Source organism: Perna viridis, chromosome 2, assembly GCF_037379345.1.
Source record: "Perna viridis isolate PV_CMFRI_1.1 ecotype Kerala chromosome 2, ASM3737934v1, whole genome shotgun sequence".
In the NCBI taxonomy this organism is placed as follows: domain Eukaryota; kingdom Metazoa; phylum Mollusca; class Bivalvia; order Mytilida; family Mytilidae; genus Perna; species Perna viridis.
Genome location: NC_142446.1, coordinates 26,791,285 through 26,843,537, shown reverse-complemented (window position 1 = coordinate 26,843,537; position 52,253 = coordinate 26,791,285). Strand labels below are relative to the sequence as shown.

Below are 52,253 nucleotides of genomic sequence, written 5' to 3'. Positions count from 1 at the left end.
ATATTTAGTAATAATATTCATTTTGGGTATGTAGTTCTTGCAGTAATGTCTCAAGAAATATTTAAGTGTTATGCATGTATCATTTAACACACTTATCAATCAAAATCTGCAGCCCTTTTCACAAAAAATTGTAAGAATAAAATTAGTCGTAAGTTGTGACATCACAATACTTAACTCTATTATGACATCATAACTTTTTTTACACTTAAGATTTTTAGTAAAAAGGACTGCTGAATCCTATCATTGATAAACAGAAGGTGAATAGTGATGATTTTAACCAAATAAAATTGGCTGCAATGGTGGGAAAATTCAAATTGATAAAAAGTAGTTAGGGAAATTAATTTGTTTTTTCATTGAGTTAACAGGGAAACAATCTAGACTTTGACAGTGCTTGAGCCAAAATGGCAATAAAATATTTATGGTAGGCACAAAAATCTAGGGTAGGTAAGGTAGCATGAAATGTATATTATTTTTTGGCCTAAGGTGAGATTGGTTTTATTAGAGTATAACTACAGTGTATGATAAATACTCAGTTAAAATAGTTTTTGAACATAAATGCAAATGAACCTTTGGACAGATTTTTAAGTTTGGGAAAAAGGTGAAATGGAGTAAAATTTGTAAATGTGTGTGAAGTTGGGTATTTAAATGTTGTTTTACAGAAATTCAATTTCTACATAAAAAAAAACAATTCTAAATGATATGGGAAACACCAATGTAGGATTAGTTTTATTTAGGATGATGTTTCCTTTGAAAGTTTGTTCATGCTACAATTTTCACTGGAAGCAAAAACCTCCAGTGTGAACTTTTATTTCAGATTATAATTACTGCATAGTTTACTAGACTTGTTTTGTTCAATGTTTTTCTGTCATTTACATTTTTTGTGTTACTATTCTTTCTTATGATCCAAGAAATATCTTGACCTCTTGTCTGTTGTCTAGATTTAGGATTAATGTAAAATTGCGTTCTAATGTGACCATTTGTGAATTTTTGTCTTGTATTTTTTAAAATTCCTTAAAGTCCAAACACGTTCATCAAGAAGGATCCACTAAAGCCAACATTAAAAAGTCCAGCATACCCTCAGTTATATAAGTACTTTATAGAACTTTATACCATTTCTAGAAGTAAAAAAATTTCTGAACATTAAGAATATTTTGATTATATGTAACAAATCTTTATGTGCACTTGATTATTATTCAGAGCAAATGAAATGTGTCTTCTTTTTCTAGGCTGATCTACAATTCTTAGGAGAGCTGGTTTTTATTGGTAGGTATCATGAAAATGGTGCCAATTTCTATTTAATTGTAGGCTTGAAAGAACCAAGCTTACAATAGCTAGTTTATTTTGGTAGGTATGACCAAAGCTGGAATTTCTATTTTTTTGTAGGCTTGTTAATACCATGCTTACAATATTTGTTGGTAGGTATTAAGAAAATTGGAATTTATTTGTATTATAGGAATGCCAATACCATGCTTGAAGTAGCTGGTATATAGGGGTAGGTATCAACGAAATGATTTTCTTATATTGTAGATTTGTCATGCTAGCATGGTATGATTTGATGATTTGTTGATTGTATATGTTTCATACCATGCATAAGACAGGTATAAAAAATTTGTACCTTTATCTGATGAGCTTATTACAAGCTTGAATAATGTTGGTAGGTAGTATAGTAGAAAAGATGTGCCATTTATCATTTTAGGCTGATCTGCCATGCTTAGCAGAGCTAATATTTGTTGGTAGGTATAAATATTGATCTCTTAGTGTTTTAGAAGCATTTTTTATGGAAAATTTGAAACAGCATAGTTTTAATAAACTTTTCTCGAGTCAGTACACTATTATCAGCCCTGGAATGGAATTTCTCTGGATCATTGCTATACCAATTTCTGAAAATTTAGGTTGTCCTTAGTTAATGATCTGATTATATGTAAAGTTAGTTACATAAGCTCATTTCCTTAGTATATAGTCACTACCTTAAATATCATAATAAAAGATTCCAGATAATCTATACATGTATTTCCAGTCACTTCACCCAGTACTAAGCATTGACTTTCTTACTTAATAAGGGTTTATAATACATAAATATATAAACTAATTTTAAGCAGATCCAAGGGGTGGCCTGACCCTCCATTCAAGTTTAAAATTGTTTAACAGTTTTATCATTTTTGTATGGTTTGACATGAAAACTTATAATTCAATGCAAAGTCGTTATATAGCATTGCATTATTTAAACAAACAGAATATAAATCCTCTTTTTACACATTTTTACACACAAAAAAATTGGGCTCCCCCTTTGGAAAATCTCTGCATCCTCCATTCAGTATAATACAAAAATTTGGCAATTTACAAACTTAAGCTTCCAACTGAAACATATCATAAGACTGACTTGTTTATGATGTTAGTGGGTTGTCATTTTACTTTGTATTATAAGTGATATGAGTTTTGTCTGAGAAAATCATAAATATCTAACAAGATTAACTTTGCTTATACATTTTTTTGTATATAAATTGGAATACCAGCAGCTGGATGCCTATTATAAATCCCATACTTGAGAATGCTTCAGTTTCCATATGATTAATTCAATTAAATTGTTAGAAACTGAAATGGATTTTGATGGATCTTTTAGATATGATTTTTTGGTATATACTTGTATAACTCAGCCATTCAAGAAATGCAGTCATTGTCTAATGCTCATAAACAGAGATAATTCAACTGAAGGGTTTGCATGTTTGTAGTCTCAATAGACACCTAGGGATGACAATTATTATTTATTTTTAAAGATAGTCTGTGTAATTTGTTTTAGCTTCTCTTACCCATCTCTAGCAACTAAAAATAGATGAAGTTAGACTGCAAAATGAATAGGAATAAGGACGAGAAAAGTCAGTTTGTTGTATTTTTATCACGTTGACACCGTTTTTTTTAACTGTTAAAAGGAAGTATGTTTTTCTAAAGCCATTTTGTTGACTTATTTATTGTACAAAACTTTTACCTGTAGCTTGGGTTAAATATTTTGGTTTTAACTCTCAAAAGTAACTTATTGTGATATTTTTTTTATATCTGAAATTACAATACATAATTTTGCAGGTAATCCATTAGAAGAAAAACTGAGTGGAGAAGGTAATTGGAGAGATGAAGCATCTAAGAAACTTCCTAAGTTAAAAAAATTAGATGGTAAGTAATGAATTAAGGTTACAGGAAATGTATTGGCTAAACATGGATTCTAATCTCTTATAAATTGAGTTTCATAGGTTATTCTTCTTTGTGTATTTTGTTGCCTTAATTTACCAGAGGTAGGGGAGCTAGTTAAACCCTAGATATGCAACTGCATTAGCATCATTACATTACAATTCTGTATCTTCATCAGTCATAATCCTTCTGCAGTCAAGGCCTGTTGACTAATTAGGTCAGTTTATATTATTTTTGTTTTCCTTTGTTTTGGGTATAATATGGGGCCTGTTTTGCTGAATCAGTATATATGTTTCAGGGTCAGTAGAAAGCAGACTATGGGTGTTGGTAGTTTCTCACTACCCACTGAAGGCCCGAAGATGGTTTGACTATGTTTTTTTTTTTTTAGTCTGGTAGGGTTGTTGTCTCTTTGACACATTTCTTCTTCTTTATGCATATACTATTGGCCCTCTTACAAGTATTCATGACATGTAATAAAATGAGAAAGAATATAACAAAACGTATTAAAAATAACAATAATTGTTAGCAATATTTTGTTGATGTCTATATTGTTGCTGTTTTTTTTAAGGTGTTCCAGTGATCAGAGATGAAGAGGAAGGAGATGATAGCTAAAAACAAAGGGAAACTGAAAAATAAAAAGAAAAACATTTACATGAAGGAGAGATGCTGCCTCCATATAGACTACAGAATGTGATAAACACTATCTGTAATATAACTGGACTCATGTAAAATAAGCTCTTTCCACACATCATTTAGTCATTTCTGTATTGTTTGTTTGTAGATTTGCCATGGACATGTTTAAACTTTTTCTTTAAATTTTCTGAATAGTTCAACATTAATAATGTACTTCAATACAAAGATCCATTTAAGATGAGATGCCCTCAATTTAATCATAGTGTCATGTGGATAAAACAAGGTTTTTAACGATCATTCAAGACAACTGATGATGTCATTCTCCTTTATGTAATACCAAATTAATCTGGTTTTTGAAACAGTGTTTATCAACTAGATTTAAGGATGGATATATTTTCAAGCTGTATTTCTATGATCATAATGTATTAATGTCTTTTGAATGGTTATTAAGACAAGTTATTGGTAACATTCCGTCCATTTTAAATATATTTTGTTGAATTAATTAAAAATGTAAAACATTCTGTATTTGTACTTTGTAAATAGTCTGTAAAATATCTTCCATTTGTGGTATGACAGTTTGTGGTACAATTTCAAAAAGATCCAGCACCTTTTGGCAGAAATAAGGGCAAAAATTAAGAATTTTACACCATAAAGTAACTAACACTGAGAAAATTTTCAATCTTTCTGTCATGTCTTTTGTGAATTCCTGACAGAAGAACACCTGATTACCTGCGTTGGAACAAACATTTATTGACAATTAGAATGCACTCATTTAATTACAAAACAAGCCATCGTTCAGTTTTCGAAACTAAGGCAGCAGTGAAGTAACATATGAACATAGAGGAATTCACATGGAAAATAAAGGCTTTTTTAGGAATTCCCTTTGAATTTCAAGTTGCACCTTGTAGTACATTTTCAAACAGCACCATTCACTTCTAGTCAAGTTATTGTATGGATATCATGAAAATGCATTTTTCTGATCCCTGATTACTTAGTTTAGGTCACAACCCCAAAGTGTATTCCAGTCTTCCTTTTTGTGGTATGCTTGTGGTGCAATTTCAAAGAGATTCACATTTACATTCAAGTTATATATGGGACGCCAAAATGTCTATGAATGCTGGGAGATGACAACAGAATTATAAAAATTATCAGACCACAAAAGATGAGGTTACGTAAGGCACCAACCATTTTTATCTTGGGGGGGGGGGGGCTGGGATAGTTTTGAAAAAAATATTAATTTCACTTCTTTGAAGAAATATAAAAAAAAAAATTTTCTGTGGCAAGAAAAGGATAAATGAAGTTCCTCAATGGTAGAAAAATAAATAATGTTGTATTCTGTTTTTCATAAAAAAAAGTTTAGGTAGAAAAACAAATTTAAAAGAAAAGAAAAGGAGAGGAATGTACATATGGTGAATGTATGATAAACTACCATTCAGCATGTTTAATAACAAGTATGCATGAAGAAGTACGTAACAAAGGTCTTTAAAATGAATATTTTAGGGATTATATAGTGGCAACATTCATCATGTTATATAATGAGCAACTAAATGGATATCAATATCCAGAGACTTGTTTTACATGTATCTAGCATGTTAAACTATTAGAAAGATGCACAAAATACTCCAACTACCATTAGACCTGATAACTAATTCAGATTTTATTTCCATCCGAGAAAAGTTTAGAATACCAGGCCGTCCGATTATTTCCCATTGTGGAAATTCCGTACACTTCTTGACTAATTTTTGCTTCCTATATTTAAAAGCGAAGGAACTTGTGTACATAAGACATGTACTATATGACAACAAATTTCCTATGTTCTTATGATATGACAAGCATGTATACAAGCATGTTCAGTGATTCAACTAATTAAGGTAGCTGAAAAAGTTCATCTTGAAATGAAAGAAGAATATGCTACTGTGAAAGTATTGTTCGCTGGGTACCAATTTTGTGGTTTTCGTGGGAAGGCCAAACCACTTAATTTAGTTCCAAACGAAAAAGAGATTTCAACTGAAGTGTATACTGAAAAATCTCACAACCACGAATTCAATAATCCACGAACTTGTGTTTCTTTCCTAATCCACAAAAATTGGTATCCACGAATAAAAGTACTTTCACAGTATACTTTTGAGCAATGATAATTTACTCCTTATATTAGAATTAGTTCTTTATATGATGGGCCATGGGGACAGTCCTTAGCCCTGACATATGCGACATACAAGCGTAAGTAGCGTAAGAACTTACTAACTTTATAGTCGAAAAGTTCTTAAACAAGCACATCATAATTAGTTCAGAGATGATGGCTTAATTATCATTAATGGGTCTTTGATCAGCTTCCAATGTTATTTAATATTACTAAAAAGAACCTGGACTACTCAAATTTACTTATACGTTATTTCAGTCCTCAGTGAATTTCCTAGAGAAAGTGCAATTAAATCCAAATGGAATAGGGTGAAACCTTACGACACTTACGACTTAACAGTAGTCCAATGTGCTTAGTGCATACCCTCAACAGGTTAAATTCATTAAAAAGTAACTCGACTGCAAAATATACAGCTTGTTCTGCCCACTAGCAAGTGAAACTGTTCTCCATTAAGACCGCCGCCTCAATGATTGCGAGCTGGAAACCGGAAAAGTTACCCAGGCTGCAATAGAAATGCATATGGAGCACTACAACCTTCATATTTTGGAAGGAATTGTAACATCCACGAAAATGGAGAACTCTTTGCTCCCAAAACAATCTAGTCATAGAAGGTACGACATTCCCGTTCCCTCACAGGATATATACAAGACAACCTGGGTATCTCAAGAAATGAAAACTAGAAACCAGATAGACCACATAACAGTCGCTAGGAAATGGAGAAAGAGCATAACAGACATTAGAGCTTATCGAGTTGCTGATATAGCATCCGATCATCAACTTGTGGTGGCTAAATTTAAGATCGAGATAGCCATGGCAACCCCAAAAGATCAGATTAGAAGGCGAAAGTATAACATAAGGAAGAGGCGCAGTAGACAAACAATGGGAGAGAGTAAAATCCACATATAACACCACATGCCAAGAAGAACTTGGATTCTCAAAGAAGGAACACACGTCATGGTTATCTGAAGATACAATCGAGATAACTGAGAAGTATAAATCTGTTAAGATACAACTTGACCAGGTCAAGACAAGATTGCAGAAAGAATGGTTGACGAGGGAACACATAAGCATTAGGGAAGAAGTAAAGAGAAACACCAGACAGGATAAAAGAACATATATCAACGAGCTCGCTTCGAAAACAAAGAATGCAATGGGCAAAAATGACACCAAAACTGTGTACAGCATCACGAAGGATGAAATCATAAAAGCCCTATGGAGAGTCAAGACCGGAAAAGCACCAGGGCCGTACTAAATCTCCATCTGAGGTCTTGAAGATCAACCTTGAAATTACCTACAACATCTTGATTGATTGATTGATTGTTGGGGTTTAACCTCCGAGCAGCAATATTTCAGCCATATCCAGGCGATGAACATGAAATAGATGATAAAATTAATATGAAATGATGATGAAATGAAGAATGAGATGGGACACAAGGATAATGTTGTCGACAAATTTTGATTGCCACTGGAAATTGGGAGGGGTGAGTAGGGTCGGGCAATTTAGCCTTCTGTGACGGAGATGGTTCCAATGGTTCCTACTCCGGTAGAATACCACAGAAGGGTAATTTAACTTGCGAGGAACGTGGCACCTTTCCCAACACGTTGCACCACTATGGTTTGCAGTAAGGCTTTCCGTATTTTGGCCTGACAAACCAAGCATGTAAAATACCAGGTTTATCCCATTCGACCGCCTGAAGCACACAACCCAGTTGCTCTGTGGGCAGAGCGAGCGCCCTAGCACCCCCAACGCCTGGATACTATTTAGTCGACCTGAGCAATAGCCAGAAACTGCAGAGGAATTCAGCTACTCACCAGATTCCGATGAGGCCGATCATGTATTGACCCAATTGCCGCGTTACGGGTCATCACGGAGCAGTCAATGGCAAGCCAAAGTGGACAAAAAACAATATTTTGTAATAATAAATTTTTAATATTACAAAATCATTTTTGAATATTAGAAAAGATTTTTGAATATTAAAAAATCATTTTTTAATATTAAAAAAGTGTTTTGTGATATAAGAAATCTAATTTGTAATATTAAAAAATATTTTTTTAATATTAGAAAATACTCATTTTTGTCCACTTTGGCTTGCCATAGCAGTATATAGAATATGGCAATCACCCCTCTACATCAACTTCGTGGACTTAAAGAAGGCCTCCGAAATAGTTGACAGAAATATGCATTCAAAGGTACTGTGACACTATGGAATCTCTGTTACATAGTAAAGATTACCCAACACCAAATGCCAAGTCATCCACAATTCAACTCTCTCACATCCTTCAATGTACATACAGGAGTACGCCAAGATTGTCTCCTGTCGTCCATTATTTACGATGTAAGTGTGGAAGCATTTTAATTAGATATAATATACAATCATGAATTTACTCATAGATTGCTTCTTGCCTAATTGATCTTGCTAGAAGTACGATGTATACCAGGTGATAAATCTAGATCACGTATAATTGATTGTGACGTAGGCTGCGTCACTGCACTAGTCCCAGACTTTATCATGCTACCGCAGGGGGAAGCTTCCCGGCCTGCACGAGTCCCAGACTTTCTCATGCTATTGCATAGGAAGCTTTTTTTGTTATTTTGTACTCCTTACCAGATATTTACTAGCCTAGTTTTAGCTATTTGATATATAGACATGTTATAAATCCATAGCCACATCAGTTTCAGAGAAGAAACATTATTTTGGTCAACAAGAATTGACAAATTTTATATGCGTCTAAATACAACAAACGGATGTGAACAAAATCCTGACTTCGAAATTCCCGTCCCATTTTATTTAAAAAAAAATTAGGAGCGGAAGGGGATGTAAATCTAATTAATTTTATTTTGGTCTTAACAAGAATAGAATATCTGATGGAACTGAATCTTTTACTCTTGATATTTATATAGACGTTGCGCATGGAGTGTAACGTCAAAAAGATACGTGACGTTTCTTCTAAAAAGAGATTGTACTAACGGTATGTTTTTGCTTTGATATTGAAATCCTGCTGATTTTGAGTTCAAATATTGAGCGTAGCTCAAAATGCATTTGAAAATGAATCGATATTTTTGGGTTAATTAAATCATCATAGATTCACAATATGCGGGAAAATTTCGAATCTACTAACAAACAACATAAGAAAGTAATTCAAAAATCCATCCATGCATATTCCATGCTATTTAATAATAGTTTTTGTTTTTATTTTGGAGGGAGGAGGGGTCCTGAAACAAAATTTGTTTGCCCTTAATCTCGATAAAAAATTTAACCCTGAAGAGGGCTTCTGAGGCACGACCCTTATTGTACATCAATCCTTGGCATTCATTTATCAAGTATGTACACGTGTCATTATTTAGACATTTTTTGCGCGAAATTCTGAAAAACATCACCACAGGTACATGTATGCCTACATCTAAGAAGATATTTCTTTACGAAAAGCCATGAAATTAAATAATATCCCCATCAAATCCACCACCCGGGACGCGCCTGCTTTTTTCCCAAGATTTTCAATAGGCGGATAACAAAATTTTGGAGACATGCATTAAATACAAACGTAACGCAGGACTGAAATAAAAAAAAATTCATTCACTCAAAATATAGACGCTAAAGTTTGCATTAAATATTTAAAAAAGACGACAAAAAACTGAAATGCAGACAACAATTAGAACGACAGGACAACTTGGCACATATATTATATCAGAACTGTCATAACTAAAGACATCTACACATAAACGTGAATAACTCACATGTACATCTACGCTCTTCCTGAGCGATGCATCAACGTACTTTATCAGGTAACAGTTTTGATATAAATATGGATATTTTAAGTGTCTACATGTCTTTGGCGTATGTGTAGGTGTATAGTAAATACCAAAGAAATGTTGGAAAATTTACTTAAAATACAAGAACTCAAGCAACAAGATTTTATGCACATAAAAATGCGTAAAACTGAACAAACATTTTGCATTTCTTGACTTTGAAGTATCGAATACATGCAAGGTGTAAATGTATATGTATTGAAGATTTTTACCCAGATAGAGAAAGCAGTCTTGAAAGAACTTTGTTATATAGAACTGTGCTTAATCATTGCATTAGATAAATACCCAGACCCTGGATTTTTTACAGGCAAACAAAGCAAATAGCTTTTAATTTTCCTACATTGAAATAAAAACTGGAGCCAGTAAAAAGCTTTATGCGCGCTTGATATTATAACAGTGTTTCCAACTTTGCCGATTTACATAAGGGAATAAAATGTGTTGGGACATTTATTACAAACAAAATTATCTTGAGACAGTGAGCTACAGGTTTCTATACACTAATACTTATACCAGCTTATTTAAAGCCTCTAATTTTTGTACTAAATTCAACACAAAAGTAAATCATAATGTAAAACAATCTTCTATGGAGGAGATTTATACAGATATTAGAGCAAGCAAATATTAAAAACTTAGATTCAAATGTTAAATCCATAGAAAAAATCTTGTTACAGTGCAGGTAGGGTTTTGGTGTATATTACATGGATGGCCAGATGGTTAATCATGTGACAGTTAGCTAGGTCACATGATACAAGTACAGTAAAAGTTGGACTTGGTCATTTTTGAAGCGATTTTGAAGTGATTTTAAGCGTGATTTTTGTAGTTTTTTTTGTTAAATGCATCCTATAGAAAGAATGAATAAATGCACACTTTCAGTTTCAATAATTTTTTGGTTCAAGCTGGATCTCACAATAAAATAAGTGGCAAGAGTGAAAAAATGGTATTTTATCTACAGAATAGCCTTTCAGGCATTTTTTTTTTTTTTTTTTTTTTTTGCATTTTGTTTACTTTTTAAATTACGAAATTAATGCATAAAATTTAAAATATGAATTACATTATTATACAGTTTCTTCCAAATTTATGATAATTTTTTTTTACCCAATAATTTTAGTAGGTACAAGGCCTTATTGACCTTCATCCTTTTCTTGTGGTGGTTTAAAAACAAGTAAGAAATTAGGTTTCTCATTTTTAATGCTTTGTCTGCTTCTGAACAGATCTATTTGAAAAAAGGCAGGTGACAGAAGACAAATAAATGACCTTAAAACTATTCAATCATAAATAGAGCAAACAATGAGACATGGCATTATTAGATAGATGGTAACATAATTATATACAAATCACAATTACTTAAACGTAACCATGACAAAATATGAACATGATGGTGTCAGAATAATCTAGCTATTCAGAGCATTTCCTATGATAAAATGTGCAAATAATGAATGGATACACAGAAAACAAATGAAAACTATTCTTTACAGTACAAAATTAGAAATTAAGGCATAATATTACAATAGTAAACGTTATCAAGAACAAATGATTGGATTATAAATGACATAGAAAATCTTTTTAAGAAAATGAGTCATTGTAGTTATAAAGAAATGTTAAACTTCCTGTATTATTATGAACCTTACTTCAGGTTACATCTTTGCAGTCTCATATGAAACTTTTCAGACAGATTTAACAACAACTGGAGGAAATGTTGAGATAGTACAACTCTTCTGAACACATACACAGGTATCCATGAACTTAAAAAATATTGTTAATTGATTTTCTAAGCATTATTCTATTTCTATGCAAGTTTTTATAATGATAGTTTTAATGACTGATTCAGTTATTTTGATTTAAATAATAAACTGTATGATTAAACAATGACCTGTTTATAGACTTTCAGAAAGAATAATCTAAGCTTCCTATGGATTGAAATCATGTGTTGCACTTGAAGTAACATTATCTCAGTGACATTAACTTTTCTTTGTTCTTCATGTCTTATATTTCTACTAAATTTCACCCAAACCTATAGTATAGTTTAACATATAAAACCCTCGATAAGATACTTTTACAGGTTTTGTACAATAATTATCTCACTTCGTGCAACATTAAATATCATGTCTAACCATTCTATAAAAAATAACCGAACTATTGTGTGGTTTAGAAGGAGTTGAAACATGTGAAATCCTGATATTGGATTGCAGGCATTGGAAAACAAATTTGTACTTTCCTCCATATACATCAACACGTCACCTCAAGGTCCTATAAAATTTCAACCAATTCTATTGAGTATTTAAGAGTTAAAGAGAAATGTGGACAGAAAGATTAACTGATGATTTTTTTGTTTGCAGAGGGTATACTTATAGCCACAATCTGATACATATCACAATTCTTGGCTGAAAGTCTATTCATATAGTGATTTTTTTACAGACATGTCTTGTTGGTGTTATTTCATTTACAGTTCAACAATTTACCCCCCCCCCCCCAAAAAAATGACACATAATCATGTCCATAGGTTTGACTAGCCTCTATCCATAACACTTTAAGCAAATCTAAAGTGTTCATAACAGCAGACAAACCGGTTTGTGATTAAGAAACAAAATTTGTAGCGGTCATTACTTTGAGGAATCATATTGGAATCGTTAAAATAGCCCTGGTATCGATTTCTGGATCCTAACCAAAAAGAATGTGATGCATCGAAGAACTGGTGAATGGTTACCCCCTAATTATAGCATTTGCATTTTTAAGCTTTAGAGAGAAGTTCTATCCAGTAACATGCAATATTGTTGATGCTTTCAAGTCCACAGCACTTAATGTAGATTATCTGACAGGAAGAGTATTGAAAAAAAGTGTCCCTATTTTAAATAATTACCATTTTTTCATACAAGATCCATAATTAAATATAAATTTTCACATTATTTATGACAAGATCTACATATACATACAGCTTTGTCAGTTTTATCTACATACAAGTGGTTGTTGTATATACAAGTTACTGATAATCAATATAAATTTCTATATCACAAAAAACCATACAAATTTGGTTAGAATTACAGATCTGCTTAAAAATTAACTGTAAGCATTAATAAGTATATCTAAAAAAACATGCTCCAACAAGCTTGATACAAAATCAGTAGTTGAATTCTAAACCATGTGGGACAGTTATGAGCACTATTTTACAGCCTCATGTAATATTCAATTTGGATCATGATTAAGAATGAAACCTTATTTGTTATCTTACAATGTATGTAACATCTTCACATTAATACTCAAGAAAATTTGCAGTAATGTAGCTTTTCCCAGATCATTTTTTTTTTATTTAACCATAATTGCTATTAAGAAATAAATGATGAGAACTGTAAACCAGAAGATCATTGGTAACTAATGTCATGCCAATATACCATGGTGGTGGAAAAAAAAATTGTCTACTATATTGTATAACTTGGGAAAAACACAATTACCATTTGAATATAGTAAACTTCCAGAGGTTTGGAAATATTTTATACTTACAGAGAAAAAAGAAAAGAAAAACAACAATATTTTATGGTTCTGTACATGTCATGAAAATTAAATTTAAAATTTTGATAAATCCTTTTCATATAAGAATGTTATTATGATAATTAAGAATGAATACACAACATTTTGACATCCAATTACTAGTCCTGCATCTCTTCAGGGATTTCATGTGGTCCTATTATACCCGGCACAGCTAACTGCTGTTTACGTTTTTCTTCTTGAGCACACTTGATTGCAGTTTCTCTTTCTTCAAGGAACAAATCAGCATTATCTTCTCCAGCATACTCCTATAAAAAGACCAGATGGTTATAAATTCAAACATGTACCATATTATTTAAATAGTTATTACATAAATAGATAAATGTATTATCCCCTACTCTAAAGCCTTACCCATAGATTAGTTTTAGGTGAAGTCAGTGATGTATCATGGTCAAATAAAGAAAATTTAAGCAGATGTTCTTTTTTTTTTTAAAATATAAAACAGCAATATGCCAGTAACTAAGCTACTCAGGAATGTAAAAAAAAAACCCAAATTCTAAAAAGCAATATAAAGTGTTATAAAGTATTTACAGGAAAGATATCCTGTCCCTGAAAATTAATAAAAAATACTGTTACAAAAATAAACATGTGTTTCATCCTTCTATTCACGATTCTTAAATAACGTAGATTTAGAAGCATTCCCTGTTTTTGTGATGCTTTGTCTGATTTTTAAATATGGATAAAGTTATACAGTAAAAAATAAAATGATTTGCAAGATGAATCTGAATACGACTGCAGATTTTGAATCCTAAGCAGTTGGGACAAGTATGGACACTGCATACATGATTATATATTTTAATTGTATGATATCAAGTAAATGTACACATACCCTTATTTGCACCAAGAAATCCCTTAAATGTTCTTTAAAAGCAGGAATATCTTGATCAAAACTGAATAGTCCCTCAATGAAAACTTTGATTTGTGGCCTGCAAAAATAAAGCACACAATAACACATTGTTAACATATATCTTTTCACTTCATTAATGCAAATAGTACTGCCGCTAGTCATTAAAATGAGGTCAGTACTAGTGGTGACTTGAACATTTCTATATTATTTATACTGCCTAATATCTTTCATCTCAGGCTACGGTTAAGATATCAAAGATTTGCAACATCAATCCAAGATATGCTCTTCAATTTTAGCTCATTTCTCTACTTTCAATAAATATTTACAGATAACTGATGATGATTGCAAGTACAACTCAGTTTGACCATCCCTCCCCCAAAAAATAAGGCCCCTTCAATATGCATCACTGCAAATACAGGATATGGAAGGTATGAATGTATTGATTACCATTATTTTCCATTGTTTCACATGCTGTATCACATGTTTGGAATATAATTGTTATATTGTTTAGGTTTTCACCAATGGATATCAATAGTAATTTTACTTGGAATGTACTGATATAGCTCCTTACTTCCAATCGCCTCTTTTATACTTTACTTTCAGATTATTCTAGATTACCAAACTGCAGCTGAAGAACCTGTTTTACTCTATAAAATGGGTATTAAAATATAAAACTAAAGATTCTTATAGTAAGAACTTACTCATTCAAATGAGGGAAAGCATTTTTTAGAAGTTCTAGCAGAAACTGCATAATGTGTTGTACATTCTGTGAATGATCTCCACTACTAGACAAAGAAACTGTGATTTTTCCATTTTCAACCAAACAAAACATGTATGCTAAAATAGTCGCTTGTGTAGTGAGACCTACAAAAACATTAAAAATTACAAACTAATATACAGCACCATTTATAAATCATCACATATATAATGTTTATTAAAAGTCACTCATCTGTTTATAACTGGGTAAAATTCATAGTTAGTAGATGTGTTTTCTTAGTAATCCCCAAATCCTAGAACTGAAAATTTTCAAAATTTCTGTTTTGATAGACTATTATTAAATTTATCAATAAGTTGATCCAATTTTAATGACATCACATTAATCTAAGCCCTGTTCATCAGTATAGTCTCTTCGCCAAATGCATTATAATACAAGTAAATAAAACAATGACACTTTTTGTTCCTAGTTAAGTGTTCTTTTTAAAATTATCATGCTAATTCTTGAATAAAAGTTTCTTGCATGAGGAATAATAATATTGACAATAAAAATACTTTTCAATTAAAGGTGTGTGACTCAAGACAAGTTTTTAGAATGCAACTAAAGGCAACAATAAGACCATTATCCTACAAGAAAACCTCCATGCAATATTTGTATATACTGAATCTTAAATTGTATAAAACAAATAAAATAGAAAAAAAATCCCTTTAACTGTCAGCATACCTGCTGTATGTGAACTATCTGTCACAACTGAGAACACATGCTGTAAAATATCCTTAAAATAGGTTTGATAAAAACTCTGAGCTGCCTCTTCTGTCTGTGCAACATTTTGTAACAATTGATATAAAATGTCTAGTCCAGTATCAGCTACATTTCTCATTGTATGTTTAAATGCCCAGATAATAGAGTCTAACACTAATTTGAACTGTGCTGGTGGGATATTCAAGAAAGCTGAAAAAAAAAAAAAAAAAAAATTTCTTCAAAATGTTTGTAAGATCAATTAATAAGTTATCTATTTATACTAAATATGGACTATGTATGAGTACTGTGGATTTGTTTTACCACTCTGTTTATTGTTAAACAAGCAATGACAACCCAAGTTTTTATTCACAAGAACTGACTTACCAGAACTTTTACTAATAATATGGGAAAGGAAAATACCAGTCTTGATTCCCTGATGTTGTACTATACATATTTCATTCTTAATTAAAATAATTGACTTACCAGAACTTTTACTAATAATTTGGGAAAGGAAAATTTAAGTCTTGATTCCCTGATGTTGTACTATACATATTTCATTCTTAATTAAAATAACTCTTACATCAAGGACTAGGAACACATTTCAAATAACAGAGTTGTACAGTGCTTGTCCCAAATAGAAAAAATATAAAAGAAAACACCAAAATAAATCCCACAAAAATAGGGCATTGAAAAGTAGTTGAAAATAGTCAAAGACCCACAACTCATACAGAATGTGTCCAATTAAAATGGAGCAGTGTCTACATCTACACCCAAAAACAATAAATCCTACCAAATATGGAATGAATCCAACAAAAAATTCCAGAAATGTACCCTCAAAGTGACTTAAGGGTGGGCAGACTATTATTTATGTTTCTCTGTTGCTCCCCATGGACTTGTCAAACTCATGAAAAGGATACCCTCTGCTTCATGTAACTTTAATTCGAATGCTAAAAATGGATAATTTACCCTTGCAGTAACCCAACATTAATTATCTCCACACTTTATTATAACCATAACTGTGGGGCAGTATAAAATTTAATATCTTTATACCTTGGAAGCAATGTGTATTGACGGCTTGTAGTAATAAAAAGAAGTTTGTTCTGTGTTCTGGGAATTCTTCAAAGTCCTTGTTGATCATTTCTAATGTACATTCAAAAACAGCATCGAAGATCTGTGGAATATCATTTGTTATGTTGCCCTGAAAACAAAAGTGGATATAATTGATGAAAAAAACTCATTGACAGCATAAGAAAACCAAAAAATTCACAACAATGCAAATTAATACTACTATATATATACTCGCCTATAAGTCAAGATTTTTGCTGGGAAGGGTTCTTACTTATAGACAAGATCTAGCTTATGAACTAAAATTTTCAGCTTGAAAATCTCAGAAGCTTGATAATTGACATGAGCATGACACCAATAATGAACTTTTACCCCAATGTTTAAATTTTGTGAAGAAAGTCTTCATCTACTTTTTGCAGCTAAAATATGCTGCAGTTAAAGAAGATTTACCGTTCAGTCTTTACTTTGCCACAATACCAACCTTTTATAATTTTATTTGTATCTTCCACTGATCAATTTTGTGAAGAGATTTTTACACTCATATTCCCAAAAAAACCAAAGATGTATTAGAAACATGACCCAATAATGTACCAATGCCATGACAAAAGTATTCAATATTTCAGTTGGTTATGGCAATTCTTTTCGTGAATTGCCTTTTCATGAAGCTAAATTCTCTTAATGAAATATCTTCAATAAAGAGCTGCGCTTTAAGTGCATAATATCCCCTTTGCCCTTTTAACTTGTCCTTATGCTTTTAATGAATTCATATGATCAATTAGAAATACTGTGAGCCCTGTCAAATACCACCCCCCCCCCCACCCCCCAAAAAAGTAAATAAAATTTGCACAAAAAATTTGGCACTATCAAGGCTACCTCAAGTTTAACTAAGTTTGTTGTCTTCACTAAAACATTTCCATCTTGTTCAAAACACACTTTGAGACAAGATTATTTATTAAGGCATATACATTTACACAAATTGGAAGGGAGCTTACTTCAACAGATATAAACAATTCACCAAAGTTTCATAAAAAGTTCATGAAAGTGTTTTTGAGTTATTGTCCGAAAACTTGAAAATCCCCCTTTTTCAAGAATTAAAATTCATTACACAGAAACGAAAAATCTGAAATTTATAAAAATCGGAAGGGAACTTACATCAATAGATATGAACAATTCACCAAAGTTTCATAAAGGTTGAGTTGAGTCCTAAGTGTTGATGACGGACAGACAAACAACGGTATACAATACTATGTTCCGTCTTATACGGGGGTATAAAAATCTGTTGTACAAGTATTATAAACTTTCTATTTTATTATTTGTTCTTCAGTATATTTATGATTTTAATTTGGGTTATTGGTTGTACCAAAACTAGAATGAATGAAAAAATGGCCGTATCAAAACAATACACATGGCTTGTCAAGAAGTTGCTTACTACTATAAAAACAACTCCAGTCTGGCTTGTAATTATTTATTTCAATATTTACATTAGTTATCAAATCAAACAGGTATTCTCATTGTAATTTAGGAATGTTAGCGATGCAGCTGACAGAAATCAGTCCAACTTATAAGCAGGCCGAGGCTAGGTTTCAGAAATTTTTGACTGAAAAGGGGGGTCCGACTTATAGGTGGGTCGACTAATACTCAAGAATATATGATAAGTAAATTTGATTATGAAAGAAGTTACTATGTGATACATTCATATGGAAATTATTATTCAAAATTTAAATTTCTTGATTACAAGTAAGTTCCAGGAGGTCAAAATTCTTTCAAAACATAAATCTGTGCCCAACTGCTACATCTAAACAAGAGGCTCCGAAGAGCCTGAATTGCTCACCTGGCTAAATTTTGCATTTCAAGGGCAATAAATTTAACAAGAAGTTGTCCAACAATATTGACTCAAGAAGACTTAGGTAGGATTCATCAAAAGGATCATTCCACTAATTGAAAATTTTTGATCTATAATAGTTTCCAAGATATTGGCTGAAAAACTACTGTCTGACCCATATGTTCTATTTTTAGTTCCGGCGGCCATGTTTTTCAACAGATCAAAAATCCCTACATTTAAAGTCTTTCTTTTTTTTTTAAATTGATTTTCATCTACAAGATATAATATCATATTATAATATCTATTTTTTCTGTTTCTATCAAGTCTCAAATACATACCTCCAACCTATTTACAATTGAAGCCATTGTACTTAAAACCTCAGGCTCTCTAGCTGCAGGCACATTTCTCTGGTAATCTAATAATACAGCATCTAGTAAGGGTGGAATGAAATTAACAGCAACCTATAAATGACAAAACAAACTGTTTTACAAAATTCATCCACTGTAAAAACACTGCTTCAAGTATTAACTACACTTCAATGGGAACTTTACTTTATCCACTTTCTTTCATCCTACAAAAATCATAGTGGAACACAAGAGATCACAAAAATTGAGATTGGAACGTTTTGACAACTACATAGCTAGTCCCCTACATTGTATAAGGTAACTGTCACATGTCATAAAGTCACTCTTTTAACCTTATCTAATTCACTTCTAAAAATTTCACATATATGAATACAATGCGTCACAAGGCAAAATAATTGTTCTGCAAAAATTACCAGTAAAACATTTCTAAAAAGTAGCATACTATTGGTATGTGCCCTCAGCTCTCATAATCAATGATCATTGACTCAAATTTATGTAAAAACTGCAACAGATATGGAAATGGCTTAGAATAAGGGAGTAACTTGAAACAAGACAATTCAAATAAAGAATTAACAATAGAAGATTGTCATAAAAAATTGAAATAAAATGAATGAAAGCAATCCACTGCAGTTCATACATTGTAAGTCTCTATATTGAGGTTTCATCAAAGGGCATCTTTGATAAATCAACAACCTACTGCATTGCCACCTATTTCTAAATGGAATGTTATTGAACAGAAAATAATGCTTGGCATTTCAAGTCACCATTACAAAGTCTGCATTGTTTAATCACTGTTATAACATTGGTACGTGAGTACATTTCTTGACTATCAGCACAACTTTTCTGCATTAGTGAATAGCAAGTACATCAATTCTTACCATCTGTGGATCATTGGACCGGCTAACCCATCCGGAGATTAATTTCAAAGTTTCTTTTTTAACAGTTCTCATACTCCTGATTAGTGGTTGCTTGGTAACACTTTCTCCATTGCTGGCTATTGCACTACTTATATTTTCACTCATTACTTTATACACATTCAACATGTCTAAGTAAATTCTTCCCAACTGAAATATAACAACAAAAGTCAGTCTTGACACATATTTCATTCCTAACAAAATTACATGCATTTCCTAAATTGTTACAACAATGTTGTCCATGTGTTTTATTTGAATATTTGTGTAAATTCTTGACAGCTATTGGGACTGGACAGAAGAGAAATGAGATCTTACAAACTTAATCATCAGCCCCTCATTACAATGTTATCAAAAATGGTACAGTTTTTCTTCTAACTCATATTGTACTTTGAGAGTAATCTACTTGATACCCAAATCTGTTTGAAACTGGTGTTATCTACCTACACATCATCAATCAATGCATTGGAGATACTATGAAAATATATTGGAGCTAAGTTTGAATGAATGTCATTTTAGCCCTCAGCTCTCATAATCAATGATCACAGACCACCAACCTTGGAAGACCTACAACAGGCTTTTGATGGGAAAAAATACAGGGAAAGCATGAAATGGAATATGAAACAGAGACTTAATGAGGAAAAAAATGGAAAAATTTAGATACCTGTAGTAAATCTGACCAAGATGATTTTTTGTCTCAAGATTTCAGTTTACATCACTGGGCTAAACACACAACAAATACAGTCATACTTGTCTTAGGGACCACCTGTATTAAGTGACCACTTGTTTTAGTGACCACCTGTATTAAGTGACCACTTGTCTTAGTGACCACCTGTATTAAGCAATAACCTTAAGACACTTAAGAGACTATTCAATATATCTGTAGCAAATTAAAAAGAACTGGCACCTTTCCAATACAACATATTGATTTAAAAAGTTCTCCAGGTATAATTCTGCTTGACATTATACCAGTGTCCTTCTTTATTATCACTGGACATGTGTCATCTAAGGGTACTTGAACCAGTTCATCTCTAATTGCTACAATAAACTGAACTTCACATTACAGACATGATGTTATAAGCCATCAGAAAAGCAGGAGTAAACATATGGTAAAAAAGGAATGGTAAAATATGGATTTGAACAAGCTAAATTCTGTTTTTAACTAGAAAAAAAATCACACCTAAAATTACTGTGAAAGTACTATTGTTCATGGGGTACCAATTTTTGGGGTTTTTGTGGGTGAGCCAGACCACAAAATTAGATTCCCAACAAAAAAAGTTTTCAATTGATGTATATACTGAAAACCTCAAAACCACAAATTCAAGAATCCAATAACTTGTGTATCTTCCCTAATCCACATTCAGTGATATCCACAAATTTAAGTACTTTCACAGTAAATGACACCAATACCTGTGCTACATATGGATGTCCTAATGCTTTACACGCCCTAACATTGGTCTTTAAAATATTGCCCAGCTGTTTAACTGCATCAGGATCTTTTAACACTTCCACATTGTGTGTAGCCTGGTTAATAATACCATCCCATACTTGATTGGGTAACAACATGTATCTTTCTACCAGGTGTTCCTGGGCAACCTGATCTGTTTGAGCACTTATCATCATGCCAACAGCTTCATAAAATGTATGTACCTGATAAGAACAGTTTAGAAAAATCTAAATTTTAAAACACAAATGTGGAAAAAATCTGTAGACTGCATGTAATAATTCTGCTTTAATAATGAGAAATAACCAAATATCTATTTACTACTGCCAGCTGAGTATATCCCTGTTCTCTTCCAATTACTCTTTCCATAAATATTTAACAGGGAGTAAATGTGCAATGGATCTGAATGATTCAGTATAGAATGGAACCCACAACTAATGGTCAATATCAAACATTAAAAAGCTATGGATTTTCACCCATTGAGAAAAGTATGATAAAAATTTTGCCAAAAACTATTAATACATGTATATGAAAATAGGTGGAATCATTAATAATAAGATGTGTAACAGACCAGAAATGGGTAAAGACTGAACTCCTTACTGCAGTTCCATACCGAACATCAAGTTGCTGTAATTTGTACTTGCTGAGAAAATGCTATGAAAATATTTGTTTGGGACATACAGAGGTGAAACAGTAAAAATCCTGCGGAGTGTTCTTTGAGTTAAAAAAAAAAATCAGTTTTCTACAAGAAAAATAAGCTTAAACCAATCTGAAATACCACAGTATATAAAATCTAAATACCTGATTAGATTCAGTGTAACATAGAATCCAAAAACTGTCAGTGTCAAAATCAAAACCAATTTAAAATAGGTCAAGAAAGAACCAATTTTGACAAATTTAATCTCAATCTTAATTTTGTGATATGAAGCTGTGTGGTACATCTTAATACAGATCAATACACTTCTACTCAATATTCAGTTTAATAAACAGATAATGCTTGTTTTAGGTCCATAATTCAAAATGATTTGGGTCATAACCCCCAAAAAATCTATTTGAGCCTATCTTATTGTGGTAATGAACCCTGTAATATAATTAAATGGAGACGATAACACTAATATACAAGTTAATATATCATGCATAAATCACATGTCTACTGACACTGTCACCATCACTGATGATTACAGAGCCTTTACAACTGTGCATTGTAAGATACGGATTACACACCTGTTGTGGTTGAAGGTCACAGATAATAGTATTAATGCCATTAAGAATTTCTTCAATGAATGGCATGACTTCTCCTACTTGCACCTGAACAAAATGTCTCCTACATTTCTGTGCTATTTTTATAAATGTATCACAAGCCATGTCTTGAACACCATCATGAGTCTCTGCAAAACATACAGTCAATGGAAACATTACTTTGAAAGCATTATAGCATTCACAATTGAAATTGATGTTATAAATTAAATAAAACTTTTTTCTTCTTAGTTCTAATGAGATTCCATAAAATGGTACTCGCATTATAATACTTAAAATACATTTAAAAGCCATGGTTTTTAGAACAAAATTATATTTTTATTTATTCTTACCATGCATAAATTCAAACAGCTTATTTACTACAGTTTTCAGGAACTTCCAGTGTGCTCGTAGAAACCGTGGATATTGTCCAACAACATACATGATATTGCTGGCTATTATGGCCTTGTTATCTTTACCTCTTTTCTGTTCACATAACCCTAAAAGATCCTAAAATATACAACAATAACTAGTTAAGGGCTTGAATACAATAGAAGTAATCTACAAGAAAAATATCATAACATATGTTAGTTTTTTATTATTTTCAACAAAAACTGATTAACTCAATACATACTATACTGAAAACAAGAGACTCTAGGAAGCCTGGATCACTCAACTGTGTACTGGATTGAACACAAGTTATTTTTTAAAGAATAGGACAAAACAGACCGCAGCACTATTTTTTCATTAACATAGATCTAACCCTATGGAAATGAATGATGGAATCTATTCACTAAGTTAAGTTATTGTCCAGACATCATGAAAATGCTCGTTTTATGCCCCCTTAAGGCCCCTAATTCCCAATCAGTTCAAGTCAAGCGCCGAAGTCAATCTCAGCCTTCCTTTTGTGGTTAGGCACCTTGAGGGGCAATTGCAGAGAACCATTTCCTTTAACTCAAGTGATAAAAAATGCTCATTTCTGGCGCCTTTTCAGCCCTCATCATTACTTAATTGTTTAAGTTCTTATCCTCAATATCTACAATAGTTTGACATTTGTGGTAAAGAATATTGTGAAACATCCATTTGCTTTTCCCAGAGATATATAATAGTAGTTTGCAGTCACTAAATATTATCTGATAATACTTAAGTTGAAGTGGAAGGAAGAGAGAGAAACTGTTAAGGACAGAAGACATCAGATGCAAAGGGATGACATAAGCTCAAGTGGACCTTTGGTCCATGTGAGTTAAATGTATTAAGCTTTAATCAACCTTATGCAAATATGTAAAATAAACAAGCTTTTCAAACTTTCACTTCATTGTTACAACACTAGTGACAATCAAAAATTGAAAATCAAAAACTCAGTAGTTCAGTTGAATATTTTAATCTTGTGTCAGTAGTGTTGCAACTTTATGACATTAAGACATATAAGAACATACTTTGATGGCAACATCTCTCTTAAAATAGATCTTTAAAAGCTCTTTGTTCTGTCTTGTTGTTGTCACAAGGAAATATATTACATTTGTATGTAAAGAAGTGTTTTTGTTTGAATTCTACCCACTACCCACACAACAAATATAACAGAGTAATAGAAATGTTGCTATCAAAATCAACAATACCTAAGTGATGTATGTAAGTGTTTGGATTAACTTGAATTACGTTTTACTGAGCAGAAAGAAACCATTCCATCGCCAGCCAGTTATGACTGTCACCCTGTAACAAATTGCAAAGCCTGTCACACCAGTCTACATTACGGGACTTCATCAAATATTACTAATGCCTGAAGAATTTGGGGATGAAAATAAATAAAACAAACTTTCAAACAGATTAAAACTTAAAACTTGAAACAAAATGTGTTATCTATCAGGTTGTCAGTGACAGTCTTCACCTGATCAAAATTGAAAAGTTCAAAAGTATTTGAAAGAAGTATAATAAAATATATCATAATGTATCTATTGCTTAAGATATAAATTCCATACACCATTCTACGTCTACAGGTAAAAAAAAAAAAAAAAGAAAAAAAGATTAATAAACAGAACTAGTGGAACAATTTCAACAATCTATGGTATTCTTGTGTGTATTAATGCGCACATTTTTACATAGAAATCACTTCCAGAACATGGGAGTGTGGATTATACATCAAAATGCAAGAATTGGCCGTGAAATTAAAGATTTCAGTACGTGATAAGACACTGCGTAATGTAAACAAACAAACCAGAAGTGAAATGTTACTGACAGAAATTTTTATCCAATCATCAAATACATCTTTAAGTAATAAATTTTTAGTGATATTTTCTTCAAATCATGTTCAAATGACTTTAATTCCTTTTTTGTCAAACCCTCCTTATCATATGCTTTGACAGCTGAAAATGATTATTCTGATTCTTATTTTGATTGTTTCTTATAATTTTCTTTCTTAAAAGTATGTTTTTAAATTAAAAATTGTGAAATTGGAGTTACAAACAAAACCAGAAATGTCCGATTTTACAGACTTTCGATTTTGTTTTATAACCCTTTTCATTTATCCTGAGTCAATTTTATCATGCTTCGAAATTAAAATTATCCAATTTATGTAGCTACTGATGTTTACAATGTTTTAGTCTGTATTGAAGTTTCTTTCCTTCACATTTTCATAGGTAATACCACATCAAGGTAAATAAATTGACCGATCAAGTGCAAAATATCAATATTTGTGTCTTACAAGTCTAAGAAACTTTTTTTCACACGATTAGACCTTCAAAACTGCACTGTGCACATACATAAATGTGCACTATACACACCAAAATACGGTAATTAATTCTTTAAATACAAGCAAAGTGACAAAATCAATAAAAGTCTGAACAGGCACCAAAAATTTTTTTTTTTTTTTTAAATCAGAGTTGAAAAGCACTTATTGGGGAACTTCTTCAATCCAATCATTGTAATGTTAATGGGAAAAGAAAAAGATATAAAAAGTAATAAGACAAGTTATATTCTCAGAGATGTCAAAATAATAATTAATTTTACAGTCCTTAAAAAGCTTATTTGTTTTTCATTTTGAAGAAATTTGACTTGTACAGTATTTAAAATATAAAGAGGTATAAGTTAATATTTTTGCTTAAAACATACTTTGACATCACTGCACACAATACTGATACATGTCCTTAAATAAACATTTCTTTACCTTTATAACTGTTACCAAAAATCGCTTTTCATCATCCTCATGCATAGCACCACTTATAGAACCAATAGCCCAACACAGCTGCAAAAAAAAAAAAAAAAAAAAAAAAAAAAAATTAGTGATGATTATTGTACAGTCGAACCTCGTTAAATCGAAGTTGTAGGGACCATGCAAAAATGTTCGAGTTATCTAAGGTTCGAGTATAAACTGGAAATACTAATATTTTGCTCAATGATTGTTTGAACTGCATTTACATTATCTGTTGTGCTTGTACATGTATGTGTATTTCACTTTACACGGTACATCCTAATGTCTTGCGTTTCATATTGGAAGATATTTTTTGTATGTTGTATATCGTGTTTGAAACACTGAACAGCACAGAATGTTTTAGTGAAATTTCTTTAAATTTTTTTCTACATCGAAAACGTCATAGATCATAACATGCTGCTTTGTTTGACTCACAATCAGGAATATCGTCAAACCATGTCATGCATGTGCTCTACATTATTACGATAAAATTTCTAATTCACTAGCGAAATGAATGTAGTCGCTGAAATACACTTACTATCACCTGTTGTTTCCTTAAATAGTCCGATACCATTACAATTCATCTTTATTATTTTTTTTAATTATATCACAACATCAAAATATCCGATATCACTTGTTTGTGTGAATTTTGACGTGTAATTAATAAAATTCGTTTCTTTTCACTACACATGCAATTTTAAATTAATCAAATACACAAATCAAGCCATAAAAAGTGTCAACAAATTAATTTTAAAAGCCACGCTAATCATTGTTAAAAACACACTTCAATCATGGTTTGTAATAAAACAATCAGTTTTCTGACTAATTAAGTTTACTTCAAGACATCAGGGTTAATTAACCTCGAAGTCATGGGACTGATCGATTACCTCGAGTAATCCCAGGTTTCGATTCATCCGAGGTAAAATTGTATTGGAGTAAGGGGAGTTTTGCTGGGACTTTGTAACTAGTTCGAGTTATCTGAGATTTTGACTAATCAGAGTTCAACACATTGAGGTTCGACTATGTAAGATTTTAAACCACTCAAAACTTGAGGTGAATTAAGTACCAATTAAATAACTTGTGAAAAACATGGTCAATTATACATGTATCTATCTAATGACACTTACTGTATTCAGATTTTGCCATGACCATTCAGTGCCATTAACTTGGTTGTGCAGTTTCTCTGTCATTATAGATTCTGTGTCTGCATAGTCAAGATGGGTTAAATATACTGTAAAATAAATTAAAATTTGGCTGAATAAACATAAATTATATGATATCAGAAAACACAAGTAAATTTTATAACAATTATATCTCTTTCTACAAAGCCAACATTTGCAAGTCTGCAGGGGGCTAAAGGTGAAAAATAAAGTCACTTCATTTTTTTCCCAGGCATGTGGAACAAGAAGTTAAACTGCTGTCTGTACATAACAAACAACTTTCCTACACCAAATTGGCACTTACTCTGGGTGATGGGGAAAGTAAAATCCTAGTACATTCTAATGACTAACATTCCTATAAAATTTCATCTAAGTCCATTATGTGGTTTATATGAAGGAGTTTGACTATAAGATACTCATTTTATTTGTTATTTTTCCTACAGAAACTGTCACTCATGCCTAAAACTTGCATTGTTGATATCATCATCTATGTGTGGTGGTGATCGATTTTACCAGCACAATCTTATTGAAACTCTTTCAAAGCATATGTGTCTTAACTGTTACACCAGTGTGGGAAACCATTTTTTCCCCAACCTGCCATTCTGGCTAGCGGAATATTGAACTTGCTAGCCAAATAGAAATTCAACTAGCAAAATTTTTTGGTTTTTTTTTCTGTACTATCATCAGTTTTATCTTGGATTTGACTATCTTCTGCCTTTCTTTTTCTTTCTTCAACTATCTTTTCATATGTTTTTAAATTTATCAAAAACAAAAACGTTCCCATTTTCAAATATTCCCTCCCATTGAAGCTTTTCATATACTTTATAGTAACAAAGTTAGTACTCCATTTTTGAACTCATATTTTAAAAATAAAATTATATTTCAGAAGATTCATCATTATGAAACAAGAAAATGTTGATCATTTGCTTCTTGTTCATTTTCATTATGACAATAAACAACTAATTTGCAAGGTAACAAATCTTAAGTTACTAAGTTAATTCGTTTGAATACTAATACGAGATTGGAACCGTCGTGTAGGTTTTGGCACATCCCGTTTACCAGAAATTAAAATGGCAGATCGTAGACAATGCTTTACAAGTCAATAAAATTGTGCATATCATGCCAAAATTTACTTGACATATTCAAGCTTAACTTCTTAAAATGTAGGGATCATATTTTTGAGGTTAAGGAATGTTTTTACTAAATAACCTGTTGGCTGGTTAACTTTCCTTGGAACTCGCCAATCAAATCACTGTCGCCAAATTGACGAAAGTACACTAATGAGAACTCGCCAAAATACACATATACTCATATTTGGTGAGCTGGCGAGCGGCAGTTTCCCACACTGTTACACCCGTACCAGTTTTCAACCATTTGGAACCAATTTTAAAGAATAGCAGCAAAAAACACTGATTTACAAACCAGAAGTCACTAAATGATGATTATTATAAATCAGGTGCTGAGAACAACGATGATTTTAAGAAGTCAACAAACAAAGTAGAAATGGGCAAAAAAAGGAAGTAAAAATATAGTTTAATAGAAAAAAAAAGAATCATAAAATCCGAATTTGCAATAGGGGAATTCCACTAAAGAGTGGAAAAAAAATCATCCCTGTGACAAGACAAAATATTTCCAAAAATTTAAGTATGGAATTATCTTCGTATACATATTTTGATAATTAAAAAAAAAAAAAAAAAAAAAAAAAAAAAAAGTGGGTGTAAAAATCACGTAGGCAGGGTTGAGAATCTAGGAATATTTTTTTGGTCATGGCCTTACCTACTTACCCTACTTTTTCCTTGGTCCAAGGAAACAAGACTATTACTTTATTTTTGGCTTTACAGGCATTGGGCAATAACACACCTCAAGTTCCCATTGGCTTTCCTAAGGTCTTATCGGTGTTCTTTGTGACTTTACACAGTGGCAGTAATAAAAACACATAAATGTTTTCACAATTTACAGTTATTTGTTAAAACCAAACAAAGGCTATAGAACAGCAGAAATACAAATATACCAGTTTTGCTCTAAAGAGTTGAAAATGCATAATTTATATGACACTTACCCAATGTTTCTCTCATATTTTTATAAAGATTGATGGAGTCTGTGTCTTTAAGAAACTCTCTTACTACTTCACCCTGATCTGTTTCTACAACTAACACCTCCTCTGGTTTTGCCATACGTGATATCATAACTCTTCGAACCTAAAGACATAATAAAACAGCATGTATACTCAAGTATTTCTTGTACTTCAACGTAATGCATCAGAATTTTAAAATATAAATAGGATCTGAAACAAACTAAAGAAAACATGATGTTGTACACATTGTTGGCGAAAGTATAACCTCAATCAGACAGGAAGATGATAACAGGCAACAACCAAAATCATTCACAATGTATGACCTTTCTACAAGAAGTCACATGCCAAATTTGGAACCAATTCATCCAATGGGAACAGAGATTTTTGTGATGAAAGTTTTCTCTATCATTCCATGTAGTGAAAAATAGGTAAGTCTGACATAACATACAAAATCATATACCAATTTGAAATCAAACCATTTATTAAGTCCAGAAAGTTGCAACAAAATTCAGAGGAACGAACAGACAAGGTTGAGTATGGGTACAACTTGACTGTAAAGCCACTGTGCATACGATACTTGATATTATTCTACCTAACAGAAATACCAAAATACACAGAGGACACAAAAGAAGAATGTATTTATACAAGTAGGGACACAATAATATGCTTATACACAACTAAATCCTAAGGGCTGTTCCAGTAAAACATACATGGGACAGGGGGAAGGCACTTGAAAATTGGGGTAACCTCCCATAGAAGCAATATTTTTTCACTCCTACCCACCCATAGAGGTAAAAACCCAAGCTTTATAGGCACCAACAGAAGCAAATTAAAATTTATATATATTCTTTAACAGTATTCCCATGGCGATACATTACTTTTTTTTTTTAAATAATTCTGCTGCATGTGAAATATTTCATACAGATAAATTGCAAGACATAGCATGATTTCATGAATGCTTCATTTCATTTATACATATTCTGTAGTTCTGCCTATCACTTGCATGTTGCACATATTCATGCATAGACTAGCGCTTTTACTGCTTGTATTCATTTATCTGTATATTAAAATTCATATATATTCTTTAACAGTATTCCCATGGTGATTCTTTCATTTTTTTTATATATTTCAGCTGTATGTGACATACGTGTATTTCGTACAGATAATAACAAGACATTGCATGATTTCATGAATGCTTCATTCCATTTACACATAATCAGTGTTCTAGCTAGGATTTGAAAATAGAGGGTGCGCAGGGAAGAAGGCACTTTCACACGTAGCATGTTTTTTTAACCAAAAAGGGATATTAGTGTATTTGAAGTTTAAAGATTTATGTTTCCATTAAGTCAGAAATATCTTTATTCATTTTTTTTTAAAACTTTTCGTGTATGTTTGTATTCTTATTAAATAATACAAGAATGATGTGTAGACAAAAATTAACATTGCTTTTGGAGAATTTAAAGCAGTATACTATCACATCATAAAAGAGATTAAGGGCAAGTGATTCTGAACAGTTATGACATACTATGAGGAAAAATGTTGAATGAAATGTAACAAATATTCAATATTGCTCCAATTTAATTTCAAAATCATATTATTTTCTCTAATGTAATTGTAACTTCCGAAAAATTACCTGTACTGTTGAAGATAAAGAAAATTTTAAAAAGAATTGAACTGTCAGAGATAACTGACATATTTAATACCGGTAAACAAACATAACATAGACCAGTCAACTTAAAAATATATTGAAATTAATTGTACAAAAGAAAACAATTATTAACCAATGATTGGCTGTCCATGAAATGGTGAAAGATCCAATCTGGACCCAATTTCTACTTGTCAATGTAAATCATCCGACAACCCTGATCAGCGCTGCACCTCTCCATTTTACCTAGCTAAGACACTGATTAAAGAACATGTATATTCACTGTTTTGCCTATTTCTTGCATGTTGCACATATTCATGTGTAGACTAATGCTTTTACTACTTGTGCATTCATATATCTGTATATTAAAATCGTTTCATATATTAACATTCATTTTTATGCACACATATCCTCTTTTCAATGCACAGCTAAATCTTGATTTTTGTCTTGCCTAGGAGCAAATTCCAAGAAGGCCAGAATATAGGGATTAACTTTCTGGTATTCGCAATTGTCAGAGTATTTGTCCATATCAAATTTTCAACAACCACTTTATATCACAGGTTGATGATATTTGGTATGTGAAGAGAAGTAGAAGATTATGCAGAAGTTGTATTGATCCACATTGTACAACAGTGACTGTATATGAAGCTGGTGTATTGCCATGAACTATTTTGTATCTCATCTAACCAGTTGAAGTTTCTGTGTGTATCCATATGATTGCCTTGATAATAGTGTGAAGTTTCCTAAAATCCAATTGTTTTATTGGGATCAATGATTTCAAGAAAACTTCTCTTCTTGTATACCTAGCACTTTCAGCTGGAAATATGGTATATTGAAGCATCACTTAAGTTTGCATGCACTCTGTGCAGGTGAGAAACAAGATAGTATAAAGTAACCTTGATGTTTATCGATATCGAGAATTCTGCTCATTTGCACACTGGGGCTATCTAGTTTAAGGGTATGGAAATTTTGTCCATCGTTGTAGACTCTCTGACAATTTCTAAGATGAAGAACAGAAGTAAAAGCCCTGTTCTCTGATAATTTGGTGGTTTTGTCACCTACACATTCACTCCATAGCCCATACCCTTTCATTTTGAAGTTTTGGAATGGGTTGTTCTTGATTTCAATATGCAATGACTACATAGTGATTTAACTGTTCAAATTCAGTTTCAAAAGAAGTTAAATTGTGGAAGAGTAAGCTATAAAGAGCCCCAAAAATTACTAGTGTAAAACCATCCAAACAGGAAAACCAACGGTCTAATCTACATGAAAATCGAGAGATGAGAAACACTTATGAACCACATCAACCAACGATGGAAGTTGACATATCTTTTCTGATGCATTTTCCACCAACCCACAACCAAGTATATATTTTTATTAAAATGCCGTCCCGGGTCCCATGTATGTTTTGCTGGAACAGCCGTAAATATATATACTGGTCATCCTCTATCGGGGGGAATGGTAAAAGTAAACTCTCAAAAAAGGTTTAGTAAAATGTTAAGATTTTCAATGTCCAAAGTGAAAAGTGGACTAAATATACATGCATGTGTTAATTTTGTTTTCTTTCATAGTCATGCATTTTTGTTTGGCAAAAGAAAGTTATTGTTATGGCATCCTGCTGTTCCATAAGAGTCATGATTAGGACATTTCGTCTGAAACAAATTTAAACTTTATCTAATCATTTATATATATATGTCAGTGAGTACATTTTCACTCTTTTTGACAATTTTTATAACTATACACGTTTTTTTTTAGATATTATAAGCAAGAACAACCAGGTCAACTGATCAATAAATCATTGACCACTTAGGCAACCTCATTAAAACACCCCTAATACTTTTCATAATACCCTGGCATTTATAATGGAAAGATCACAGATTTAAATCAAGTTCTGAATTTAGACATAAATAAATGACTGTTAAAAACAAACAATACGATTTTACGCCATAAATGAGTAACCGCTGAACGGAGCTGAACATTAAAGGGAAAACAATCGAGAAAGATTAGTCATTCAACAAAGGGGACCCCTGGTTTGAGGTTCAACTGTACTAATGATCTGTTACTAACCCTTGATAAAACTTGGTTATACAGCTGCCTTCTTGCTGGCATTTCAGTATGATGTGACTTTCCTATCAGCAGTGGAGATGTGGATGTTGTGAAGGGACTTTCTCTATACAAATCAGAAGCTAACGTATTCCAATATTCAAGCACTATTTTGAAAATTTCAACATCTTTGACCTCTGAGATAAGAATTAAATAATGTAATGCCTGAAATAAAAGTGTGATACATATAAGTCAATAGCAGCATATTTCATGAAACCTGAAAATGACATGTTTAGTCTAAATATGTTGTGGGATGTTGATTCTAAAGTGTTAAACAAGGTGTTACAAATGGACGAACAGAAAGAAGAATGGGTCTTCACTTGCACAGGGGACAATAATAAATACTCCTCCCACAAATTATAATGGCAAAAATATATCGGAAGTATTTCAATTTTTTTTTTAACACTGAATTTTCTTACAAGTGAATTACATAAAATCTATCAATAAAACTTTGTTTTTCTGTTGAACATACCTCCAGTAATACTTCATGTAAGTCCTGTTTTCTTTCTATCAACAGGCCATGTTCTTTTAAAAATGTGCACAGAAAAAGACTCAAGTTTTGAATAAACTTTTGCTCATCATCTGTTCCCTTTTGATAAGCATCCTTTAAGTTAGTCTGTAGAGGCAGAACCTGAAGATAAATTCTCAGAATGTTGCTAATAATGTCAAAAATCAAGTAAATGAATATACACAATTATCAACTTTTTCTGTAATTTTTTTTTACAACAGAATTAAGTAGTTTAAAACAAAAGATAAATTTAATAGATTGCACATGAAATTTGCACTTTGCAAGAGTTATCATTCTTGGTTTGGCTTAATTTGGTTGATTTTAGTGGTAGTTTAATGCAAGATTTTCTAAAAAGTACAAATCTGAATGCAGAAATGATTATCATTATGTGAAAGTATAGTATATATATAGACTGAAAAAGGATTGTTTGTTTGATTTTTTGTCTACGCCACAAATCACTTGCTTTGACAGTGTCTAAATTTTATATTGACTGTTCAGTTCTTAATTTTCCATCCCAAAACAAAAAGTGAAGGTGGTAAGAAGGACAGAAATGAGGATTCACGGTCATGTGTAAGTGTTTGTAAGAATCAGGCAAAATGGGAAAAATCAGAAACATGCATGTCAAAACCCCACCGATCAGACAATGTCATATCACTCAAGGATATTTTCTCTATTTGAAAAGGCCATTATTTGATCTCAGCATCACTGGCTTTGCTCAGAAATTTTTCAATAGAATGTTAGAAAAATGAGCTTTTTCCCCCAGTTATCTGCCCTTGAAATGTTCATTTTCAGTGCATTTTAATGAAATTATAACTCAATTTGCTAAACTGATATGGAAAATATTGTCTTTTTTCCTTGATTCTGATGGTGCAAATAGTCAAATTATACTATAAGTTTTTTTTCATACCATGTTTCACCCACTGCTTGATTCTTAGAGAGACTGACACTTAATAAAGTAAAGTAAGCAGGAGTTACCTGTTTTAATTGTGTCATTGCTAAGGTAAATAACTGAATAAATTGTTCATCATACTGTGATACTTGTACTGCAGCTGTAAATAATTATAATAATAAAAAACATCATTTTATTAAACATTTTGAGTTATATAAATTCAGTAAAAAAAATGTTAACTGTATTCAGAATGGATGCTATGCTAAGTAGAATACATTGGTATTATGTCGGGTAGATTTCTACCTGAAGTCGTACCAGTTCACTTCAAGTTGCTATAAAACAAAAAAGAATGTTTCAACATCATGCAAAATTAAGTTCTGGCTCTGAAAATTATATTGAATATGAAAGGGAAATGATCAAATTGACTGCTATGGTTAGAAGCCACAAGCTTTTTTATGTACCTACTGGATCTAACCTAGTATAACTGTAAGACTAATCATGTAATCTTGATGATTCACATCCTTATGAAGAGATTTTAACAAATATACATTATAATCCACTAGACAAAAAATAGGGAAATCACAAAGAAGAAAGTTCTGGTCATAAAACTTTGATATAACTGTTGCAAACTAAACACCAAGTCAGATCAATGTTTGTATGCTTTTAATAATATGTGACCATTAGATCAGACACCATTTATACTTGCAACTTTATAACCTACAATTTTTCACATATATCATGTGAGACATTTTGAAAAAAATCCAATAATCAACATTTTCCAAAGGCAAATTACCCAAACTCATGACTGGGCTTATAACTACAGTTTCCATAGCATACCTATTTCTGTCAGGCATTTAAGGGTAACATTTCTAAACATTGGCACTGAGAGGAACTGAAAAAATAAATATATTTAGTATCAATACACTTGATTGTAAAGAACTGCTCTTATTACATGTATTACATTAATTTGAAAAATATGTTTGCATAGAATTATGGAATACTCTAGATTAAATTCGACATACTGTGAACAAGCTCACAAAGAGAATATTCCACTCAAAAGGGATTTAAATGCAAAAACCCTTAAACTGGATTATCTCCCTTTAGAGCCCAGTAATAACTGTCATCATTCATGCAATTCTTCATAACCTTCCTATAAATACTCATGCACATTTACACATGATGCCCAAACTTCCCATAAAATTCCATTAAGCTCCAGGTATAGGGTAACACTTTCAAGAAACACAAACAAATGAACACACACACACGGTTAAGTTCTATACATCCTCCAAACATTGTTCATGTTGGGTGTAACAAGTTTCTTATATGTGACATGGTTACAAATTATCCCGAAGCTGATACCCATTTAACTGCATAGTAACATATCATCCATTGATAGTTACAAATCATGTCAAAAAAAATATTGTTTACCTAAATATTAAGGTGTATAGTTTACTCACCTTATAGATTAAAGTGGTAATTAATTTTGTTTCAAATATGTAACCCAATGGTATCCAATTCAAAAACCTCAGTAAGGTATCTAATGTCGATCCCACTAATGGTGCATTCTGAGAATTTTCCTGAAATAAAGTAAAAACATACAAACTAAATAAACAGCTGCACCATGTGTGCATGTCATGACTATCCCCATCTGGTAGCAAACCAGTGGCTGATCTAGAGGGGGTGCAGGGGATGGCCCCTCCCCCTTTTCATAGAAAAATTTGTCATTTTCATACATAAAATTGAAAATCAATGGCAAATAATGTCCTAGCCACCCCCCCTTTCCCAATTTTCTGTGTGACCACAAGTGGCAACTCTCCTTTTCAGTATGTCTGGATCCACAACTGCAAACTGAACAGATCATAAATGAGACAAGGTCAGTGTCCAGGTTTTATTGTTATTACAATTCTATTTGAATTGACTTATTTCAGTTTAGAAGCTTGTCATATCATTTAATTTTGAAGCTGTAGGAATTTCATAACTACTACAAATGTATTCATTATACAGTCAAACTTCATTCGCTCGAACTCGGTTGGCTCGAACACCCAGGATTTCTCAAACACAATTCAAAGTACCAAAATTTTCTCCTATATAATCAAATATAAATAAACTTGGATTTCTAAGTCATCGCTAATTAGGTAGTTTTGATCTTTAACATAACATTGTTTGAAATTCGAGAATGTTCCGAAGTCGGTATGATAAAAGCATGAAAGAAAATCGGATGAAAACAAATTATTGACCAAGGAACTCGAACTCTGAACGGTTTTAAAAGCGAACACAGCATTTTTAATGTTCACAAATCAACATAATCTTCCAAAAGCGAATGAAAAGATCCATGAACTAACACAACTTCGTAGGAAGTAGGCAATTTCTAACGATAAAGTCGAACTCGGACCGGCACCGAAAAAAAATCCTGAAATATACACACTTCAATTTCTCGAACTCCCGATAACTCGAACACATTTCAATGGTCCCTTGGAGTTCGAGCTACCGAGGTTTGACTGTATATATTTACCATTACAAATTGGCAGAGTTGGAATACTGAAGAAAATTCACTGCACATGCTGTCCTTAAGATGCTTTGCTTTAGCTTGGGTCATCTGACCGCTACTGAAGTCAAACACCTCTTCACTGCAAAATAAGTTTACATAACTTATATGAAGGTACAAAAATTTGTACGCCAGCAACATTGAATCTTTTGTTAGTATATACTAGAAGAAAATCATGGAAAAATACTTCATATTCAAATAAACACGCATTTTAAGCATCAAATGACAACACATATAATGATTCCAATTAAGTTATTTTTTTTTATTACTTCTCAAAGCAATTCCTCTAGTCATTCCCCATAAACTTCGCTAGTCAAAGTAATATAAAACTGTAAAAGTTTTTGGTACAGAATGAAAAACTACAAAGCATAATGAGCTGGTCAATGAGGACAAGCACATGCTATGCCATTCTTAACAACTATAGGGCTAAAAATTACATGTATTACATTTTCTATCCTCTCTTGCAATGTTTCTTCATCAACCAAATTCTATAAGTAATTTTTTATTCATAGTTCTAAATTAGTAATAATTAAGAATGTTAAAATAATTTTCCAATGAAAATTCTGCTTAATGATTCTGAAATTTAGAGCTTTTGGGATTCTCGAACATTCACTAGCCAATGTTCCCTAAATTGATCTACTAGTGTGTGTTTAATTGAGCTGTATAACCAGGATACACAAAAAAATATTTGGTTGTTCCACAAACAATACCAAATTACACATCAGCAAGTATTTTTTAATACTAAGTATGAATAATAATAAATCGATACAAAACATTTTAACACAAATTTGATCTGTAACTTGTCATGGTAGGGCAGTGTACCTATCTGCAAGCATGACCAAAAAAGTGTGGAAACTGATTTGCTAGACTAACAAAGTATAAAACTAAAGTCCCCTTCAGCGAAAGACCAATTAAACTATTATTATACTAACCTTAATAATTTCATTATTGTTAGGTTATTCTGACATAGGGATTCATTAGTTTTACTAGCACCAACAATATCACTGATAAAAGAAGGCCAATTCCTTGGCCACTCATACTTTAAAATCTGAAGAAAAAAAAAAGGTTAAATTGTATGACAAAATCAAAAAACAAAGTACACTTAGGGGTGTTTTTGGCCCCCAACTAGACTGAAACTCTAAACATGGTAATAGAATGTTACCAATCAGCATTTTCTTTGGGGACTTTAATAAAGTACAACAACATTACCATATTTGAATTTTTTTAATAGTTTTTGTTAAAAAGTCAAATGAAATTAAAAACCAAAGTTTTTTTTTCAAAATTAGCTAAAATTTGATCTTTTTCAAATTTGTGATGCCTGGGCCAACAAAACCCACCAAATCTTCAGGAATTCTGATAAAATAGACAAAAAATGTTTCAAAATATCAAGATATTACATGGTTCTACATTGGCAGACATTTGAGTTTCATAAGGAATGATTACTTTACTTCCTGCTTTTGTGAAAATTTAAGAAAACCAGCTAATTTGACCAGTGATTATGATTTAATTGTGCAATACATATAAGTTATAAATATAGGCAATCAATCTTTACTCTTTTGTTCAGTGAGTAAAGTTTGCAGTGCCTTAAACATAATTTTTTAAGAAAATAAGGGGGCCAATTTCACCCATAAATGTACATGTACCTAAATCTTTATTTTGTCATGAAATGAAAATTCTAAAAAACAGAAATGCATATACAGAATTTTCTAAATTTTCCACACTTTAAAAAGGATTACATAGGGAGACTGATGTAAGCAGTACAAACAAACAGTAGGTGTGGCTTATGGCAATTCCAACTAATCCTCAATTCATTTATTAAGTAGCCAGCATATTTCATTTGGATGTGCATATTGAACATGAAATTTCAGCTTTTCACATTAACAGCCATATCAATACTTGATCAACTATGACAATTTCTGTTTACATTTGAAATTTCTTTATGTCAGTAGAAAGAATTGATTAGTGTAAGATTTTTATAATCAATCTTCTTTGGATCAAAATACATTGACTGTTGATCAGTGATTGTCAAAAACTTTTCATATGGCATGGCAAAATCCAGGAAAATCTACTTGTATGGTTCAAGCTTTATAACATACAGATGCAAGATGTAATTTTAAATGAAAAATGTCCAGTTATTTCCAGAATTTAAATGGTAAATATAAGACCCAAAAACACATGCATATCCAGTTTATTCATTCCCATCATTCTTTATGCCAAAATGGAGATGAAGGAACCCAAATTATGTTACCAGTTTCTGAAACAGTATCTTTTTTCAGATCCTTTAAAAATTCACCATTCCTTTCAGTCTATGCTACAAAGACTTCTCATAATCCAATCCTTTTTATCAAACATTTTAAAAGAGTGGCAGCAGCAAGTTTTGTTTTTAACTACAGCTCTACCTTAAAACCAGAGAGAAGCTAATGATTAGTGATTCATGCATATCTTAATCCCAAAAATATTTTAATTGGAAATCCTACAGTATGCCTCATAGAACTGTATTCAATAAGAGTGTCACTGGAGATTTCAACACTTAAAATTTTGTTACGTTCTACAAAGAAAAGTACAGAGAAATTTCCTGCCAGAATATTTACAGCATAACCAGTCAAAAAATATTTCACAATGTACATAGCAAATCAAGGGAAATGAGCATAGGAATAGTTGTTTTTAAGACCTAAGAAATGTATTTGAATAGTTTCATTGATTATCTAGAGATATAATGAATCAACCCCAGTCTGATTTTTAGTCAGACTCATACTTAAATGACAGTTACAACAGAATATGTGACCAAGGATCAGTCTGACCAAGCAGCTCATAGACTATACTCGGTGTCACATAAATAAGATACTGTTAAAATTTGAATAAAATATTTTCTACGACTTTATTGACAGCTACTGTCATTTAAATTGTCTTAAATGACTAGCTCATTTCTTTAGCCAAATAGCTTCTCCCTAAACATTGAATCATTAAATTCTGGTGAGATTTTAATTCTCGGTCCCAATATATACATTATCAAAAGTCGGCCATGTTTACGGTGATCGGGTTGCGAGGAGATGTTGTTTACGTTTAAATGGTTTGTCCAAAACCAAGAACCCAGAATGCATTTCGGTGCTAATTCGGATATCTTGGATTTATTCTACGCAAACATTGTACAACACCAAGAAGTTGATAAAGAAGACGATTGTCACCGGAGTTCGACGGGAAATTACAAACTTCATTTGTAAACAAATCGTCCCGTAGAAACCAACATGGCGGATATTAGTACAGGATTTTCCCGTAAGGATTTGTTACGCATGATATCAGCCAATAAACGACTCATTGGAACTATCACGTCATGCATATATGCGAACTATTTTCAGATTAAATAAAAGAGAAACAAGGCAAGTCCCGACAGTTTAAAAAATAGAGCTTCAAATTGAAAATGTGCTGTATGTGACGTCCAGTATAATATTGGTTTCATGCTAAGCTCTGTTTACTCCAGGTAATTTCAGGTTTCACCAGTCTCATAACATTTTCAAGTTTCTACACTATGGGATAAAATCGATGTCCAAAACTGTAAATCGACAATCATATCAAAAACCAAAAGCAATTTTCCCCCATATAAGTGATGATCAGACCACCACTATGAACACCAAAATATTATTTAGTTTAAATGTACATCAGAACCATGTGATGAATGATTCAAGTTTCAACTTGCCCAATAAACTTAATGTTTTTTAATCAAAACGTTACTTTAATGGCTTGTCAAGCCTTACTATTACATCAATTTAGAATCAATCTTTATGACATGATTGTTTTTACCTGTACTAGAATCATATTAAGTTTGCCAAGGTAGACCTTCTCTTTCTCTAATAATGAACTATCTGATGATGTTTTAATGATTAGACCAACTATGTACTTCTTGATTCCTACAGAAAAATAAAATCATTATGTAAACAAATTACTAAATACATGAAACTACAATTAATATATAAACAAATTACAAAATACATGAAACTACAATTAATATTATAAATGAAAACATAATAAAGTTGCAGAGTTATCAAAATTCTTTCAGAAATATTCAAGAAATACTAGACCAAAAATTTTTGGCTTATTTCAATCACAACAAGGTGCTAGATTTTAACAAGAGTAATTAATTCTTTCACAAATTAAGCTCCAAAACAATGTTGGACTTCTGCTGAACCGCCATAAAGCCAGTTTCTTCTGGTCCGATGATAATATCAGTTTTGTCTGTCTAATGGACTTCATTAAGTCTCAAATTGTTATAGATTTTTAAAACCATATTTAAAAAGTTTGGCCACAATCTATGCTGGACAAAATTAGTCTGAAACAATATCTATTTTTAAGAATAACTAGAAATACTGTAAGCAAGGTCAGAAGTGGATTTAGTTGGATAATCTCCCCTTGCTGTAACATGACACTTTCTTAGGCACTTCTAGATATGATGCCTAACCTTCCAATAGGGAACACCTGTGTGATGTTTTGGACACTGTCTTCTCATTTTGAATAGCTGTCAATTATGATGACCTTAACCTTTAAATTTGTCATCCACCATCATAACTGACAGCTATTCAAATTTAAAAGATCACTTGGGTGTTCTGTGGTATTTAAGTAGGACACATTGGTAATGTAGGGCAGATTTCTACCTAGATAGCAATTTCAATTATTCGCTAGCTTAGCTAGTTTGTATTGAAATTGGAACTGGTTTATTTCAACTAGCTGTAATAGTATCTAAAGTGTACAAAAAACTAAAACAATTCTAGAGTAACTGACCTTCACACTGGGCTCTAGGCAAAACTTTCCATCTTGTTTTGATAACATTTTCCAATATTTGTAAGGCATAATATTTGGTCTGTTGATTGCTTGAGTATTCTAGTATAGTATCAACTCTGGTCCATGCATCTGGGTGTTCTTTTAAAGTTGTGAGAACTTGCTGTGCCATTTTTTGCTGAAGATAAAGGTGAGAATAAATTTACATGTAATAATATATGTGTGATATGAAAGAATCTTTACTTCCATTTTAATGTCAGGATTTGCAAAGTATGATATCGCTCACATGGTTAAATTTTTGCCTTTCAAGGGCAATACCTCTAATAAGGAGACATCCAAAAAATATTTTATCCTTGCAAACTTTTGTAGGCCTTATTATAAGGATGATTTCAGCAATTGAATATTTCATTGTATCTATCATAGTTTTCAAGATACTGAATGAAAACTGCAAAAGAAAAACCCATCATTTTCACCTTTCAAGGGCAATAACTCCTACAAGGAGTGGTATGTCAACTTTGATCCATGAAAGACTTTTGTAGGCCTTATAATAAGGATTATTTCAGCAATTGAAAGAATTTGGCCAAACCTAATTGTTTTGGAGATACAGGAGAAAAAAACTCCTGACTGATCCCTATGTTCTATTTTTAGTAACAGCAACCATGTTTTTCCATGATATTGAAAAAAGGGCAATAACTCCAACATAGCTTAACACATTAAGATGAAAATTTCACTACAGATATATCTTATAATGCTGAACATTTTTAACCATGTCAAAATTTGGCTAAACCTTAGTTTTAGTGATTATTAAAAAAAAACCTACAGTATGACCCTATGTTCTATTTTTGGTAATGGCGGCCATGTTTTTCGATTGATGAAAAATCCCCATAACAGTTCTGTGCAGAATACCCCAAGAAACAGACGCCAAGTGATAGTAAAAGGCACTGTATTGAGTACATGAATTCATGGTTTGTGGTCGAAATCTTTTTCTTTTAAATGATGATTTCTCTGTATTTCCTGAAAAATGGCTGGAAGTAAAGACCTTTTACTGATGAATAAAAAAGAAATTTTTGAGGCATTTATTTTGGGGATGTGGTTCCACTATGCCCAATAAAATAAATACCCCACAAATAAAAATGAAACCACAGTATATTGTGTTCAATATTACTAATAATACTTGGAAAATTCTCATTTCTGTTAGGACTTCTATAATTTTTAAGGGACTTACAATGTTCTAGGCTTCGCATTTTTTGTTACTCAGGGTAAGTAAAAATTTGGTTAGTAAATTTCTCTTTGGCAAGTAGAAAACTTGATGTTTCTTATAGATTTTTTTAAGTTCAAGAGTCAGACATCAACAGTCAATTTGCATTTAGAGCTTTAACTTGCATAGAAACCCTTTTGTTGTTTTTTTTTTTTAAGTCTAGATAACTGACTAAAATCTTCTCAGCTACTGGTAAAAATGTACTCTGGCTTGCAGGTTACTAAGTTTGTTTTGCAGCCAGGATTTTTTTGGGGGGGATTATTTTATAATTTAGCAATTGGTATTTAAAAAAACTTTTCTATTCAATACTGTAAATAAAAATATTTGGCAGTCTCCCTCATATAAGACACTCAGCCCCTAAAAGTACCCCAGCTTCTATGGTTACCAACACTTGGTGCAAATTTGTAGAAAACAAAACAAAAATGGTGACAAGCATAAATGGATGATGTTTATTTAAGTCCCCATCCTGGAAAGTTATCTCCCACAATGAATTTCTATGAAAATCCAACTTGGTTTAATACAACCACTTCATCCAAATTTAAAAGAACTTCAACAAAAAATGAAGTCTTATCAATATATTGATGACGAATAAGTTAAGACAGATATGTGACAATTTTTTTTTTAAATAAATACCTGTGAGCCATTTCCAGTATACATCAACGATACAACATTATCTAGAAGATTTATGTCTAACTTCTGACTAAAATCCAGAAGTTTTGACACTTCATCGGATAAGTTAGCCGAGTTCATTACTATGGGCGGCATCAACAGTTCCTTTAATGGTATCTGAAAAAAAATTACAGAAATCTAGTAGGACTTACAATAATGTTTCTAACTTGTTATATCTGTGGAAATTATAAGTAAATCACAACAGCAAACATGATGCTCAATATAGCCCGAATTGCTCACCACTTCTTAATACATAAACTTCTGGTCCAGGTGAGCTCAGATGATCCGTTGTATGCAATGAGACAATAACAGACTGATTTAACTTAATGGACATAAAACTAATAAGCAGATGACAAGGCTTATATCTAGAAGCTGGAAAAAATGTTAGTCTGTTGAGTTTGAGTTGAATTCACAAATGAAACAACCGTAAATGACCAATATTGTCTTTCCACTGATATTACAATGTACATCAAAACAATGTTAGGTTTGTGATTTATTTTGAAGGCATGGTGAGATACATCTGACCAAAGGCAATATCAGACAAAAGTTCATTTGGTCTGGCACAGAAACTTTCCCACTTTCTGGTTGAACATAATAGGAAAAAAGGTAAAATAGGTAATTTTGGTTGCATAGATCAAAAATATATTTCATCAAATCTGTTTCATTTTAATACATATATTCAAGTTACCCCAAAAAATGACAAATTTACCACATATACAAAATGTAGCACAAGGCAAATATACATGTAAAATGAAGGCATATTGTAATATCTTCTGAATAATCTAAATATATTTTCAGTTTTACACACATAAAAGGGTGAAGCACAAAGCATTAGAATACTTACAACTTATTGTGAATAGGTAAAAGCATCCACACAGCGAGCCACCTTACTCCTGTTATGTAAAAACAAAAGTCAGAAGATTCAGAGAATGCTACATATAATTTCAACGATTTCAATTATAGACACTTTCTCCAACCAAAGAAAAATTAATATAATAAATTGCTTGGCAAGGCTCAACCCAACCCAAAAGGCAAAACCTTGAACAGTTGGGTTAAGTATGGACACAACATTCTCGTCCCTTTTTTACCACCAACACCTGAACAGTTGCAGTCAAAACCTCCAAAATGAATCCCAAGAAGCCTTCTTTTTAGGGAATGGCACCTTGTGGTACAATTTCAAAAAGATCACACCAGATTCCATTCTTATTTCGTTACTAAAACTTATGAAGTGCTTGCATTTATTTTGATTGATCCAAGTATAACCTCCTCTTTGATTTTCATAAATTTCTGATCTAATGTTTATGAGGGACTTTCTTCATATAAATGGGGTATCCCATCTTTGCACAATGATTATTACTTTATTAATACAAATTGGATAATTTCTCATTTTAAGACTATTTCTCAAAAACACCTCCATCTAATAATAATAATTACCCTTTCATGAGCAATAACTCTTACAAGGAGTCATCTGACAACTTAAATCCCTGAAGACTTTTGTAGAAAACTTTAATTCATTGTTGTTCCCATTGTTCCCTTTTGTTTTTCATTGATCATACCCTCCAGAAGCAAAATTTGTGGTTTATAGAGATCACATTGTCTGTACATTCATGTTCACTCATTGAAGTCATTTTACTCTTATTGCAAGCACTTCCATCATTTAAAAAATCAAATCCTGCGCCAAACATTTCATTGCAATCCATATCAGAGCTGAATCAAGCTTAAATATTTTGTCCATATCAACTGTTCAGAGTTCAACCTCTATGGGTTTATCAAGAAGCATCCCAAGAAACATCTTGTTTAGATATTTTTTTTACAAAAAAGACAGCTTTATTTATTACCAAGGTATTTTCAAGTAAACAATGTCAAAGTAATGTTACAACGATAACCTATAGAATATTTTGAGTTTACCAGAACTTTAATATATAAAAATGGATAATATCCACTTGTCGCCATATGAATGTAACCTTTATCATGCAGTACATTGGTCCAGGTAAAAAAATCTGCCACAAGCAGTATCCCCAATTAATCACCCTCAAATAACCTTGAAATTAACAAGGAAGGGAACAAGTAATGAAATTAAGGGTATCCCATAGGCATATTAATGTATTAAGTCACTGAGCAGAACCTGTCTTAGCATGTTCAGAAGGCTCCCATTTTTGGAATTCCTGGAAAGTGCATCTAACCCTCCCTTCCTCTCTTTCCGAGTACAATCCTTCATAAAATGTAAACCTGGCTATGTTACAATATTTGATTTTACATTATTTGGTGCTGAATGGTCAGTGTTCATTCCAGAAAATTCAAAAGGGGGCCAGTGGCTCCCATGACAGCAAAACGGGGTCATTTTCAGAATTAAGGGGGCCAATATGGCAGTATTATAAGGGGTCATTTTTATGTAACAAGAAAGATTCAACCAACAAATAATTTAACCTCAGGTTTGTATACACTTAACAGTTTCATTTTAAGTGAGAGGTAACACAGATACATCAACTCCAAATGTATAAAAAGAAATACTAGTGTAAGTTTTTTTATTGATTCAATATGATGTTGCACCTCCACTTAAAATCTTTCCGTTCTTAATGGGGTTGTATCCAACCCAGCCCATGCCCACAGACAATGAACACTTTCATCTTCACTCGAAATTCTTGACTCTAGGTTTGCCAACCATGTCCTTTTGTTTTTAGTCAGTCGGCTGATCTGAAATTTACTGGGTCCCGTCAATAGGATCAAGGAAATGATCATGTCTCCTGCACGCCATCTGCAGTTTCATGAAATCGTTTTTGACCAGGGAAAAGATTAAAATTTTGCTTCTCGAAATGGTCAAGGCCATTGGCACTTTTAAATGATGGAAAGCATCCAGACACAGAACAAAAAAATGGGAAATTTGGAGATCGACCTACGGAATACTGTGCACCCGCTGGAATGAACACTGAATGGTAATAGGCTTCTTGCCATTCGGAGGAAGATGAATACATTAATATACAAATTCATGTACTTGTACAATACATTAACGTTATTGTTCTTCTTTTTAAATTGGACCCCACATGGCTCATTCCATTTACATGTAAGATCATCTTTAATGCAATTTATTCTATAATGCATCCTCCACTGGCAACCTTGTACATGTACATTATGTAGTTGGCCAATTAATGTCAATATTGCCAATGTACACTGTACAGGTGGAGAATGTCACTTGGTCTGACCATTTATTTATTCTGAAGATGTGGTACCCAGTTTCCATTGAAATTATATCAATTTTGTATCTGACACATCAATCATCATGACAGTACATTGACTAAAAGTTTCATACTACTATACTTTGAAATTTATGGTAAAATATTGTTGCATATATAATATGGCACTCTGATATCAATATAAAACGTTGAATGAACTAAACCATTGTAATTTGTAGTGACACTGGCCCTAGCGGTAAAAAAAAAATTGGTAATGCATTGTGGTACATAAACAAAGAATACTGTATATTCTGTGGTGGTCTTTTTTTCTTTTTCTTTTTTTTACAAATAATTATAGGGAGCATTAATGGTTGTATCATCAACTTCGTACTGCATACATATGGCAAAAAAAAAAAAGCATCAATATCCAGTTTGTACCTTCATTTTAGGAGCTGAAAAAACTGCATCATAGCAGCTGCATTTGTGTATATTTTGTTAAAGTGAATATTATGCGATTGATAACCAAACCAGTCTCGGAAAATATTCCCTAATTTTGGTGATTGAAAACAAATCGAATCATAGCTTTTCTAAGACAGGGTTGGCCAAAATAGTCTGCAGGATGGCGTCCAGATGTTTATGAAAATTACGTCATCAATATTATCCACAATTCTTGGGTACTAAAAAATTATGAAAAGATAATGAAACAAAAAGAATCGATAAAAAAATCGAAACAATTTCAAAAAATGAATCAGATCAAAATAAAAACAAAATTAAACGATGCAAATTGAAACAGAATGAAACAAAACAAAATGAAATTAAAGAAATATTTGAAGATGTTTCGCAGTTTATAAGAACTATAATGTTCACCTTCGACCAAAAAAACATTTCAGACCATGCAACCCACAACTCCTTACGAATGCTGGTAGACATTTCGGCCAATAGATATTTCAGGCCGTGACAATTAGGATAATGCTTAAGGACAATTAAAACTGTATATAATTACAAAACTTTCCCTATTGGAATGTTTTAAGTATTATAAATCAAATCAGAGCAGACAAAAATAATCAAAGGTGTTTTTAATTAAAGTTTCTTTGGGAGCATTAAAAGGTTTCACCTTCCTCATATTAGCAGTAAGAAGTTTGGAAAATGATATACGGTATTTCATTATTTGAAACTTCTTTAACAATAAAAAAAAAAGATTCTATTATTTTGTATATTGTACAATGTTGCCTATTAACCTAAAAATGTAGTATTTTTCATAGGTCCTTAACTAAGAGATATGTACAAAATGTACATGTACATCCTCTGCAAAAGTAGACCAAAATATCTATTTCTTTTTTTTTCTTTTTTTTTTAAAAGGATATTCCAATTTCAGGATTAACTAAGTAATATAGCCTTTTCTCAACTTCCAGTATAGATCATTTGGGGTCAAATGGCAGGTCACAGTGAAGAGCAAGGGAGATATTCACACAGGAAATCGTTGTTGGTTGATTTAAGGTAAAGATTCAGTATAATAACGCCCCATAATGGTAACTTTGTGTGATCATAACATCACTGAAGAAATACAGCTCAAAATTGATCATTGTCAGTGCTGCACTTTTCCTGTCTTTCGCTTCCAGCGGTTACAATCCAGCAAGCACCATTTTACAAATGTATTAAGCAGTTATTTTCCATAGCAATTTTTTTTCACATTCTAATGTACATGTAGGTACCATGCACACTGCATTGCCTTTTCAAGAAAGAAAATTACAAAAGAAAAAAATCTTCCACATTCAAAATAATATCACATCACAATAATATAAATTGTCAGAGAACTATACCTTTCAACCTAGTTATTTTTTCTTTCCAGCAATTTGCATACGTGTTATTTCTTCAGAAATGGTAAGACATTTATAATGACTGAATCTGAAATTAAAATTCATTGTGTAATTACTTTCAAGTGAAAATTACTTTTGACGTTAAAATTCAAGTCAAGAGCTGAGCTAAGTGATGTCATGTTTTTTTTTCATTTTTTTAACAAGTTCTTCATGATTATTTTCCTATAGTGAATAAAAGAGTTTGGTGACCCCAAAATTTTATATGCTAAAAGTTTACATTTACACTAAGGAATATGATGTAATGTTTTCAAGAAATTCTAAGGACCAGATTTTGTGTTCTGTAGAATAACAATGCATGATGTGGTATATAATTACTAGCTTTCCAATGATTTCTGTAAGTGTTGATATTACTTATTCCTGGAATTGAAAGTCATGTTTCTCCATTAAAAACTGTGGTAACATATTCTTAAAGTTATTGTGTAGGAATGCAAGCTCTAACTACAGGCAAAAATTTTTATAAAAACCTATGAACAGAAGCCTTACTGAACCTTGACCTTAAAGTGAAAAAAATATTTCTAAATCATAAGTAGCAGTAAGAATCATGTAAATTCTGTGATATGTGTTGTTAATGCTGTTAGCAACATATATATGGTGCATATAAGTGCCATACTGTCATTTCTAGCTTCATACAAGATCAAAATGTACCTCTTAAATATCCTACACTTTTTTGCTGTTTTTTACTTGTATGAGAGCAGGAAGTTTACATTAAAAGATGGAATAATTAGTTAACATTAAACTTTTCTGTAATATACATGTAGCTGAGAAACACCTATTGTCCAAGTTGTTTAGATGGAGAAATAATTGGGTTATCATGGTTACAGTCACCTGATTTTAGAGCCTTTCACAACTTGCCTGAGTTCATACCATTTCAGACTCACTCTAAGTTTGCCCATCTTAGCCGATTGACAAACTGTTGTGTTACACAACAAAGTTCAAAAGCTTTTAAAACTGACACAATATAGTTTTAAATTGTCAAGTATATTGTGAAAAAGGAATACACTTATTTTGCTAGTAATTTACACTTGCACGATGTCAAAAAGAGTAATCAAGGGAACCAAGATTCTAGCGGAAATCAAAAGAATGACATTAAGACCTGCAGCCCTTTTCACAAAAAAAATCATAAGAGTAAAATTAGTCGTAAGTTGTGACGTCACAATACTTAACTCTATTATGACATCATAACTTACGACTAATTTTACACTTAAGATTTTTTGTGAAAAGGACCGCAGACATGGATAACAGACATTCACAAAAAAAGAACACAGTCACTAAAATAATACAAAGAAACAAAAGTAAATAAAGATGTGAACTGGAAAAGAATATGAATGTATATTATCAATCATCACACTCGCATACTCTTCCTTAAATGGACCAAAGATCTTCAAGTTTCAGCTCACTAAAATGTGATTTTTTTTTAATAATCAGAACCAAGATGAGGTCCATACATGTACATGTACAATGTAGCTATGCCAGGGTTTATGGTGAAAATGAGAAAATCACTGATTGATTGGGAGTTAAGTTTAGAAGACCATTGCATTAGCCTGGATTTTGAAAGCAAGCCAAATCAGTGGCATAGAATAATTGACAATTAGTAACTTTGAAAATTTAGTATTTGTAATTCAGTTTTTTGTAAGTCTAAATGATGAAATGTTCAAGCATTCATTCTAATCTGCCTGCTTTTAGTAAATAACTCATGTTGAAAATTCAATAGTTTCTATGTCATTACAGAAATACCTCCCTAATTTTGAATTCTGTTGAAATTCTTTATAATTTATATCTCCTATGAATGGGGGGGGGGGGTGTTATAACACATGAAGCCACATGTTAATTTCTGTTTACTGTAACATTTGAAACAAAGATCAAAAATAAAAATATGTACATGTAGGGTTTCCAACCATTAATCACAGTATGCACGATCTTAGCTGGAGAACTACTTAGCAATGCTGCTACTTGTTAGCACACATGGTCGTTTAAAAAGGCCGACAATGTTTCTGACAGAAGTTTTGATACATATGATAACCGGTTTTTGTCCAGTGGAGCTGTATGCTTCTTGATTTCGCAATTTTTAATAAGGTCCACAGCAATAAAAAGTAAAAAAAAAACAAGCACAACTAAACTTTACAACAAAATTCATTCACAATTTTTTTTTTCATTTTTGTATTTACAGCATGTCCCATTCAGAAAACTTAACGTCCCTATCTATTCTATCCCCCTTTTTCAGGCCATGACAAGTAGATGTACCACGAAATCTTCAATTCAACATGCTCTTGTCAGTCTTGAAACTAACAAGGGCAGTCGTGTATTAAAACTAAATTCTTTAGTTTATTTTTGCTAAAAAAATCTGTTTTCGCTTTAAGTACCGACTGCTTCGCTCGGATGGAAAATTCCATCGTTTGAATTTTCATAAGGCTATCACATGACCTAAGATAGCTACTTCCGTCGATTTGTGTACATATACTTCAAATATGGCAGCCCCCATACAATTTATCTTCGCTACGTTTTAAGGAGAAATGACACAGATCTCTAATGCACCGAAAAATCAAACAAATAAAAAGTACCAGCAATAAATACCTTTCTTCTGTCAATTTGTTCTTCTTGCGGTCACTCCAAACTTCTCTTGAGAAAACATCGAAAACTGTCTAACCGGTTCAAACTGGCAAAGAACCGCCATTCTGTTTAATCTTCGTCCAATATCGTTCAAACTCGTATGCAATTAAACTTTTTTTTGGATTATTTTGATTAGGTATATTTACTGTAACTGTAAATTTAAAATCAAAATTTAGCATATTTTAATTCATAAAAATCATTTGAATATTTTAAAGCACCTAATCAAAAGTCGTAAGTCAGTTCATTTGTTATGATTGATTTTATTGGTTAGTTAATCTGCCTATGTTTTAGCTGACAAACTGTAGATTACATCAATTTTTGTAAATATTGCTTTAATTGTTCTTATTGAACTCAAAGTATACTGCAGAGGATATTATTAAATCACATTGTCTTATTTTCATTAAAAAAAATCAAAACTGAGCAATGGAAAAATTTACAGCATCATCCAATCATAAATGTTCTTTCATACGTGCACTTTCACTTTCGATTTGGGTTAAGGCGAATTTAGTTCCGAATTCCGCTTCGAAAAGCTTTTAGAAATTTCTTTGCTGGGATATTTTTGAAACAAAAAATTAATTTCACTTTGAAGAATGATATATAAAAAAATATGTGGCAGGAAAACAATATATTGATTTCAACAATAGTAAAACAAATAAACAATTTTGTATTATGTTTTTATGAAAAATGGTTTAGGTAGAGTGAACAATTAAAAAAGAAAAGGAGAGGAGAGGTATGGCGTGTACATATAGTTCATATATTATGAAATTAATTCAACGTGTATAATTATGTATGAAGATGTATGTACGATGTGTCTTTAATCTGAACATCTTCAATTTATAGTCGCAAAATTCATGATTTTATAATGAGCAACTAAATTAATATCAAAATCAAAATCCACTATTAGGACTATTACAACGACGTTCAGATTTAACACCCATTAAAAAAATCCGAATAAGAAAAGAAAGACGGAAGTTTTTTTAAGGAAAACGCATAGAAAATTATGTACGCAACAGCTCAGAATTTTTAGTTTCTGAATGGCTACAAATCTCCAATGTACTTATGATATACAAGTATGTACACAAACATGTTCAGTCATGTATTGAACTAAATAAGGCAGCCGAAAATGTCCATTTGGAAATAAAAAAAAGGACCAAGTTATTCCACTTTCGAGCTAATAGAACTTACTTCTAATACAAGAATTAATTCTTGATACCAATAAATTCAAATTTGCTCACTCTTATATGGCAGGCCAAAGTGGACAAAAATGAGTTTTTTCTAATATTAAAAATGATTTTTTAATATTACAAATTAATTTTCTAATATTACAAATTAGATTTCTTATATCAC

At 31.9% G+C, this 52,253-nt stretch overlaps 2 protein-coding genes across 5 annotated transcripts in view; one reads left to right on the top strand and one right to left on the bottom strand.

Annotated features, from left to right (window-relative positions):
- Nucleotides 1–4,334, top strand: part of LOC148624273 (dynein axonemal light chain 1-like) — a 13,874-nt gene extending 9,540 nt beyond the window's left edge. For 2 of the 3 annotated variants that reach the window (XM_088566910.1, XM_088566912.1), the window contains exons 8-10: nt 1,697–1,733; nt 3,079–3,165; nt 3,749–4,334. In XM_088566910.1, the coding sequence (XP_088423036.1) occupies nt 1,697–1,733; nt 3,079–3,165; nt 3,749–3,792 (168 nt within the window). In that variant the 3' untranslated portion in view covers nt 3,793–4,334. Of the gene's footprint in view, nt 1–1,226; nt 1,264–1,696; nt 1,734–3,078; nt 3,166–3,748 lie in introns of all 3 variants that reach the window. The other variant, XM_088566911.1, reaches the window with a different exon arrangement.
- A 6,597-nt stretch (nt 4,335–10,931) lies between these two features.
- LOC148624272 (exportin-1-like) lies at nt 10,932–51,005 on the bottom strand. Of its 2 annotated transcripts, XM_088566908.1 has the most exons (26): nt 50,871–51,005; nt 48,243–48,327; nt 44,097–44,145; nt 43,217–43,369; nt 41,329–41,503; nt 40,354–40,460; nt 37,488–37,603; nt 36,523–36,637; nt 35,468–35,587; nt 34,848–34,902; nt 34,097–34,170; nt 33,086–33,244; nt 32,578–32,778; nt 28,851–28,989; nt 26,759–26,862; nt 25,608–25,685; nt 22,801–22,957; nt 22,436–22,599; nt 21,178–21,417; nt 19,735–19,920; nt 18,830–18,952; nt 16,655–16,802; nt 15,587–15,814; nt 14,850–15,012; nt 14,131–14,227; nt 10,932–13,549 (listed from the first exon to the last, which is right to left on the bottom strand). In XM_088566908.1, exons 4-26 carry the CDS (start codon nt 43,346–43,348, stop codon nt 13,403–13,405), a joined length of 3,228 nt encoding a protein of 1,075 aa, XP_088423034.1. In that variant the 5' UTR covers nt 43,349–43,369; nt 44,097–44,145; nt 48,243–48,327; nt 50,871–51,005; the 3' UTR covers nt 10,932–13,402. The 2 variants fall into 2 exon arrangements, with proteins under 2 accessions (XP_088423034.1, XP_088423035.1); XM_088566909.1 differs by lacking the exon at nt 48,243–48,327 and having other exon boundaries at nt 50,871–50,986.
- Nucleotides 51,006–52,253: the final 1,248 nt, after the last annotated feature.

Bases quoted from the DNA above. Each gene is read 5' to 3' on its own strand.
- LOC148624272 (XM_088566908.1), bottom strand. From the start codon at position 43,348: ATGCCGCCCATAGTAATGAACTCGGCTAACTTATCCGATGAAGTGTCA. The intron at 41,504-43,216 runs GTATTTATTTAA...CTTTATCTTCAG, and splicing joins ATACTGGAAATGGCTCACAG to CAAAAAATGGCACAGCAAGT. The intron at 26,863-28,850 runs GTAAGTGTCATA...TTTATTTTACAG, and splicing joins AAATATGAGAGAAACATTGG to TATATTTAACCCATCTTGAC.